Raw genomic sequence first — 72089 nt, 5'->3', positions numbered from 1 at the left:
GTCAGCGTAGTGTCCAGAGCATGGAGGCGCTACCAGGAGACAGGCCAGTACATCAGGAGACGTGGAGGAGGCCGTAGGAGGGCAACAACCCAGCAGCAGGACTGCTACCTCCGCCTTTGTGCAAGGAGGAGCAGGAGGAGCACTGCCAGAGCCCTGCAAAATGACCTCCAGCAGGCCACAAATGTGCATGTGTCTGCTCAAACGGTCAGAAACAGACTCCATGAGGGTGGTATGAAGGCCCGACGTCCACAGGTGGGGGTTGTGCTTACAGCCCAACACCGTGCAGGACGTTTGGCATTTGCCAGAGAACACCAAGATTGGCAAATTCACCACTGGCGCCCTGTGCTCTTCACAGATAAAAGCAGGTTCACACTGAGCACGTGACAGACGTGACAGAGTCTGGAGACGCCGTTGAGAACGTTCTGCTGCCTGCAACATCCTCCAGCATGACCGGTTTGGCGGTGGGTCAGTCATGGTGTGGGGTGGCATTTCTTTGGGGGGCCGCACAGCCCTCCATGTGCTCGCCAGAGGTAGCCTGACTGCCATTAGGTACCGAGATGAGATCCTCAGACCCCTTGTGAGACCATATGCTGGTGCGGTTGGCCCTGGGTTCCTCCTAATGCAAGACAATGCTAGACCTCATGTGGCTGGAGTGTGTCAGCAGTTCCTGCAAGAGGAAGGCATTGATGCTATGGACTGGCCCGCCCGTTCCCCAGACCTGAATCTAATTGAGCACATCTGGGACATCATGTCTCGCTCCATCCACCAACGCCACGTTGCACCACAGACTGTCCAGGAGTTGGTGGATGCTTTAGTCCAGGTCTGGGAGAAGATCCCTCAGGAGACCATCCGCCACCTCATCAGGAGCATGCCCAGGCGTTGTAGGGAGGTCATACAGGCACGTGGAGGCCACACACACTACTGAGCCTCATTTTGACTTGTTTTAAGGACATTACATCAAAGTTGGATCAGCCTGTAGTGTGGTTTTCCACTTTAAATTTTGAGGATGACTCCAAATCCAGACCTCCATGGGTTGATACATTTGATTTCCATTGATAATTTTTGTGTGATTTTGTTGTCAGCACATTCAACTATGTAAAGAAAAAAGTATTTAATAAGATTATTTCATTCATTCAGATCTAGGATGTGTTATTTTAGTGTTCCCTTTATTTTTTTGAGCAGTGTACATTAACATTTAACAGATTTTTTTTAAATTGTCACCCCACAATCTCATTACCGAAATGAGTCCGGACTAAATTCTCGGGTCCTTTTATGCAATTTTTTATTTAGAAAAACCTAACTTATTTGAATAAAACAAAATACAGAGTGTACAAAGCATTAGGAACACCTGCTCTTTCCATGACATAGCTTTCACCTGGTCAGTCTATGATCCCGTCAGTGTATATGAAGGTGTTGGATTGTAGCTTGAAATATGTTCAGAACCTAACAAAGGGGAGGAGACAGGTTAAAGAAAGACGTTTAAGCCTTGAGACAATTGAGACATGGATTGTGTTTGTGTGCCATTCACAGGGTGAATGAGCAAGACAAAAAATATAAGTGCCTTTGAACGGGGTACGGTAGTAGGTGCCATGCACACCGGTTTGTGTCAAGAACTGCAACACTAATGGGTTTTTCACGCTCAACAGTTTCCCATGTTTATCATGAATGGTCCACCACCCAAAGGACAGTCAGCCAACTTGACAAAACTGTTGGAAGCATTGGAGTCAACATGGGCCAGCATCACTGTGGAACGCTTGACACCTTTTAGAGTCCATGACCTGACAAATTGAGGCTGTTCTGAGGGCAAAAAGGGGTGCAACTCAATATTAGGAGTTGAGGCTATTATAGCAGCAAAGGGGGGACCAACTGCATATTAATGCCCATGATTTTGGAATGAGATGATCGACAAGCAGGTGTCCACATACTTTTGGTCATGTAGTGTATTTATTTTCAAGGACCATCAACTTGTAATAGTACCTATTATGCAATTGTTTCTAGTCGCCACCAGATGGCAGGATATTGCCACAACCTCAAAAAAACAACAACTACCTTACAAGTTGTTTCAAGACTTATTTACTACATACACTATACATATACATGACCAAAGATATGTGGATACCTGCTCCTGGAACATCTCATTCCAAAATCATGGGCATTAATATGGAGTTGGTCCCCCCTTTGCTGCTATAACAGTCTCCACTCTTCTGGGAAGGCTTTCCACTAGATGTTGGAACATTGCTGCGGGGACTTGCTTCCATTCAGCCACAAGAGCAATAGTGAGGTCGGGCACCGATGTTGGGCGATTAGACCTGGCTCGCAGACGGCGTTCCAATTTATCCCAAAGGTGTTCGATGGGGTTGAGGTCAGGGCTCTGTGCAGGCCAGTCAACTTCTTCCACACCGATAATTTCTGTATGGACCTCGCTTTGTTCACGGGGGCATTGTCATGCTGAAATAGGAAAGGGCCTTCCCCAAACTGTTGCTACAAAGTTGGAAGCACAGAATCGTCTAGAATGTCATTGTATGCTGTAGCTTTAAGACTTCCCTTCACTGGAACTAAGGGGCCTAGCCCGAACCATGAAAAACAACCCCTGACCATTATTCCTCCTGCACCAAACTTTACAGTTGGCACTATGCATTGGGGCAGTGAGCGTTGCCTGGCATCCGCCAAACCCAGATTCGTCCATCGGACTGCCAGATGGTGAAGCGTGATTCATCACTCCAGAGAACGCGTTTCCACTGCTCCAGAGTCCAATGGCGGCGAGCTTTACACCACTCCAGCCAACACTTGACATTGCGCATGGTGATCTTAGGCTTGTGTGCGGCTGCTCGGCCATGGAAACCCATTTCATGAAGCTTCCGACAAACAGTTATTGTGCTGACGTTGCTTCCAGAGGCAGTTTGGAACTCGGTAGTGAGTGGTGCAACCGAGGACAGACGATTTTTAGGAGCTACGTGCTTCAGCACTCGGCGGTCCTGTTCTGTGAGCTTGTGTGGCCTACCACTTTGCGGCTGAGCCGTTGTTGCTCCTAGAAGTTTCCACTTCACAATAACAGCACTTACAGTTGACCAGGGCAGCTCTAGCAGGGCAGAAATTTGACAAACTGACTTGTTGGAAAGGTGGCATCCTATGACGGTGCCATGTTGAAAGTCACTGAGCTCTTCAGTAAGGCCATTCTACTGCCAATGTTTGTCTATGGGGATTGCATGGCTGTGTGCTCGATTTTATACATCTGTTAGCAACGGGTGTGGCTGAAATAGCCGAATCCACTAATTTGAAGGGGTGTCCACATATATATATATAGTGTATATGAGTGGTAAATCAGTACTGATGATGTTGTAATTTGAGCAGTGATGAGCAGAGTTTTAGGACATACTGGTGAACACACATTTCCCATTCACATTCCTACACAATTTTTGAATGTAGAAAATGCTCTGTTATTCAATTAAATAAAAATGTTTCTCCATGAAGTAATCCAACAATGTGTACTCCGCCATCTTGTCTTTTTAAAATCTTCCCATTGATTGAGAGGCAAGTGTCATCATGACATGCGGCACTTTGGGGTGGACACCTACCTGTCTCAATCAATAAGAGAACATTTGAAATAGACAAGATGGCGGCGTACACATTATTGGATTACTTCATGGAGAAACATTTTTATTTAATTGAATAACAGAGCATTTTCTACATTCAAACACACCCCCTGCAACTACACAGTGAAGTTTAGAAGACGCGCTTGTCTTCCAAGTCAGGAATTGAGGAAGTATCGCCAAGTAAAGGTTGGTCGAACATTCTCTGTGCTATGCTTTACACTACCTACTGTGTAAAGCCTGTATGGAAGCATTCATATACAGTGCCTTCAGGAAGTATTCACACCCCTTGACTTTTTCCACATTTTGTTGTGTTACAGCCTGAATTTAAAATTGATTGCATTTAGAATTTTTTTTGTCACTGGCCTCACACAATACACCATAATGTCAATGTGGATTTATGTTTTTCAAAATGTTTTACAAATTAATTAAAAATGAAAAGCTGAACTGTATTGAGTCAATAAGCATTCAACTTCTTTTATGGCAAGCCTAAATACGTTCAGGAGTAAAAATGTGCTTAACAAGTCACATAATATGTTACATGCACTCACTGTGTGCAATAATAGTGTTTAATATGATTTTTGAATGACTACCTCATCTATGTACCCCACACAAACAATTATTTGTAAGGTCCCTCAGTCGAGCAGTGAATTTCAAACACAGATTCAACCACAAAGCACCTATTGGTAGATGGGTCAAAATAATAATAAGTAGACATTGAATATCCCTTTGAGCATGGTGAAGTTATTAATTACACTTTTGATGTTGTATCAATACACCCAGTCACTACAAAGATAAAGGCGTCCTTCCTAACTCAGTTGCTGGAGTTAGTTATTTTCAAGCATAGTGGTGGCTGCATCATGTTATGGGTACGCTTGTAATCATTAAGGACTGGGGAGTTTTTCAGGATAAAAATTAATAAATAAATAAAAGGAATGGAGCTAAGCACAGGCAAAATCCTAAAGGAAAACCTGGTTCAGTCTGCTTTCCAACAGACACTGGGAGATTAATTTACCTTTCAGCAGTACAATAACCTAAAACACAAGGCCAAATCTACACTGGAGTTGCTTACCAAGAAGACAGTGAATGTTCCTGAGTGGCCAAGTTACAGTTGTGACTTAAATTTACTTGAGAATCTATGGCAAGACCTGAAAATGGTTGTCTAGCAATGATCAACAACCAATTTGACAGAGCTTGAAGAATTTTGAAAAGAATAATGGGCAAATGTTGCACAATCCAGGTGTGTAAAGCTCTTAGACTTAGCCAGAAAGACAAACAGCTGTAATCACTGCCAAAGGTGATTCTACAAAGTATTGACTCAGGGGTGTGAATACTTACGTCTGCTAAATAACTAAAATGTAAATGTGATATTTCTGTATTTCATTTTCAATAAATTTCTAAAAACATTACTTTGTCATTATGGGGTATTGTGTGTAGATGGGTGAGAAACGAATGTAATTAATTTTTAATTCTGTCTGTAACACAACAAATGTGGAATAAGTCAAGGGGCACTGTATCCCTGCCGTTTAAGCCTCTTGTTGTCAGCGCGCTCTCTAACACGAATGTAAAGGCATGGACACTCTTTAACTTCTAGCTACAAAACTGTTAACATAATATTAGTATTATGTTTGCTTATCTGGCAGCAAAAAACATTTTTACTTCAGCGATAAAGCTAACGTTAGCTTGCTAGCTAGTCACCTAAGTAATGCTAGCTAGCATAATGCTAGCTAACAGTTACAGACCCAAATTATACACATTGTGACATATTAATTATGTATTCTATATATATTTCAATACTTGAAGCTAAATTACTTCTACCCCAACGTAAACATATATTCAAAAAATTGTTCGGTAAGGAGTATAATATTGCATATTTACGATTTAGTACATTCCTACCTCTACTCACGATGACGTTTCCTCTGTAAACAGCGCTTCCGCTTGCTTATCCAATCACATAAGGGTTACGACCCCGAGGAACTCTGGGAGATGTAGTCATTAAGGAAACACTTGGCTTTTTTTATTTTTTATTTATTTAACCTTTATTTAACCAGGTAAGCCAGTTGCGAACAAGTTCTCATTTACAACTGCGACCTGGCCAAGATAAAGCAAAGCAGTGCGATAAAAAAAAACAACACAGAGTTACATATGGGGTAAACAAAACATAAAGTCAAAAATACAACAGAAAATATATATATACAGTGTGTGCAAATGTAGCAAGTTATGGAGGTAAGGCAATAAATAGGCCACCGTTTAGTATTAACACTGGAATGATAGATGTGCAAGAGATGATGTGCAAATGAATGTTTCACATAAATACTGTCTATGTTTCATCACATAATTATTATTTGGTTTCACCCTGAGGATAACCATTAAAAACCTACTAATCAGTGAATTAATCTCTCTAAATTCTGGGGAGAGAAAACGTTTTTGTAATGTTTCCCTAATGTTTGAGTGTCCAGTTTTCCGTTAGTTAGGGGAACATTCTATCTATGTTAGCAAGAATGTTCTAATATTTTGGTGTTAAAGTTAGGTGAACATTCCCTTAATGTCAAGCAGAACTTATCTAGAACATGGTTGCAATGTTCATAGAATATTCTACATTAATGTTCTAGACGTGTTATATGGGACATTGCAAGAGCATTCATGTGTCCAGTTTTCTGAGGGTTAGGAGAATATTCCCTCAACGTCCCACCAAACATACACACACACAGTGTGTTTAAGATAGTGTTTTCAATTTACATATTTGACACAGATGATTACATTGTGCATGTTCATTTAAATCAAATCAAATCAAATTTTATTTGCCACATGCGCCGAATACAACAGGTGTAGACCTTACAGTGAAATGCTTACTTACAAGCCCTTAACCAACAATGCAGATAAGTAAAAAATTAAAGCAAATCATTTATACAGTAATTGTTATTCAACATGTCCTCACCTGGGCTTTGAACTCACAAACCTCTTGGTTCATAATACTCAGATCTTCTTGCTACGCCACCATGGCTGTGTCAGTTAGCAGTTAATTTGACTATTCTCTCATCATTGATTTGATTTCCTTATTTCAACAATTTAAGGGATTTCTGTATAGTTGTCTAATGTTTTTGGGGCATATTAATCTGTTTTAATGATACTCCTGAATCACTATGATCAATACTAGTTTTTCTTGAGTGTACTTTTAACAGAGCTCAGATTTACTTCAAAGTGTATTCACCCTATTGCTTAGACATATCAAGTTGTTTCATATATACAAAAGTGCCTTGTTCAGATGGGTTAGGGTTTCTTCTGGACAGGGCCTAACTATACTGGCCCAATAAGCACATATCCCTTATTGGGACAGTCATTGTTGCTGGTGGGAGTAACCCTACTCATTTTTGCCACGTTAGGAGAATATTCCATCAACGTCCCACCAAACATTCACAGAAAATGGTTGCCATATTCTCAGAATATAAGATATTAACCCCTTAATAGCCCCATATGTTCTGTGTATGTTTGGTGGGATGTTGATGGAATATTCTCCAAACCCACAGAAAACTCGACACATAAATGTTCTTGCAACGTTCCCATGAAACGTGTTTAGAACATTATTTTATATTCTGAGAACATGGTAACCACGTTCTGGGTAAGTTATATTTTACATTAAGGGAATGGACTCTTGGAAATATTCCTTGCACATCACGGAAACGTTCCTATGAAAACATTAGTTGTATCCCGTGCGGCTCAGTTGGTAGAGCATGGCACTTGCAATGCCAGGGTTGTGGGTTCAATTCCTGCGGGGACCAGTATGAAAATGTATATGTATGCTCTGGATAAGAACATCTGCTAAATGACTGAAATGTTAATGACCTAATGAGACTCTTAAAGGAAGATTCTCTAAAGCTGTGGGAATGTTTGCTGGGATCTGTGTGAAGATTAGCCCACATTCTGTTTATTGAAGGGCTCTGGAATCAATGAACGGGCTTGGTTGAACTGGTTGGTGACGGAGTGGAGAGAAGGTTATTTGACTGGATAAAACCCTGTCTCAGTCATTTCTCATTTGTGGAGCCCAGCTAGCTCTAAAACATTCATCATCAAGATCACTTTTTTCTATTTGCCAGAAAAAGTCAGAAATATGTATAAGAGATAGTATTTTTTTTACATAGTACTTGCTCTACAAATCAAAATTCTGGTATCTTGTGTACAAATTATAAAAGTAGTGGGGCCATTTTGGAAGGGAGAAAAGGGTATTATTGAGATCAAATGACATGGACAGATACATCCTCAAAATGTGCTTTATAGCTGAATGCTGACATAGAAAATGTCTCTCTCACATTCTCTGCTGAACATCTATTTTTATGATGTACACAGTATGCTGTTTCACTGAATGAATTAGGGACATATTTGCAAAGGAGTGTGTTCTTGACCCTGATGTTAAACATCCTGCATTGACCTCTGCTTCTATGATTTCATGCTGCCATGGAACAGACAGTGCTGAAGATCATTACTTGCATCATTCTATAACCACTTCAGGCTACCAAATTCCACAAGACCCAGACAAACATGTGTTGCCACACTTAATAAGGAGCTTATTTTCTGGTCCTGACCATTCTCACCTAGCGAATGCTGTTGGTCACCCACAATAAATATTGTTGATACTGGAATGTGTGATCTTATAAGAATCCATAAATATTTGTCCCATGCCCTTAAAAGGAGGGTGTTATAACTTTCATTACAATAATGAAACTGAGAAATGATGAGGAACAGCCAGGAACGTTCTTAAATCACATTTATTTAACCTCCGCACCCAAAACCATTTAAAAAATAACAATGTACTACAAATCCATTTCTTTACACAGATATCACCTCTGTGCTGTCTTACCTGTGTCTGCTGGACAGAATATACAGTGAATGGAAGGAGTAATGGAGTACTATATTGTACATTTCTAAAGGTCTGTTCTCCCTCACTTAGTCCAGCTGGTAATACACACCATAGTGGTATAAGAAATATTAAAAGTCATCATTTGTCTGAATTAAAAAGATTGCTACATTTTAATATGACTACATATTTTCAAGAGGGCTAACAACTATTATCATTATCAGTAATGTTTCTGAATTAAAGCATTTTATTTGACAATATACTTAAATTTAGATCCATCTTAGAGCTTTAGAACTTGCAAGAAAGGAATTTCACTGTACTTGTGCACGTGACATTAAAACTTGAAATCTGAACAGCCAGTCTTTGATTTTAATTTCATTTAATATATGTAATTTAAATCTTAAATCGGCATAGTTATGTTTTTACTGCACTGTCCCTCTAAATTGTTTGAGATAAAAAGCAAATTCCCTCCTTAAATAAAACAACATTTTCTATCACATATATAGACATCTAAATGAATAAATACAATATCAATCCCAAGTTTAGCAGATGTGAGCAACAAACGCAGCAATACGATACTGTAAATCAAGATAGATCACACATACACAGTACCAGTCAAAAGTTTGGCACACCTACTCATTCAAGGGTTTTTCTTTATTTTGACTATTTTCATCATTGTAGAATAATAGTGAAGACATCAAAACTATGAAATAACACATATGGAAATATGTAGTAACCAAAAGTGTTAAACAAATCAAAATATATTTTATATTGGTGGACCAAACTCTTGATGACAGCTTTGCACACTCTTGGCATTCTCTCAACCAGCTTCATGAGGAATGCTTTTCCAACAGTCTTGAAGGACTTCCCACATATGCTGAGCACTTGTTGGCTGCTTTTCCTTCACTCTGCGTTCCAACTCATCCCAAACCATCTCAATTGAGTTGAGGTCGGATGATTGTGGAGGCCAGGTCATCTGATGCAAGACTCCATCACTCTCCTTGGTCAAATAGCCCTTACACAGCATGGAGGTGTGTTTTTGGTCATTGTCCTGTTGAAAAACAAATTATAGTCCCACTAAGCGCAAACCAGATGGGATGGCGTATCGCTGCAGAATGCTGTGGTAGCCATACTGGTTAAGTGTGCCTTGAATTCTAAATAAATCACAGACAGTGTCACCAGCAAAGCACCCCCACACCATCACGCCTCCTCCTCCATGCTTCATGGTGGGAACCACACATGCGGAGATCATCCGTTCACCTACTCTGCGTCTCACAAAGACACAGCGGTTGGAACCAAAAATCACCAATTTGGACTCATCAGACCAAAGGACAGATTTCCACCAGTCTAATGTCCATTGCTCGTGTTTCTTGGCCCACGCAAGTCTCTTCTTATTATTGGTGTCCTTTAGTAGTGGTTTCTTTGCAGCATTCAACCATTTATATGAAGGCCTGATTCACACAGTCTCCTCACGCAGTTACTTGAACTCTGTGAAGCATTTATTTGGACTGCAATCTGAGGTGCAGTTAACTTTAATGAACTTATCCTCTGCAGCAGAGGTAACTCTGAGTCTTCCTTTCCTGTGGCGGTCCTCATGAGAGCCAGTTTCATCATAGCGCCTGATGGTTTTTGCGACTGCACTTTTAGAAACTTTAAAAGTTCTTGAAATTTTCCGGATTGACTGACCTTCATATCTTAAAGTAATGATGGACTGTCATTTCTCTTTGCTTATTTGAGCTGTTCTTGCCATAATACGGACTTGGTTTTTTACCAAATAGGGCTATCTTCTGTATACCATCCCTACCTTGTCGCAACACAACTGATTGCCTGAAATGCATTAAGAAGGAAAGAAATTCCACAAATTAACTTTTAACAAGGCACACCTGTTAATTGAAATGCAGTCCAGGTGACTACCTCATGAAGCTGGTTGAGAGAATGCCAAGAGTTTGCAAAGCTATCATCAAGGCAAAGGGTGGCTGCTTCGAAGAATCTCAAATTTGTTTAACACTTTTTTGGTTACTACATGATTCCATATGTGTTATTTCATTGTTTTGATGTCTCCAGTATCATTCTACAATGTAGAAAATAGTAAAATAAAGAAAGACCCTTGAATGAGTAGGTGTGTCCAAAGTTTTGACTGGTACTGTATATACATGCCTCCATACAATAAGATTGCATTTTTAATATTACATTACACAGTGGCTGTTATGGAATATTACGTATACATTCTTAAATTGAGAGAACAAACACAAATGCACATGGGGATTGATGTCAATAATGAACCTGAATGATCTCAACACAATGCTTTCAACAGCCTTGACTGGGCAGCCAGCTAGCATACAGAAATGTTTCACTAAACATACAAATAGAACAAATACATTATGACAAGAAGAATATGTCTCACCCTCAAAGATATTAGAGACAATTGTATTTTATACACGCTGAGTGTACGAAACATTAGGAATACCTTCCTATTATTGAGTTGCACCCCCTTTTGCCCTCAGAACAGCCTCAATTTCTCAGGGCATGGACTCTACAAGGTGTCGAAAGCGTTCCACAGGGATGCTGGCCCATGTTGACTCCACTACTTCCCACAGTTGTGTCAAGTTGTCTGGATGTCCTTTGGGTGGTGGACCATTCTTGATACACATGTGAAAACCCAGCAGCGTTGCAGTTCTTGACACAAACCGGTATGCCTGGCACCTACTACCATACGCCGTTCAAAGGCACTTAAATATTTTGTCTTGCCCATTCACCCTTTGAATGGTACACATACACAATCCATGTCTCAATTGTCTCAAGGCTTAAAAATCATTCTTTAACTTGTCTCCTCCCCTTCATCTACACTGATTGAAGTGGATTTAACAAGTGACATCAATAAGGGATCATAGCTTTCACTTGGATTCACCTGGTCAGTCTATGTCATGGAAAGGTGTTCCTAATTTTTTGTACTCTACGCGTATGTTGTGATGCAGAGCAGTGCAACCAAAGTCAAAACGTGGGCAAAGTTGGTCCCTTTCAAGGGCCTAGTTACAGTTTTTATATCGCTTTGGTGCAATTTTCACAAGTATGTGGTACATTTTCACAACTCTTAGTACAAAACTAAAAACAGATCATAAAAAAGGCAGTTGTTTCAAAAGTCTAAGCACATTTTCAATTGACTAAGTGTTTCATCTAGAAAAACATGTTTCACATTGCAATACATGTTCATATAAAGTCATTACTTTTGATATGATTCTCTTCTCTTTTGTTAAGAGAAATTTACTATTACTTAATCCGACTGCTTTTAATTGATGATTACTTAAATGTTTGGTAAACCTATAGATTTTACATGTAAATTGGTTTGTCTACTACAGATTTTGAGAACTACATAATGAAAATGTATGTTTGTAAAGTAGACACATAAAAGGTATGATATATATATATATATATATATATATATATATACTCTAATGTACTACTTTTATGATTTTACTTCACAGTACACTTTTTAAAAATCTGATATTGACAAGATCAGAGATGTACTGTATGTAACAAATCAACATTTATTGGGGCTTTATTAAAATTGCATTGGCCAGTACAGTACTGTAATACCATAATATTTGCCATTTACGTAGCAGACACTTTTATCCAAAGTGAAAACAGTGCACACATTTTGGTATGTGACCCCAGTCGGAATCGAACCCACAACTCTAGTGTTGCTTGGTAGCAGCAAGTAGCCTGGCGGTTAAAAGAGTGTTGGGCCTGTAACCGAAAGGTAGCTGGTTCTAATCCCAGAGCCGGCAAAGTGAAAAAATCTGCCATTCTGCCCTTGAGCAAGGCAGTTAAACAACAACTGCTCGCTGATGTCAATTAAGGCAGCCCCCTGCACCTCTCTGATTCAGAGGGGTTAGGTTAAATGCGGAAGACACATTTCAGTTGAATGCATTCAGTTGTGCATCCCCTTTTCCTAATCCCATGCTCTTATGAACTGAGCCATGTACAGGACAAATAAAACACACGATTACAATACAGTTGGAAGATGTATGATTGCTATCTCCATGAGGGTAACACCCTCCTTCAGGCTTGGATTCGCCATGCCAAAAGCTTTTTCCCCAGTTGCACGAACAATGAGGATATTTACTGTAAACCTGTGCCTGTTAAACATTGTTTCTTTCAATTCTTTAATTTAATTACATTGTGAAATATGTCTTCAATGGTCACACCTGTCACGATCGTTTAAAGATTGGTCGAACCAAGCCGCAGCGTGATAAGCGTACATGTTTATTATAACTGTGCAAACACGACAAAACAACAAACAAACGATACGTGAAGTCTTAAGGTTACACACAACAAACCTATACGGAACAAGATCCCACAACCCACTAGTGCCAACAGGCTACCTAAGTATGGACCCCAATCAGAGACAATGAGCTACAGCTGCCTCTGATTGGGAACCACCCTGGCCAACATAGATCTAAACGATCTAGAAACTAAACATAGAAAACACAACATAGAAACTACACACCCTGGCTCAACATTTAAGAGTCCCCAGAGCCAGGGCGTGACAGTACCCCCCCCCAAAGGTGCGGACTCCGACCGCGCAACCTAAACATAACAGGGTAGGGGCCGGGTGGGCATTCCGCCTCGGAGGCGGAACCGGCTCCGGGCGTGACCACCACCTATTATCCGCCTCCCTGTTGCGCCCCTGGTCTGGTCTGGACCTCGGCGCGCTGCTTCCCCTCTCCTTCCTCCCACAAAGTACCAAGCCCTGTCTGGACCCTGGTGTGGGAGACCCCGAACCTAGAGAGGGGCTGACGTCTGGGTCTGGACTGGAACCGCTGACTGGAGCTGGACCCGACGACGGTGGAGCGAACTGCTCTGACTCCGGCGTGGAGCCGCTGACCGGAGCTGGATCAGGCACCGGTGGAGCGGACTGCTCTAGCTCCGGAGTGGAGCAGCTGACCGATGCCGGACCAGGCACCAGTGGAACAGGCACGGGCCGTGCCGGACTGGACCCACGCACCACTGGCTTGATGCGAGGAGCAGGAACAGGCCGGACCAGGCTGGCGACGCGCACCACTGGTTTGGTGCGAGGGACAGGAACAGGCCGGACCGGGCTGGAGACGCACACCACTGTCTTGGTGCGAGGGACAGGAACAGGCCGGACCGGGCTGGAGACGTGCACCACTGGCTTGGTGCGGGGAGCAGGAACGGGCCGGGCCGGACTAGGAACATGCCCCACTGGCTTGGTGCGGGGAGCAGGAACGGGCCGGGCTGGACTGGGAACACGCACCACTGGCTTGGTGCGGGGAGCAGGAACGGGCCGGGCCGGACTGGGAACACGCACCACTGGCTTGGTGCGGGGAGCAGGAACGGGCCATACTGGACTGTGGAGGCGGACTGGAGGTCTGGAGCGGAGAGCTGACACAACCCGTCCTGGCTGGATGCCTACTTCCACACAATATGTGTGAGGCATTAGCACAGGACGTACGGGGCTGTGCACGCGTACTGGCGATACAGTACGTAGCACCGGCGCAGGATATACGGGACCGAGGAGGCGTACTGGAGACCACGAGCGTTGAGCCGGCACACCCCGTCCTGGCTGAATGCCCATCTTCGCACGACACGTGCGTGGTGCTAGCACAGGACGTACAGGACTGTGCCGGAACACTCGCGGCAGAGTACGTAGCTCCGCATAACACGGAGCCTGCCCAGTCACACGCTTCCTTGCATGAGTACGGGAAGTTGGCTCTGCTCTAACACTAGGCTCCGCCAACCACCCTTTTAGCCCCCCCAAAAAAATGTATTGGGGCTGTTTCTCGGGCTTCCTCCTCGGCCGGCACCTTCTGCGTTGCCGCCGCTGCTCCTCTCTATAGCGCGCCTCCACTGTCTCCTCCCAAGGACGGCGATCCATTCCGGCCTGAATCTCCTCCCAAGTCCAGGATCCCTTCCCGTCGAGGATCTCCTCCCAGGTCCAGGCTGTCTGCTCCTGGACACGCTGCTTGGTCCTCATTTGGTGGGATCTTCTGTCACGATCGTTTAAAGATTGGTCGAACCAAGGCGCAGCGTGATAAGCGTACATGTTTATTATAACTGTGCAAACACGACAAAACAACAAACAAACGATACGTGAAGTCTTAAGGTTACACACAACAAACCTATACGGAACAAGATCCCACAACCCACTAGTGCCAACAGGCTACCTAAGTATGGTCCCCAATCAGAGACAACGAGCTACAGCTGCCTCTGATTGGGAACCACCCTGGCCAACATAGATCTAAACGATCTAGAAACTAAACATAGAAAACACAACATAGAAACTACACACCCTGGCTCAACATTTAAGAGTCCCCAGAGCCAGGGAGTGACAACACCTTTGATCACACATGGGATAATAGAAATTATGAAAATGTGATGTTCAGTCAATTTTAATGGGTAGTGCAAGTGTTTTGCCTAATGTGAAAAAAGTGTAATGTACTGTAATTTACAGTACTGTAGCATACTACATTCAAAAGGCAATTTTGAAACATGTATCTTACATGTTTTGCATGTGGATTAACTGGTTTTTAAAATAATTAAATTGAGAAGATATTATTATGTTGTGTTTTGGTGATTAAACCAATGTACTCATTATATTTCACAGTAAACCTATATTGTGGATCAATGGTTGTGGGGTAAAAGATGCCTACAAACAAAATAAATGGACAATGAAAGGGTTTGAATGTAAGACTGGCTGTGTTACAAGTGTTACCAGTTTTGAGTTTTGTACTAAGAGTTTAGAAATTCACCACATAATTGTGAAAATAGTACCAAAACGATTTTAAAAATAAAAGTAGTATGTGCCAGAGCTGCATATGTTATTCAGAAAAGATTTTGTGCAGTAGCAGATGCCTTCAGTGTTCTATCTAAAAGTGTCCTTTAATAATAAAAATAACTATTTAGGATGACATTTGGAGGACATGGAACTACAAGAAATCAGACTCTTAGTAATAAATACTTATGTACACATTGACCATTGACCCTTTGGTGTGATGCGTAAATCTTACATCCAGACTGCTACAGTAGTTAGGTTTCTGTCCATATTTCAGCATCCAGCATAAAATACCCACATAAGTATAAGTACAGACTATCAAACGGCATTGTCCAGGCTTATGACTGGTGCTCCGCACTGCCATTACATCATTGTCTCAGGTGTTGCCCTGATTGCGCCATGCTCCACCTTTCCATTCCCACTCTGTCCATTGGCATGCACTGGCTCCCCGGCCAGGGGGGAGACCAGGTTGACTCTACTGGTTCTGCTGGTGCTCTGGCAGACAGCCCCAGGAAGGGCCCTCATCTGGCTGGTGAAGGGGCTCCCAGGCAGAGACGGGCAGGGGGACAGGGAGCCACGGCCCCACCCAGACTCCAGGCGAGAGCCTGATCCTTTGCTGACACAGCGAGGGCTGGGGTTGACAGAGGACAGGGTCTGCTGGCTCCCGTTCAAGTAGGAGTTGTTGGTGGAGCCCAGGTGGGAGGAGCGGTGGTTGTAGTAGACCCTCCAGCCCTTCTGCTTTTTCTTCTGATGGCAGCGGCACTTGAGGATGCGGATGAAGGCCTGTTTGAACTCTCGGCTGTAGTAGGGGTAGATGATGGGATTCAGGCAGCTGTTGAAGTAGCCCAGCCAGAAGATCACCTTAAAGAACGTTTCTGGTGGACGCAGGTTGGCATTGAACGACCCTGGGACATTACATAGAGAAAACATGTTATACATTTACAGACATTTCAAAAAACGATGTCATTATATATATTTTATATCTGTTATATATTTTAACTTAACATTTTAGATATAAGATGTGGTTGTAGATATACTGTATCTGAGAAAACAATGTAAACGCTGAACCATCTCTTTAATCCATTATGTTTGGTGATCAATAGATGGCAGCATTCATCAAAAGAACCTCACAGATAGTCAATGTACCGGTAACTACTGTATCACTGACATCCTCCTCTCGCTCGAGACCACGGATCTGGAAAGACGGGAAAGGTGAAATATAGGCTTGGTGGTGTTTCAATCGCTCAGCTTTCACCTTCCCAGACCTTTAAGATCAATAATCAGTGACGAAGCAGATGAGAACTTTTAAAGAGTGCAGGCGGGGGCTTCACTCAACTCTTTACTACACTCTTCTGTGTCTGTCTGATGGTTTTATTGAAGCGTCATACACTAATTTTCAATTGTACTTCTGAAAAATGATTTATTTTTCATCATACATTCATTCATTCAAGTATTGAGGGCACAATCTATAGTGTTTGATACTCCGTGCCTCTGGTGTGTAATGACACGGGAGTATCATACACTATAGCGATATAGAGATTGGTGGGTCTCCAATTATTACAATGATTACACAGTGATTCCAAGTATTACCATTTTGATGCTGATTCTACTGTCTTGACTGTTTCCTGTTTTGGAATGTTTTAGAGAAAGATAGCATGACTCACTGACAGCACACATCATTACTGTACTATACTCTCCTTAAAGGCCCAATTCAGCTGTTTTTATATAAATATCAAATAATTTCTGGGTCACAATTAAGTACCTTACTGTAATAGATTTTAATTAAAATGGGCAAAAATAGCTTTTTAGCAAAAAACTATTTCTCCAGCAATAATTTCTCTAGGACTGTCTGGGAGTGGCCTGAGAGGGGGAAACTGAAAACGAACTATTATTGGCAGACAGGTTTAGAACTCTTTATTATTGGTCTATTAACCAATTTACCACATGGTGATGTCATCATGGAAAGACGAAATTCCCGCCCATGCAAATCTGCTGATTAGAAAGTCCTGTGTAGATTGTATTTTCAACCAGCAATTATCAGGAAATAACACTAATAAAATGTTTTCACACTTTTACAGTGTTAGTTTCATCAGCTGGAAAAACTGCATTTTGAATGCACTGGGCCTTTAATCACTGAGGTCAACCCTACCGACATTGCATGCGCTTCCACTGATTCTGAATAAGTTACTAAGCTTCTAATACTAATGAAAAAAAGTTAAAGGCAGGATTTACAAGCAGCCTCATCCAATAAAGAAATCATTACAGTGAGCTATACCACAACTGTGCCGACATGAGACAGTATCAATTTCAAAGAAGCATTTTCTCAAGTTTAATCTTTGCTGTCTCCAGCTCATAAACAAAGGTCACAGACATCCGTCATCATTCCAAATTCTTCCCCATTTTACAGGCACACTAATCCCAGAGGCCTTCACTGCTGGGAGTCTCTTTAACAACCCCGTGCTGCACATCACATCGCCTTTTTTGGCCTTTTTGGACTCAGCATTGTGGGTACTCATCCACTTTGGTATGTCCTGCCACAGAAGCCCTGGCTGTCACGTTATTGGATGAAAACCTGAAAAGAAAGATGTTGCATTCCATCCTATTTCTCTCTTTAGGCTTTGGGATGTAGAGAGGTTTAAGAAGAGTTATTACAGTGTTTCCTCAAAATAGAGCCATGGCTCATAGAACCATCTAATTCAAGGACACATTTCTCATTTCCCAGCCTGTCCGTAGGAGAGACTGTGTTTACACTTTAATAATGTGCTACTGGCTGGCTTTATTCTCCAGCGCAAAGTGCCTTCATAGCTGGAGCCTCCACAAGGCTATTCCACAAACTGTAACCTCCTCATCCCCTAACCTCCCTAGTCACCGGAAGCCAGGAACCCACTTTACTCTGATAGTGCTTACATGCAAAGATTTAGGATGCTTCTTCATGCCGTGCAACTGTGGAATCCAGGCTAACAAATCACAGTGCACTCTGTCCAACTTCTCTCTCAATTCCACTTGCAAAGTCCATCTCCTGGTGATTAATTTACTCGTACTAATTAACCACTTAATCTACTCGCCATGTCTTTCACACACCCAGACAACATTGACTGCCCGTCGTGTCTACAAAATGACTGAGTCCTGCTTGACGGCTGCTGAATTCTGACAAACTAATGAGCCAAACACAGAAAGGTAGTCAATGTTGCTCTAGAGAAGAGGTAGCAAACAACAAAGTAAAGACTGATGCAATACATTTGACTATGAATGGGGGACAGTCAAATGTACAGTAGGCTTACAGTATGCAGTGCCCTGTGAGGCTGCTGGCTTTCAACACATCTCCTGGTTACGTCCTGAGTGCTGCTAAAGAACAGCATGCTAGAGGGAGGGGGAGGAGAACTCAGGAAAATGCAGCAAACACCTCCATCTATCATTGTTTCTGGACACATTTCACAATCAATCGCCATACATAGAAATAATCTCAAATGGAATCTCTCAGTCCATGCCCTCTTCTACCAATGTGGAGGTCCTTAGAGGAACTTTATGCCCGGGCATTGATTGAGTAACATGGCATGAGAAAACAACAGTAATGTGGGCGCATTAAGTTCTCAGAGGTCCAGACAGACTGGGAATAGTTTTACTTTTATCACTGGTGCTGTCAAATTACTATTTTTACTACGCATGTTAGCTACATAACTGGTATTTCCATTTTAGGACAGAAGCATTGACTACAGATTCAGCAAGGAGCAGTTCATGTGTATATGGAGGGATTTATCTATTTTCTGGTTTGGGCATGTTTGCTAACACATACCTGATTATGATAGTGTAGGCAAGGAATCTACAAAAGACCCTGAGATCTACCTGGGAACGTAATGCCCTTGGACAGCTCCATACACACATGAATGGACAAAAGCATGGAATATATCATGTCTAAAGCCATTTTTAAAGAGGGCTTAAGAGGCATGATAGTCAGTGGGACTTACTGTATGAGCACCCTGGCATTCCCACTGCAATCCTGCCCCCTGCCTTCTAGAAGCATCAGGAACCCATCACCATCATATCACGCTCAAGGTCCAGCTCACTGGAGAATTTGGGTTGATAAATGAACTAATCTCAAACATTCTGGGAAACATCTATTAAATATGGTGGGAATGCAATATTACTGTCCACATGCATTTAACTGTAACCTTGGTAAAATAGTTAATATTGGTTACATAACATGGAAAACAACAATCATTGGAGGGTCAAGATCTTTACCAGGTAATGTTTTGGTTCATCTGGTGAGTTCTGAGACTAAAAAAGCTAAAGCCCTCAACCGCTATACTGATCACCACCATCAGTGTTCGATTGAACAAATGCTGTTTCCTGTTTGTCCCATAAAATCTATCCTTCTATTGTTCACCACCTCCGCCAGAGGACAAGCCGTAAAATACAGACACAATAGACCACAGAGCACTATAGTTTGTCGGGTGACAAAAACAAAACATGCCTTTGGCGGGTCAAGGCAGAGAGTTTGAGAATTGCACAATTTACATTAGCAGTGAAAAGTGGCACTATCGTCAAACACAATCTGCAAAAGCTCTCACAAAGATGATTTAAAATCCTGGCAGTTGCAATAGCAACAAGTCTGTCGAATGTGGGCATCTATGAACACCAAGAATTCTTCACCCAGCTATTTTCTTATCCAATTCGTCTAAGAGAGTGCTTTGTAAGGACTCCCATTCATTTCCAATGAAAACACCATTTATATGCCAATTATTACTGTTTATATCTAGGGCTTTATTGCATAACTGGGATAATTACTGCCCCCATTCTCCATTCTTTAATTATAAAAATAACAGGTGATGTAACAAATTATGTCGTTTTAATATAATGTAGATAATATCACTGATATACTGGCAGTCTCAAAGCATTTTGAGGGCAGAGATAGCAAAGACAGGGCTATTCAGGGCTTATTGTTGCTTCCAGGACTCATAACAAATATATCAGACATCCTATTCCAAAAACCGTAGGAGGAAATTACAACCAATGTCAGGACCGCTGTAATCCTTCAAACCAATTACATTTGTATTATCTTTAATAGAAGTGCCCGAGTGTCTGGATGAGGGTCCAACAGGGTGCCGTATGGTACACACAGACGTCTGCAGCAGTCACTCTACACACTCTACGCGCACTCTGCACACTCACTCACACTGACACTCCAAAACAAACAGGCTCACACAGGGCGGCAGGTAGCTTAGTGGTTAAGAGCGTTGTGCCAGTAACCGAAAGGTCGCTGGTGAAAAATCTGCCGATGTTCCCTTGAGCAAGGCACTTAACCCTAATTGCTCCTGTAAGTCGCTCTGGCTAAGAGCGTCTGCTAAATGACTTAAATGTTAGTTTGCTCACACATAACACACACATTCATACTGACTCTACACACTCACATACAATCATCATATACGCTGCTGCTACTCAGTTTATCAAATATCCTGATGCCTATAGTGACCTTAGCCCTATACATATCTACCACTCCAGTAGACTGCATATTGTAAATATGGTATTGGCACTGACCCTGGAACTGACCCTGTATATAGCTTACTTACTTTCTTGTGTTCTTATTTCTATTTCTCGTGTGTTTTTGTTCTACTTGACTTTTTGTATTGATTTTTTATAGTACTACTGATATTGATTACCGCAATGAGCAAGCAAGAAAGGCATTTCACTGTACTGTGCACGTGACAATAAAAACGTGAAACTTGAACTTGACTAACTAGGCTTCTACCCAAAGCACTGTCTGATTGTGCACCATCAATTACTCTGTGTGATCTTCACTAGCCGTCATCCTTCTCCTCTACACAGTGCCTCCATGGTGTGGCCAGGCTAGGTCACCGCTCTGCTCGGTGTGTATATGTCTCCATCTCTGTCATCCACACAGACAGTTTCTATCACACCCTGAGGAGGCCTCAGGAACCAATAGAGAGCCACAATTGGACATTATCACTCTGGGTAATTTGAGCAAAGCCAAATAACCTGATTATCACCACAAAACTGACCATTTCTGTTATCTCACGCACGGTCATGACTGAAAAAATATCAGCCTTGAAAAAATAATTCAGGATTTATTTATGTGATAGACACACTGGTTTAGTAAAAGCACAGAATAATTAGTATACCGATAATCAATCATTGAAAATATAGTAGCTCCTGTATTTATATACTCTCCTAGTGGTATAGGCCTATTGACTTTTTGCTTTACAGAATTGAAATTAAAAATCTCCAGTTAACTGTGTGAAGACCATATGGAGAGAATTAAGATTATGGGCCTGAGATTTGGAAATGAGACTTTCAAAGAGCATGAGCATGCTACAGTATACATTTCTAAATGGATACGGTATTCAGGGTTGGCATAATTCTGTAAATATAGAGGGCGGGGGATGGTAAGGACATGGGCGGCAGGTAGCTTAGTGGTTAAGAGCGGTGTGGCAATAACCGAAAGGTCGCTGGTTCTAATCCCCGAGCCGACTAGGTGAAAAATCTGTCGATGTGCCCTTGAGCAAGGCACTTAACCCTAATCGCTCCTGTAAGTCGCTCTGGATAAGAGCGTCTGCTAAATGACAATAAAAATAATAAAAATAAAAATGTATAAAAGTCTGTTTCATCTCTCTGAACTTTGCCATGTCAACAACAGATGTAGGAGGAATCCACTGTGATGTGTAATGTGTTGCTCGCTTGATTTAAGAGGTGCTGGGAACATGGGAAGCTCAAGAGAGAGGCTTGCCGGTGCTAAAACACCCACAATAAATAATGTATTAATACACCAGATTGCAAGCACCCTTATGCTATGACCTAGCTACCCCAATTCTGGTGCCACTGGCTGGGAAGTATGGTATTTTTCAATCATAACATTTTTGGCAAGTTAATGAATGGAAAAGTTAATATTTTGATACTAAAAGGAAGTTGTATTTGACTGTCATGCCCCATGTTCACGTTTTGGCAAGGGTGTAGACCTACTGCGTCTGATTAAACCCTTTTCTGCCTAACCAAATAATTTCATTTTTGACACGACTACCATCAGACTTATGAAAACTCTACATTATTGGCATACTGTATGTGGAAAACATATGATCTGTGTGTGTGTGTCAGAGAGAGAGAGAGAGAAAGAGAGAGACTGTGTGTGTGTATATGCCTGTGTGCTTGTGTGAGAGTGATAAGCATGTGTGTTGGAGGTCACTAGCAGAGAATATCATGTACAGATAGATGCTGTCCTTTCATGTCACACACACAGGGCCATGCACAGACCTTTCAGGGGGCAGGTGCTCAAAATGAAAAAAGGGCACCCTGCTTGGGCACCCTGCTTTTTTGTTTTACTTTCATAAATCATAACTCGAAATTCATAACATACCAAATCCCTGTAACGATAAAAAAAAAAAAAAAAACATTCTCTCATCATCGCAAATTGTAAGCAACCTAGTTACAGTGCATCCTAAAGACATGATTGACATCGGTAAAAGAGGGTGGGCTATCAGCTGACTGATGTTGATCTGCTAGCTAGCTTCTTTTACTGATTGAGATTTGGCCTACCTCTGTCTTTTTGCCTCTCTCGGCTGCGCATATCAGCCAACCAGACCGAATGATGTAGGCTAAATCAAGTGTTATCAAGTATTAATCAAATATAATGCTGTTGTGGCAGTACTGCTGATATTTATACGAGGCAGCTAGCTGCACACACTCGGACAGTGACCGCATCTCTCAAGCTGCATGTTTGGATACCGGGCGTACGCAATCCCCGTACAGGGCAGACTGGGACAAAGGCCAGGGCCCGGTTTCCCGAATCCCGTTAGCGATGGAATTCAGGCTTACGAGTGTTTTAATGATGCATCCTAAAAATAACGGCCGAAGATGTCACACACGTTTCCCAAAACACCACGTAGTGCACTTGTTACAATCTGAAACTGAACGGTCTATACAGGAGCTGTCCCGTGCTGAAAATGATTCCAGTATATAGGCCAAAGAGCACACTGTAGCTCTTACATGATTTATGGCTCTTCAAAGCAATCTTTTTTTATCCATTTTTTTTTTTTTTTACACAATACAGTTTTCAAATTAAGAGAATAAATGTTCTGTAGCCTATTATGTATTGAAGTGTTTGCATTATGTTTGCCATGTGTTATACTCTAAGTGTTTTCTCGTGCTATTTTGTATGCAATGTTGGTTTATGTAAATTCTACATATCTTCAGTTTGTGTAAACTGTAAAAGTCACTAATTCCCTCATTTGCTATAAAAATATCAATGTGACCTAAAAACAGGATATGATGACAATGGTTTTCGCAAATTTTGCTCAACAAATCATTGTAGTCTAACGTCAGGCAGGAATTGAGCTTAAAGTAGGCCTAGGCTACAGATATTCTACAATTAAATACTTAAACAATTAAAATAATTAAAATAATTAAACATGAAGTAGCAAGCTAAGCAATATACATAATATGTTGACCTTTAGGTTATTGGTTAGGCTACAGTGAAATGCGTAGCTTTTAGATAATAGTAGCCTATAGGCCTAATAGATAAGAACATTGTAGCGGCTCAGATGTAGCCTAGTGGTTTAACTAGGTAGGTCTATCGATTGCACATAGGCCTACATGAAAGTGATGTCAATATTTAGCTTCATAATCTAGCTTTATATAATTCAGTTATCTTGCTTTTAATTAAAAAAAATATGGCCTTGCTTCGCTTGTTTATAACATAGCGAACTTTTTAGGCTATTTATATTCAACGATGAAGTTTTTCCACAGAGAGACAGATAAACATCTTCATTCTATGTTTAGCTGACATTGTCTGTGTGTAAAGTGACGCGGAAGGACAAAAACGATCAACAGGCACAACCAACAGACAGGGTGGGGGGTGGCGAAGTTGATTACTTGCAGGAAGTGGGTTCCGAACAACAATGACAAAGAATGTATACAAAAAACATATTTTGGGGGAAAATTATACCACCACCCAAAAGGGCACTTTGGAGACCGGAAGGGCAAAGGGGCATGTGCTCTGCACAGGTAGAGCCCTTCTGTGCTCGTGCCTGGTGACCACACTCATTTTCAAGGTTTCTTTGTAAAACAGAATGAATGCATTCAGTGTCCTATCTAACAGTTATGTGGTTAAATTTAACCTAATGCAACTAGGGGGGAATGGTGACAACAGTTTGCTCAACAAAACTCCAAACCTACCGATGGGCAGCACGAGGAAGAATGGCAGCCAGCAGAGAATAAACATGCCCACCACCACACCGAGAGTTTTGGCAGCTTTCTTCTCTCGGGAGAACTTGAACAGTTTGACGGTCAGAGTGCTCCGTGTCTGGCCCTTGCCTGCGCCGCAGTATTCCTGCAGCTGTGCGTTTTTGCAGTGGATCCTGAGCGTGAGCTCATTCGAGTCCATGTGCTCTTTCATGACCCCCGCCTCCAAGTTCTTAGTGGTTCGTTTGGCAACTACATAAACCTGACAGTACATGCACAGGATGACAGCTAGAGGTATGTAAAATGAACCCAATGACGAGAACAGTGCGTAAAAGGGCTCTTCGGTGATGGGGCAAATTGTGTCGTCATTTGAGGGTGGTTGTTTCCACCCGAGCAGAGGTCCGATGGAGATGACGGTAGCGAGAACCCAAACACCGAGCATGGCCAAAAGGGCTCTTTTCTCCGTTACTATACAGGGGTACTGCAGTGGGTAGCGCACGCCTATATAACGGTCTATGGATATTACGCACAGGCTCATAATGGAAGCAGTGCAACATAGCACGTCCACTGCTGCCCAGATGTCACAGAATATCCTCCCGAATACCCAGTAGTCAAGAATCTCCAATGTTGCGGACACGGGCAGCACTGTGGTACCCAGCAACAGGTCCGCAATGGCTAGGTTGATAATGAAATAGTTTGTTGGGATGCGCAGGTGTCTGTTGCACACAACGGAAAGTATTACGAGTATATTGCCCACGATTGCGAACAGAATGAACGCGCCCAGAACTATACCAACGGGCACGGCTCGGGTAAGGTCCAGCGGACTCGTGTCTGTGTCATTCACTGTGGTAAAGTTGGATTTTTTTGCAGATAACGGTGCCTGTGTCTCCGAGTACAGCTCTGAGGAACGGTTACTCCAGAAGTTGGCTTCATCAGCAGTATCAAAATTCATGTTGACGACCCAGTTCCTCCATACCTGATATGTGTAAATCTATGGATAAACACAAACATTGTTTATTTTGTTACATCACCTGTGAACTTCATTTTCAATGGCTTTCAAACTGAAACAATTACTAAGAATGAGCGCAAAACTGCGAGGAAAAGCGCAATGACCTTTTATGGCGTGGTTCCATACTCACTCCGTTCCCTCCCCACTGCAGCGCTCCCACCGTGGTGATACAAACTGTTGAAACACAGCGACACCACTGAATGACCCTTCCAGCATCCATGCGCACAAGATACAACCTTTCCTCCCCTTTCTGGACTGACCGAAACATTTTGGCACAAGACGTCATCCGACATGCCCATGCAATTGTTTCCAGGATTGACCAACGCGGCAACCCTAAAACTGATAAGCACTGGGCTATATCGACAGGTAATTTAAGTCACAGGCATATAGCACGTGCCATCAACCCTCCCCAATTATTATAGGATCTAGGCTATATTTAGAGCCCTAAGCAATATACTGTCTGTCAAGACCAGCGCGCCAACAACAATAACTTGTTGCATTGCTATAGTAAGGACTACAAATCAAAGCAATAACCTGTACTGGTAATTACACATATAGTCGTTGTCTTATAAGTAGACTGCAATCTACACAAACTCATGGGCAATTTATTGTGAATATATAATTTAGGCAACACTTTTGATATCTTTAAAGGGGACCATTACGTGCAGTCTACTACCGAAAGTTAGACGTTTACAATGTGTGTTTTATTATTAGCACTTAGCACAACGAGTAAACGTTCTTAGGTAGTAGGCTATTACAAATTAACTGCGTGAGGGAAGGGGCAGGCAGTCACGTGGATCCCGTCCCAGCCACTCCGGAGCCCAGCATTAAAGGATGGCAGTGTGGCCAAATATTCCAACAAATCATCCGCAATCGCATAAGGTAACTCAAACCAACTAGCGAATGCTATTGAAAGCAAAGAGACACGTTGAAAATGTGTAAGTTAATTCTAAATAAAAGTGTTTTGTGCAGACAAAACATAAAGTAACAACATTTAAAATGTTCTCTTAATTTATGACTAATGCATGGCTAATTCACAGTAGGCTCACACACTCACACACACATACACACATGGCCTGCTCTAGCCTTTTAGGGGCACTAAGGGAGATTTGGTTGGGCACTTCTTTGAGAAATTGCTCTTTGCTAAGAAGCTATTTTTGTTTAATTTGACCAATTTTAATTGAAAACAATCACAGTGAGGTACTTAATTGTTACACAGAAAATATTTGATATTGAGATAGAAAACGGCTGTATTGGACATTTAAAGCAAGTGTTCTGCAATTCTACACATTTTGCCATGGGATGGAGAGAAAGTGTAGCAATTTTATAACACATTTCATGCAATTCTACTCATTTTGTCATGGGGATGAGATACATTTTTGCAGTTTTAAAGCACATTTCCTGCAATTATACACATTTTGTAATGCCATGTTATAATATCTGAGTGAGAATGACTAACAAAATCAATGGGAGCCCCCTGGAGGTCAGGGCCCTTGTGCACTTTAGCTGACATGGCTGAATATGTGGCTGTCAGTGACTGACACAACAAGAGAAAAATTGCTGATGCACAACCAAATTTAGAAATTGCACCTGGTGTATTCTACTATTCTTACCCTCAATAGTAAGTTGAGACGGCGACTTTTTTTTTTTTTTTTTTTTCATCGGGGGCCTGCTAGCGACCCCGGCCCTAAGCGACTGCTTATGTCGATTATGCTTGGAACCATCCCCGCACACGCACAGTCTCCCTTGGCAGGCCAAATATTATATAAAAAAAACGCTTTGGTGCTATTTCCAGAAGTACATGGTGAATTTTAAAAACCTACAAAACTCTAAACTGATTAGACTTGTAATGCCCCGTAGCTTATGTTCAGAAGCTTTGATTGTGCATTCATTATGCCTGAGTCATTCATGCAAAAGTTTTCCATGAAATACCATGAGAACATTTAGTTTAGTCACCAATACATCAGATAATGATAGGCTCAACATTATTTTCATTTTAACTACCATGTAATCCAATAGCAAAAAATACAAGCTACACATTTCTAAACTGTTATTTTTTAAGTGCAGTAGATGGTAAACATCATTTTACATACAGTATTTGACTACAACTTGACATGCAATTTTTAAAACATATTTTGTATCCAATGGCAGTTTGTGAACAGAGCATGTTGAGAAATATGTCAGTCTTACAGTTTCATTATCCTTAAACAGGACATATGTAGGACAAAATCATTAGAAATAGAGGTAGCCTATTGTTAAGCAGTTGGCTATTTAAAAAACGTAACACGGTGTTGTATGCCATTTCTGCCCCATGCAGCATTGTACAAGATCACCTTTTCTACATGACTTGTCAACTGATTTTGGTTCAGTAGTTATCAGTTTTGAGCAGTTTGATTATGTAGTAGTTCATCATGTTGTTAACAAATGACAAGAAAATCATATCAAAAATAGTGAATATTGCATTTTGAAAAGCAGATACTTAGATTGAATATGTATCCACATTGAAAGAGTGTTTCGGTGCGGTGAACAAGTTACTTTGTTTGCTGTACTCAGTCAATTGAAAATGTGTTTAGAGTTTTGAAAATGTACCACACACTGTACTTGTGAAAATTGTACAAAGGTGATTAAAAACAACTGTATCTGCCAAATCTTTGTTCTTTTCAGAAAACACCTGGGAATGCTCCTCACATAGTAGGAAAATAAATTACAATAGATTTGATTACAAAGTAACCATATCTGAAATGTTATTCACAGTGTGTGCAGGCCTACTGTAGTCTAGGCTTTCGATTGCAGTCTAGGCATTTTGCTTTATTCTTAGATGGCACTGCCAAACTTTCTAAGATCGATTGAATACGGCAGCCTCTGCACTAGGGCCTCAGAGCAGAGAAAGTTATGGATGGTGTGTGGGTGGGAGTCTGATATATTGACACGAGAGATCAGTGCTGACCACAGTAGAAAACCAAACCAAGGCAACAGGTAACATAAAGAGGCATGATGGATATAAATATTAAACACACACTATACCTCATCTCATCATCTAACTCTTGATCTGTAGCCAGGATAAGTAACACATAGATGAACACCTAAAAGTGAATTAAAGTGGTTCTGTTTTCGCCCTGAACTACCTCAGGTTGATGAATGGGCGAGGGTGACTTATCAAATCAAATCAAATCAAATTTTATTGGTCACATGCGCCGAATACAACAGGTGCAGACATTACAGTGAAATGCTTACTTACAGCCCTTAACCAACAGTGCATTTATTTTAAACAAAAAAAGTAAGAATAAAACAACAACAAAAAAAGTGTTGAGAAAAAAAAGAGCAGAAGTAAAACAAAGTGACAGTAGGGAGGCTATATATACAGGGGGGTACCGTTGCAGAGTCAATGTGCGGGGGCACCGGCTAGTTGAGGTAGTTGAGGTAATATGTACATGTGGGTAGAGTTAAAGTGACTATGCATAAATACTTAACAGAGTAGCAGCAGCGTAAAAGGATGGGGTGGGGGTGCAGTGCAAATAGTCCGGGTAGCCATGATTAGCTGTTCAGGAGTCTTATGGCTTGGGGGTAGAAGCTGTTGAGAAGTCTTTTGGACCTAGACTTGGCACTCCGGTACCGCTTGCTCGTGCGGTAGCAGAGAGAACAGTCTATGACTAGGGTGGCTGGAGTCTTTGACAATTTTGAGGGCCTTCCTCTGACACCGCCTGGTATAGAGGTCCTGGATGGCAGGAAGCTTTGCCCCAGTGATGTACTGGGCCATACGCACTACCCTCTGTAGTGCCTTGCGGTCGGAGGCCAAGCAGTTGCCATACCAGGCGGTGATGCAACCAGTCAGGATGCTCTCGATGGTGCAGCTGTATAATTTTTGAGGATCTGAGGACCCATGCCAAATCTTTTTAGTCTCCTGAGGGGGAATAGGCTTTGTCGTGTCCTCTTCACGACTGTCTTGGTGTGTTTGGACCATGATAGTTCGTTGGTGATGTGGACACCAAGGAACTTGAAGCTCTCAACCTGTTCCACTACAGCCCCGTCGATGAGAATGGGGGCGTGCTCAGTCCTCTTTTTTTTCCTGTAGTCCACAATCATCTCCTTTGTCTTGGTCACGTTGAGGGAGAGGTTGTTGTCCTGGCACCACACGGCCAGATCTCTGACCTCCGTGTGGTGACTTAAGGGGATATACAAAGTCAGCAGTGGGATTCCATGACACAATTCTCACACAGAACTGAGAACTACAAAGAGGTTTGGAAACACACAGCTGTACATAGCTGTTCATTTTATAATCCTCCATAATCTGCTGTACACATTAGACTCAAACAGTTTCCGATTCTGATGTCCTTAAATGTTAATTTTCTGTTTGAATTTAGGATCAATCTAACGGTACAAAGTCCATGGGACCTGTTTACTTTTTGCTCACTTTATTTATTGTACCATGTCCTAAATCACCCAGACGTTTCAGTTCTGTTGTTGGATCGGATCCTTTTAACGGCTTTTAAATGATTGTGTTGTGTTTATCCGGAAGTATTAGAGAGAGATACTCCAAAATAGTAAATATGCCCACCCCCTCTTATTAGATTTCTTTATGAGCAGAAAATACAGTGCCTTAAACTGAGATGTACTTCACAGAGGAGAACACAGCGATAAACACATAAACAGTAGATTCAGTCAGATTGAAATAGAAGGTCCTATAGAACATAAGTCAAAGTGCTATTTCTCCACTGCCTCCAATCTATTCTTCTTAAAATAGGTTTATGGAATAGTAATCTTGTGTTCCGCAGCTGTTTTTAATTTGACAGAAATGCAGACAATCAGTGGTGTAAAGTACTTCAGTAAAAATACTTTCAAGTAATACTTAAGTCGTTTTTGGGGGGATATCTGTACTTTACTATTGATATCTTTTACAACTTTTACTTTTACTTCAATACATTACTAAAGAAAATAATGTACTTTGTACTCAATACATTTTCCCTGACACCCAAAAGTACTCGTTACATTTTGAATTCTTAGAAGGACAGGAAAATGGTCCAAGTCACACACTTCTCCTGATCTTCCCTACTGCCTCTGATCTGGCAGACTAAACACACATGCTCCGTTTATAAATTATGCCTGAGTGTTGGTGAGCCCCTGGCTAACCGTAAAAAAAATAAAAAATAAAATGATGCTGTCTGGTTTGCTTAATAGAAGGAATTTCAAATGATTTATACTTTTGATACTTAAGTATATTTTAGCAATCACATTTACTTTTGATACATAAGTATATTTAAAACCAAATACATTTTGACTTTGACTTAAGTAGTATTTTACTGGGTGACATTCACTTGAGTCATTTTCTATTAAGGCATCTTTACTTTTACTCAAGTATGACAATTGGATACTTTTTCCACCACTGCAGACAATGTACTTCTGAGTTCACAACTCCCCAAATGTTTTGAGGGATAAACAAAAAGGAGCCAAACTGAATTTATCTTAATGGCTTAGTAGAGGTTTGACCCTCTTTCATCTTTAGGAAATCAAGACGTATGTAGGGGATTTGTCTGATCTGATTCTAGAGCCTTCATAACTTTAATGAGAAAATATTGATACCCCACTTTCCCTAAGTTTACAGTATAGCCGATTATGGAAATGTTTGAACTTGAAGCCATGTGGAGAACAATGATGCAGTACTTTGAACCAAGCTCAGTGTACATCTGAGCAGAAACAAATGTATCTCATCAGGAGGAGGGAGCCATGCCAAAGGTTAACTATGGGAAATGAGCCATCAGCATCACTTCTAAAGATTGATACTCAATTCAACTCAGACTTACTCCTTATTTATGTCCCTTTCCTTTAAAAACACTGAAACAAAATAACAGAAAATTGTTTAAGATTAGCTTTGTAGTCTGTATCTGTAGAGAAATGGGCATTGATTGTCTAGCAACCATCTGTGCTCTTTACTCTGTAATCTTTTAGTCTAAACGTCTGAACCTCAAACGCTCCAGGGAGTGTTGTACAACCGGTTGTAGTAAGTGAAGTGATTAGCCATGCTGGTAGTAGTGGAGTTCTGAACATGAACCATTTACTCTTTTATTTTAATACCTGGGGAAGAAAATGGTAATGGTGCCACAATGGATTTCGGTCGACACATGTAGCTAGATGCACTTAATCTGAGACGCCAAATCTGAGACTCATCTGCCAGTTTATTTCACACTTGTGATGGTGCAGGTCCATGTACAGGCGTACACACACACAATCAAACCCATAATCTCAATCAATCAAATGTATTTATAAAGCCCTTTTTACATCAGCTCCTCCATCAAAGGGAGTGCCGGGGGAATAGAAGCCGAGAGCCTCATCCTTTTACAGTCACTAAGACTGAACACTCACAGAAAGCTATTTGAATTGCATTGCATCTATAAACAGGTATCAAACAAAATTAAGAATATAAAACACAACTGAATCATCATAACTGGACGAGCGCTTCTGAATAAATGTATAGGGTGTTGCTTAACAAAAATAATTATACAGTTGAAGTCGGAAGTTTACATACACTTAGGTTGGAGTCATTAAAACTAATTTTTCAACCACTCCACAAATTTCTTAGGACGTCTACTTTGTGCACGACACAAGTAATTTTTCCAACAATTGTTTACAGACAGATTATTTCACTTATAATTCACTGTATCACAATTCCAGTGGGTCAGAAGTTTACATACACTAAGTTGACTGTGCCTTTAAACAGCTTGGAAAATTCCAGAAAATTATGTCATGGCTTTAGAAGCTTCTGATAGGCTAATTGACATCATTTGAGTCAATTGGAGGTGTACATGTGGATGTGTTTCAAGGCCTACCTTCAAACTCAGTGCCTCTTTGCTTGACATCATGGGAAAATCAAAAGAAATCAGCCAAGACCTCAGAATTTTTTTTGTAGACCTCCACAAGTCTGGTTCATCCTTGGGAACAATTTCCAAACACCTGAAGGTACCACGTTCATCTGTACAAACAATAGTACGCAAGTATAAACACCATGGGACCACGCAGCCATCATACCGCTCAGGAAGGAGACACGTTCTGTCTCCTAGAGATGAACGTAGTTTGATGCGAAAAGTGCAAATCAATCCCAGAACAACAGCAAATGACCTTGTGAAGATGCTGGAGGAAACAGGTTCAAAAGTATCTATATCCACAGTAAAACGAGTCCTATATCGACATAACCTGAAAGGCCGCTCAGCAAGCAAGAAGCCACTGCTCCAAAACCGCCATAAAAAAGCCAGACTACGGTTTGCAACTGCACATGGGGACAAAGATCATACTTTTTGGAGAAATGTCCTCTGGTCTGATGAAACAAAAATAGAACTGTTTGGCCATAATGACATTCGTTATGTTTGGATGAAAAAGGGGGTGGCTTGCAAGCCGAAGATCACCATCCCAACTGTGAAGCACAGGGGTGGCAGCATCATGCTGTGGGTGTGCTTTGCTGCAAGAGGGACTGGTGCACTTCACAAAATAGATGGCATCATGAGGAAGGGAAGTTATGTGGATATATTGAAGCAACATCTCAAGACATCAGTCAGGAAGGTAAAGCTTGGTCGCAAATGCGTCTTCCAAATGGACAATGACCCCAAGCATACTTCCAAAGTTGTGGCAAAATTACTTAAGGACAACAAAGTCAAGGTATTGGAGTGGCCATCACAAAGAGTCCTATAGAAAATGTGTGGGCAGAACTGAAAAAGCGTGTGCGAGCAAGGAGACCTACAAACCGGACTCAGTTACACCAGCTCTGTCAGGAGGAATGGGCCAAAATTCACCCAATTTATTGTGGGAAGCTTGTGGAAGGCTACCCGAAACGTTTGACCCAAGTTAAACAATTTAAAGGCAATGCTACCAAATACTAATTAAGTTCTGACCCACTGGGAATGTGATGAAAGAAATAAAAGCTACTATTATTCGGACATTTCACATTTCATCATAAAGTGGTGATCCTAACTGACCTAATTTTTACTAGGATTAAATGTTAGGAATTGTGAAAAATTGAGTTTAAATGTATTTGGCTAAAGTGTATGTAAACTTCCGACTTCAACTGTATATTCATAAATTCTGCATTCCTCAAACTCCTTACCTAATTTCCCCCTCTCCTTTGGGAGATTTGGTCTCATTTAGGATATTCTCCACATTGTGGGACGTAGTGAAATGATCTGTGTTATTCTGAGGCAGCCATTTACCCAGAATGCCCTGTTGGTGTGGAACCATGAATATGATCACAGGCTGTGGGTTTATGACACACATGGAAAGGTGCCAAACGATGAAAGGTTATGAGAACTGCTCTCTTACACTGCATGTTGGTCAAATGTAACATTTATGAGGCAACAACTAGCCAAGAATTCAGGTTTGATTTAGCCATGATGATATAATTGATGTGCTCCACTGATTTGTGTGTGTGTTTGTAGAATGCTAAGGATAATTTGGGACTGGGAATGTTTAAATTAGATTTGTTTTCTTTGTCAGAGCTAATTTCAGAGAGGATATCCTGCAACGGGCTGGAACAGAAACAAGAAGGGAGTCTTTGCAATCACTCCTTAAAATGTAAGTCTTTATCTCCCTAAAACACAATTTCAAAGATTTTACTGAGTTACAGTTCATATAAGGAAATCAGTCAATTGAAAACAATTCATTAAGCTCTAATTTATGGATTTCACGACTGGGAATACAGATATGCATCTGTTGGTCACCTGAAAAAAAGGTAGGGGCGTGGATCAGAAAACCAGTCAGTATCTGGTGTGACCACCATTTGCCTCATGCAGCGCGACACATCTCCTTCACATAGAGTTGATCAGGCTGTTGATTATGGCCTGTGGAATGTTGTTCCACTCCACTTCTGTCACGTTCGTTCATGAACGGGTCAGACCAAGGCGCAGCGTGATATGCATACATGTTTATTTGACTTATAAACACAACGACGAAACGAAACGTGAAGTCCAAGGTACACACACAACAAACCTAACACGGAACAAGATCCCACAACCCACTAGTGCCAATAGGCTGCCTAAGTATGGTCCCCAATCAGAGACAACGAGCGACAGCCGCCTCTGATTGGGAACCACACCGGCCAACATAGATCTAGACATACTAGATCTAAACCTAGAAAATACAACATAGAACATCACAACATAGAAAGTCACACCCTGACTCAACAAATAAGACTCCCCAGAGTCAGGGCGTGACAACTTCAATGGCTGTGCGAAGTTGCTGGATATTGGCGGGAACTGGAACATGCTGTCATACACGTTGATCCAGAGCATCCCAAACATGCTCAATGGGTGACATGTCTGGTGAGTATGCGTGCCATGCAGTGGCGATTTTAGCATGTAAATCTTTGTGGAGCAAACTCAAAATAATTGTTTTAGATGCATGCCAGCAAAGCCACTACACAACACAACACTAAACAATACATTAATTGGACTATAACGGTGACAAATGGTGCCTACAAACTGTTAGGGCCTACATAAAGCTGTCCCAACAGCAGAGTCCCAACACCTTACCACTGTTACACCTGGCTATCAGCGGAGCCTGGTCTGGCAGCGAAACAGTTAATTCAGCCTCATTTACTAACTTTAAAAAAAACATAGCTGACATGGCTGACTTGTTTAAACAAATGTGGTTTCTACTGACAATTGAGATGTACAAACTATGGCATAAGGGGACGACGAGCAGATAAGAGGCAATCCGTAATTTCGATTAAGACATTAATGAGCGAGCTAGGACGGACGTAGTCAATATGACTATGTGTTCAGCACTTTTGAAATGTACAGCGACAGAATTCAGAACATGGGCCGTTCTTACAGTATTCTCCCTGTACACCAAGTCAGAACCGTAGGATAAATAAAGGGCAATGAAAGCTCTTTCACTATTCGATGATTACATTCCACTAAAACAGGAAATAGGCTACATATGCACCACCAAGTCAGAACAGTAGGTTAAGTTATGAGGGGAAAAGGGGCCAAATTATTAGGGTGAGGCACATGTGCTATTAACAGCTTACATAGACTTGGTATTACTTTCTTAGCTACAGTATACATATCTCCCTGGCATATTACATAATTTATGCAGCAGACATTTTTGGACTCACCTTGTTGTGCTATGCTCACTTGAACAGGAAGGTGCGCGGCGGTCCTTCGTTGGCAAATTTTGTCATCAAAGTTTGTCATCAAAGTCTGGCATTTATGGTGCTTTCAAGACAACTGGGAACTCTGAAAAAAAGAAGGTCGAATCATGACGTTAGTGATCTTCAGAACGGAGCTCTAGAAAGAGGCCCAAGTTCCCGACTTGGAATTCCGAGTTGGATGACTGTTCAAAACGTATTTTCCCAGTAGGAGCTAGTTTTTTTCAGAGTTCCCAGTTGTCTTGTACTCACTGAAGTCTGAGATTTCCCAGTTCCGAGTTTCCAGTTGTTTTGAAAATGGCAGAAATCATGCTGGATTGACAGCATGGCCAATATTGAATCTTTATCCTTTTAAGCTTGGAAAAGAGAGCCTTAAACCCAGACTTGGACCACAAATCCACTCCACTGAATAGCAGGCTAGTGATTGCTTTGCAATGCTTTCAGTTAGCCACTGATTCCTTCCAAAACACTCATTGTTGAATTTGCAATTTCCAACTTGTTGTGTAATGTTTATGTCCAACGGCCTATGAGCACCGACACGCTTTATCTAATTTCTCTTCATATGACAAGAATTGAAAATAATTTGCCAGTAGATTGTTGACTTCATTCATGATGATGACTGCTAGCTTGCCAGCTAAGATTTTTAAAGTATGATGTTGACATGATCAGTCCAATCAAAGCTACTGTAGATATAACGTGATTGGACGTCATTTTATCTGTGCGCAATGACCTTGAGCCCTCTTTGATGGGCACTTTCAATGTAACTCTATGGCAGCACCCAAGGGGCTTGAATTTTCGAGCTCTCCCCGTAGATTTTGCGGCGACGTAGTGTCCCCATGAGTGACAGAACACTGAGCCAATCACAGCGCAACTATAATATAATAATAATAAGCCATTTAGCAGACGCTTTTATCCAAAGCGACTTACAGTCATGCGTGCATAAATTATTTATTTTTTGTGTATGGGTGGTCCCGGGGATCGAACCCACTACCTTGGCGTTACAAGCGCCGTGCTTTACCAGCTGAGCTACAGAGGACCACAACTAGAGAACATTACCAACCCCTACGCTCCGTATTTTCCGCTGGCTGCCCCACCACCCCAGAAAGCACTGAGCTAGGCTGAAACAACTACATTTTGGAGCTGCCTTACTCAAGAAAGCAAAAAAGAGACCATGTTGGTATGCGGCTTTATTAACTGAAATACATATATATATATATATATATACAGTGGGGAAAAAAAGTATTTAGTCAGCCACCAATTGTGCATGTTCTCCCACTTAAAAAGATGAGAGAGGCCTGTAATTTTCATCATACGTACACTTCAACTATGACAGACAAATTGAGATTATTTTTTCCAGAAAATCATATTGTAGGATTTTTAATGAATTTATTTGCAAATTATGGTGGAAAATAAGTATTTGGTCACCTACAAACAAGCAAGATATCTGGCTCTCACAGACCTGTAACTTCTTCTTTAAGAGGCTCCTCTGTCCTCCACTCATTACCTGTATTAATGGCACCTGTTTGAACTTGTTATCAGTATAAAAGACACCTGTCCACAACCTCAAACAGTCACACTCCAAACTCCACTATGGCCAAGACCAAAGAGCTGTCAAAGGACACCAGAAACAAAATTGTAGACCTGCACCAGGCTGGGAAGACTGAATCTGCAATAGGTAAGCAGCTTGGTTTGAAGAAATCAACTGTGGGAGCAATTATTAGGAAATGGAAGACATACAAGACCACTGATAATCTCCCCTCGATCTGGGGCTCCACGCAAGATCTCACCCCGTGGGGTCAAAATGATCACAAGAACGGTGAGCAAAAATCCCAGAACCACACAGGGGGACCTAGTGAATGACCTGCAGAGAGCTGGGACCAAAGTAACAAAGCCTACCATAAGTAACACACTACGCCGCCAGGGACTCAAATCCTGCAGTGCCAGACGTGTCCCCCTGCTTAAGCCAGTACATGTCCAGGCCCGTCTGAAGTTTGCTAGAGTGCATTTGGATGATCCAGAAGAGGATTGGGAGAATGTCATATGGTCAGATGAAACCAAAATAGAACTTTTTGGTAAAAACTCAACTCGTCGTGTTTGGAGGACAACGAATGCTGAGTTGCATCCAAAGAACACCATACCTACTGTGAAGCATGGGGGTGGAAAAATCATGCTTTGGGGCTGTTTTTCTGCAAAGGGACCAGGACGACTGATCTGTGTAAAGGAAAGAATGAAAGGGGCCATGTATCGTGAGATTTTGAGTGAAAACCTCCTTCCATTAGCAAGGGCATTGAAGATGAAACGTGGCTGGGTCTTTCAGCATGACAATGATCCCAAACACACCGCCCGGGCAACGAAGGAGTGGCTTCGTAAGAAGCATTTCAAGGTCCTGGAGTGGCCTAGCCAGTCTCCAGATCTCAACCCCATAGAAAATCTTTGGAGGGAGTTGAAAGTCTGTGTTGCCCAGCCACAGCCCCAAAACATCACTGCTCTAGAGGAGATCTGCATGGAGGAATGGGCCAAAATACCAGCAACAGTGTGTGAAAACCTTGTGAAGACTTACAGAAAACGTTTGACCTGTGTCATTGCCAACAAAGGGTATATAACAAAGTATTGAGAAACTTTTGTTATTGACCATATACTTATTTTCCACCATAATTTGCAAATAAATTCATTAAAAATCCTACAATGTGATTTTCTGGATTTTTATTTCTCATTTTGTCTGTCATAGTTGACGTGTACCTATGATGACAATTACAGGCCTCTCTCATCTTTTTAAGTGTGAGAACTTGCACAATTGGTGGCTGACTAAATACTTTTTTCCCCACTGTATATATATATTATTTTTTACATTGTTTGTGACACGTATTAATGCCAAAATAAAATGTAAAACAGGCTCTGCTCCACCTGCCCTGAATGACAGGTCGCCACTGGTGCCATGGAAGAACTGTGACATTTTCAGCTTCCAGGAATTGTGTACAGATCCTTGCGACATGGAGCTGTGCATTATCATGCTGAAACATGAGGTGATGGCGGCAGATTAATGGCATGACAATGGGCCTCAGCATTCAAATTGCCATCGATAAAATGCAATTGTGTTCGTATGTCCATAGCTTATTCCTGCCCATACCATAACCCCACCGCCAACATGGGGCACTCTGTTCACAACATTGACATCAGCAAACTGCTTGCCCACACGACGCCATACACACTGTCTGCCATCTGCCTGGTACAGTTGAAACCGGGATTCATCCGTGAAGTGCACACTTCTCCAGCATGTCAGTGGCCATCGAAGGTGAGCATTTGCCCACTGAATTCGGTTACGATGCCGAACTGTAGTCAGGTCAAGACCCTGGTGAGGACGATGAGCGCGCAGATGAGCTTCCCTGAGACGGTTTCTGACAATTTGTGCAAAAATGCTTCGGTTGTGCAAACCCACAGTTTCATCAGCTGTCCGGGTGGCTGGTCTCAGACAATCCCTCACGTGAAGAATGCGGATGTGGAGGTCTTGGGCTGGTGTGGTTACACGTGGTCTGCGGTTGTGAGGCCGGTTGGACGTACTGCCAAATTATCTAAAACGACGGCTTATGGTAGAGAAATGAACATTAAATTCTCTGGCATCAGCTCTGGTGGACATTCCTAAAGTCAGCATGCCAATTGCACGCTCCCTCAAAACTTGCGACATCTGTGGCATTGTGTTTTGTTACAAAACTGCACATTTTAGAGTGGCCTTTTATTGTCCCCAGCACAAGGTGCACCTGTGTAATGATCATGCTGTTTAATCAGCTTCTTAATATGCCGCACCTGTCAGGTGGATGGATTATCTTGGCAAAGGAGAAATGCTCATTTACACATGTTTTGGGGAAGGGGGGATTGTTTAAATTGTGCAGTATTTGCAATCGTAATAAGAGTCCGGTAGCAGCAGTTGAGATATGTGTGTAGTGTAAATGTACTGTATATGTGTGTGTATAAAAATGTGTGGGTCTAATTCTGGATGCTGATTGGTTAAAACCGCATTCCAGCCGGTGTCTATTCCACAAGTTACCACCAGCTAAAGCTATGACGTTGAAATGCCTATTTATTCTGTTCCATCTCATTACGCAATCCACTGTCTCATCAGCCCAGCCAGACAATTTATAAACTTGGTCTCCACTGTAAAAAGCATCTAGACATTATCTCCCATTTCTTTTAGACTAGCAATTGGTTTTCAATAGCGGAGATTTGTATAAACATTGCTCTCTGTCAATTGCAACATTTTTTCAATTTTGAAATTCAATCTCCAGCTGTCCCAAGAGTAGTAATCAACATGTTGGGGTCAGGAGACGGGACGAGACAGACAGGCAGAAAGCTTTTTTTCTCAGCCAGTCAAAATCATGAATCAGCATAATTGTTATGGATATAAACAAATACATGTCAATAGAAAACAGGTAAAACGAAACATAATGCAGCTAGTTTCAGTTTGAAGTGATTGTGTTAGCGGTGTTGTTGGCTAGCTCCTCTGAACAACAGTGTCCTGACAAGAGAGCACATTTTCTATGCCAGGAGAAATCACGTATCATTATCTCAAATCTTATGAATGTATCCAAATAAATGTCACTAGAAAACAGCTTAAATAAATGCAAATGCATGTTATTCTGGCTGTACTGTTTGACGTGACTGTAATTAGCCATAGATGGCTTGCTAGCAAGCAAGGGATAAGAACGTTGCCAGCCACCCTAGATTTGTGTCAGGACACTATTTCATCCTTCCACAAGATACTATGAATAAATTCTTCAAAATAACGTTTTTGATGAAAATACACTACATGACCAAAAGTATGTGGACACCTGCTTGTGGAACATCTGATTCCAAAATTATGGGAATAAATATATAGAGTTGGTCCCCCCTTTGCTGCTATAACTGCCTCCATTCTTCTGGGAAGGCTTTCCACTAGATGTTGGAACATTGCTGCGGGGACTTGCTTCCATTCATCCACAAGAGCATTAGTGAGGTCGAGCACTGATGTTGGGCGATTAGGCCTGGCTCGCAGTCAGCGTTCCAATTCATCCCAAAGGTGTTCGATGGGGTTGAGGTCAGGGCTCTGTGCAGGCCAGTCAAGTTCTTCCACACCGATCTCGACAAACAATTTCTGTATGGACCTCGCTTTGTGCACGGGGGCATTGTCATGCTGAAACAGGAAAGGGCCTTCCCCAAACTGTTGCCACAAAGTTGGAAGCACAGAACCATCTAGAATGTCCTTGAATGCTGTATTGTTAAGATATCCCTTCCCTGGAACTAAGGGGCCTAGCCCGAACCATGAAAAACAGCCCCAGACCATTATTCCTACTCCACCAAACTTTACAGTTGGCACTATGCATTCGGGCAGGTAGCGTTCTCCTAGCTTCTCCTTGCTTCCAGAGGCAGTTTGGAACTCTGTAGTAAGTGTAGCAACCGAGGACAGGCGATGTTTACGCACTACGCTCTTCAGCACTTGACGGTCCCTTTCTGTCAGCTTGTGTGGCCTACCACTTTGCAGCTGAGCCGTTGTTGCTCCTAGACCTTTCTACTTCACAATAACAGCACTTACAGTTGACCGGGGCAGCTCTAGCAGGGCAGAAATTTGACAAACTGACTTGTTGGAGAGGTGGCATCCTATCACGATGCCATGTTGAAAGTCACTGAGCTCCAAGTAAGGCCATTCTACTGCCAATGTTTGTCTATGGAGATTGCATGGCTGTGTGCTCAATTTTATACACCGGTCAGCAACGGGTGTGGTTGAAATAGCCTTCAATTTGAAGGGGTGTCAACATACTTTTGTATATATAGTGTATGTCAATCATTATTTGAATATGTTGGTAACTCGTTGTTGACTTCGTCTCGGGCCTAACAACACCCTTGCCAATATATCCTCCAAACACCGGCTTCTCTGGCGTTATCGCTTAAATGTCTGTGTGGGTGTGTGCTAAGGTGTAGAGAATCAGAGCATGTGGTCAGTCCAGTTCAAGTGTTCAGCAGTCTGATGGCTTGTAGATAGAAACTGTCTCTGAGACTGTTGGTATCAGACCTCATGCGCCAATACCGTCTGCAGGCAGTAAGGGAGTGAACAGCTCGTGGCTGGGGTGTATGGGATCCTTGATGATGCCGTGGGACTTTGTCAGGCACCGTTTTGAGTAGATGTCCTGGATGGGTGGGAACACGGTCCCAGTGATACAGTATACTGGGCCATCTTCAGTTCGAGAAAGTTTTCCAGCAAGTGTTGTTGTTGTGTACCATGAAATCGAATGTTGATGCGTGAGCTAGCAGGCGGCTTGCGCACAGAGTAGAATCTAAAATGAGTGCCGGCATTATTTAAATTTCTTAAAAGGACAAACTTAATTGTTATATTTTAGGTTCAAATTCAGGTGCAATCATTTTTGACTTATATATCCTGGTGGATTGTAGGATATTGGAATAAAAGACATACACGTTATTTGTTAAATTCTGAAAACAAATTTAGTTTGTCATAACAATAGAACCTAACAATTGCATTCAGTGGAACAGAAGAAAATATGCAGCACAATAAACGGTGCAATTAACAGGACAGGAAACAGGAAGCCAACACAGCAAACTACCAGTACAGTAGATATAATGAATTAAACAACCATTAATTCATTGTACTGCAGTTATACTGCGTTATAACAGTAGTGATTTTTTGTAAGGGCATAGCCTATTAGTGCAACTTTGTTAATGTATTATTGTGCAGTACATTTAATCTTACATGCTGGTAGAACAAATGTTATGGAAGTGTATGTGCACTTTTAAATTCAGTGCTGAACTGGAATCGTCCCAAGTACCATTGGCTGGAACCCAGAGTAAAACGATTCTGCTGGTCTCGTTAATAGCTCGGCCCACATTAAGCCCCGAGTCGATGCCAAGTTTCCCAGGTCTCAAACGCAATAGGCCCAGGCCCACTGTGTCGACTGGGTCGCGACCCAACAGACACCTCAATTGGCAAAAAAGGTTTGGGAACCCCTGCTCTAAACCACAGTGCAGAAGTGCAATGTAATTACTTCAGTGTAATTTGGCTATGGCTGAAATGAAACTGCAGTAGTAAGACAGTTATAATGCAAATAAACTACACTGAAAACTGCTCCATTGTTTGTTTTGTATAGTTGACATCAGCCGCTAATGGCTGCGAAATGCTAACAGACATTTTGAGTCTGCTCTCACTTGTACTGTTAAATGGACACATGTTAATAATTGTTGCACTTTCTGTGAATTTCCTTTATTATGCTAACTAGGCCTGCTTTATGGCTATGCTTGCTACTTTTGTTAGCTTTATATTGTTTGTTTGCTTGCCATGCTACGCTATGTAGCCGTTGATAAATTAGCCTGCCATAGCTTTGGCCTACCATGCCGCATGCTATTGCACCCCGTTTCTGGCCATTCATTGTTAACTGCTGCTATATTTATGCATAGTTTTGCCCATTTATATGATTATTGCATTGCTTATTCTCATTGATTATTGCCATTAACAGCCGATTAATTATATATGTTCATTGCTGTTATTGCCATTTTTTGCACCTTTCTGTGTCTCCTTTTAGATAAACCATACTCCATAGAAAGCCAACCAAGTCTCAATTCAAGAAAAGCGTCTTATGTCAACAACTGTCAATTATTCTCTGCCATGTATCATCTCCATTACCTGAATTTATAAAGACTCTTAAACTGAACTGCATCTCTGCCTCTGCCTGCTCTTTAACTGGAGTCCCACAGTAGATTGGTATTACAATAACCGTCACCTAAACCTCAATCAGTTACAATCTTGTAACTGAAGAATATTGTGTGACAGGCTAGGAACCAAAGTTTTGGTCAGTGTTTCCCTGGGCACCCTTATTAGGAGAGGACATGCAGGAAATGTATACACGCATCGCTTGGTCATGTTCAGGTGAGAGCTTTGTACCTGGAATGTCTTTTGTGTGAATAGGCTGTATGGTGTTGGTGCTGTTGGTTTATTTCTGTGAGCAACCATTTTGTGACCATGCTGTATTGAACACATTTTTGGGGTGTGGTCTATTGTTCTGAATGGTATGTGTTGAGTTTGACCAGTGTGTGACAATATTCAAGATGTTCATTATGTAAAGCCTCTGCAATAATGTCATTTAGTTTTCAGTTGGTTCGTTTGGAGAGGCTTTGCGGTTTTTGAGGTCCAGACAGTTTACTGTCAGCGCCCTCCAATAAGGTGTGTGTCTTTAAGTAATTTGTATTTCTAAAATATCTATTGTTTATGTAAATGCAGTGGTTAACTGTTCTTTCTTTTCTACCATCAGAAGTACAATATTGTTTTTCATCGTTTTGGTCATCTTGTGAACTTGGTCAGCTGAATCGCTGTGAAAGCACTGTTGTATTTCAGAAAGCTATCTAGTGGAAGTAAGACGTCATTTTGTTCTACTCATCAAACAAGCAAACCTAATCCTCTAAGCTTTAAACTAGGCTAGTTCTTTATCTGCCTCTGTACCGTTTCCCTTTAAATGGGCATACAACCTGTCTAACGTTTAGATGTTACAATTGTAATACATTTTTTATATTTGAGATAAGCTGTTGTCTGGTCCATTGTATTGCTCAGTGCCCAGTTTCTTGATAGCGATGGAACTTAGACTTACTAGTGTTTTAAAGATGCATCTTTCCTACAACGCCCGAAAATGTAACATGCGTTTCCCAAAACAGCACCCAGAGAGAACAGTCGCGAAGTGCATCAGAGGCGATGCTGTCGATGCTGATGTGATCGAAAGAAAGACAGTGCCGCTCTTGGATCAGCTTTCTCCATTCAAATCTTTCCTTAACATTATAATTATTCCACAATACTGACGACGGATCAGCTCCTATAGAGATATTACCACATACAGCTGCAAATATTGAGGCAGCTTATTCTAATGCTTACCCAATAAAAATGCACTAAATCACCGATTTGGCACATCATTGTGCACATGTTAGGCTAGCGCACGTTTAGGCTACACATCATGAAATATCTTGAGACAAATTACAGACCGAAGCCTACAAGTAGAATTTATTGAACATTATAGTATTTCAATATGAATGGAATGGGCCTATAGCCTACTGTAGGCTATTTATATTTTGATGCAGTCTCGGTTTTCATTTTAAGCATATTTTTATACGTCGGTTGTTTGTATCAATTGCAAAGGAAATACATTGGCAACTTTGTATTTGTAGTCAACTTTGTTCTGAAGTTATCGGAGGTCATAGAGAGAATCACAAGGTTTATCCATGTTTAGCGGCGATCTTCTGTGTATAAAGGGACGCGGGAGGGCAAAAACGCATCTAACGACGCACTTGGCTGTTCTACGAGTGGTCTGAGGCAGGCGTTAGATCCCAAGTGTTTTTCAAGTGTAACGTTAATAACGATGGTTTAGGGAAACAGCTCTGAGATTTAATGATTATACTACAAAGGTTCTAACGATTAAGTTAGCCTTAAGATGCTTTTGGGAAACCGGGCCCAGAACTGTTGACCCAACTCAATAGGTGGCCTGTCACAAACCTGTGGGTCTTATGTTCTGGTTGAGGTGTTCCCCTTATTAAACAGTAACTGGCGTAGTCTGGTAGTTGTGCCATTTTAGTTGACCCTAGTCAGCAGGTGTTACTACAATATAATACAGTCATGTCCACAAAAACCCAACAATAAATACTATAGTAAGGTCTGCAAGGTCTCTAAAATAGGGGAGGGTTGTCCAACTTTTTTTGTTGCTGTGGGGAGGGTTGTGTTATGTTTTTTGGGGGCGAGGGAAAGGTTACTGCGCTTTTTTATTCTTCCATGATTTACATTTGCCATTTTGCAGGTTTTACTATATAATGTATTCCATATAGCCAAATTAACTGCTGAATACTTTCTGAGTGCACACACACACACACACACACAGTGCATTAGGAAAGTATTCAGACCCATTTAATTTTTCCACATTTTGTTACGTTACAGCCTTATTCTAAAATTGATTAAATTGTTTTCTTTCCCTCATCAATCTACACACAATACCCCATAATGACAAAGCAAAAAGTAAGTATTCATACCCTTTACTCAGTACTTTGTTGAAACTCCTTTGCACTGCCTCGAGTCTTCTTGGGGCTGACGCTACAAGCTTGGCAGACCTATCTTTGGGGAGTTTTCTTCTCTGCAGATCCTTTCAGGTTGGATGGGGAGCTTCGTTGCACAGCTATTTTCAGGTGTCTACAGAGATGTTCGATTGGGTTCAAGTCCGGGCTCTGGCTGGGCCAATCAAGGACATTCAGAGACTTGTCCCAAAGCCACTCCTGCGTTGTCTTGGCTGTATTTCTAGGGTCGTTGTCCTGTTGGAAGGTGAACATTCGCCCCCAGTCTGAGGTCCTGAGGGCTCTGGAGCAGGTTTTCATCAAGGATCTCTCTGTACCTTGCTCCGTTCATCTTTCCCTCGATCCTTACTAGTCCCCCAGTAACTGCCGCTGAAAAACATCCCCACAGCATGATGCTGCCACCACCGTGCTTCACCATAGGGATGGTGCCAGGTTTCCTCCAGACGTGACACTTGGCATTCAGGCCAAAGAGTTCAATCTTGGTTTCATCAGACCAGAGAATCTTGTTTCTCATGGTCTGAGAGTCTTAGGATGCCTTTTGGCAAACTCCAAGCGGGCTGTCATGTGCCTTTTACTGAGGAGTGGCTTCCGTTTGGCCACTCCACCATAAATGCCTGATTGGTGGAGTGCTGCAGAGATGGTTGTCCTTCTGGAAGGTTCTCCCATCTCCACAGAGGAACGCTGTAGCTCTGTCACTGACCATTGGGTCACCTCCCTGACCAAGGCCCTTCTCCCCCGATTGCTCAGTTTGGCCGGGCGGCCAGCTCTAGGAAGAGTCTTGGTGGTTCCAAACTTCTTCCGTTTAAGAATGATGGAGGCGACTTTGTTCTTGGGGACTTTCAATGCTGCAGAAATGTTTTGGTACCCTTTCCCAGATCTGTGCCTCGACACAATCCTGTCTCGGAGCTCTATGGACAATTCCTTCAACCTCATAGCTTGGTTTTTGCTCTGACATGCACAGTCAACTTTGGGACCTTATATAGACAGGTCTGTGCCTTGCTATGAGACTCGAAATTGAGTTCAGGTGCATCCTGTTTCCATTGATCATCCTTGAGATGTGTCTACAACTTGATTGGAGTCCACCTGTGGTAAATTCAATTGATTGGACATGATTTGGAAAGGCACACACCTGTCTATATAAGGTCCCACAGTTGACAGTGCATGTCAGAGCAAAAAGCAAGCCATGAGGTAGAAGGAATTGTCCATTGAGGTCAGAGACAGGATTGTGTCGAGGCACAGATCTGGGGAAGGGTACAAAAACATTTATGCAGTGTTGAAGGTCCCCAAGAACACAGTGGCCTCCATCATTCTTAAATGTTAGAAGTTTGGAACCACCAAGACTCTTCCTAGAGCTGGCCGCCCGGCCAAACCAAGGAATCGGGGGAGAAGGGCCTTGATCAGGGAGGTGACCAAGAAACCGATGATCACTCTGACGGAGCTCCAGAGTTCCCCTGTGGAGATGGGAGAACCTTCCAGAAGGACAACCATCTCTGCAGCACTCCACCAATCAGGACTTTATGGTAGAGTGGCCAGTTGGAAGTCACTCCTCAGTAAAAGGCACATGACAGCCCGCTTGGAGTTTACTAAAAGGCACCTAAAAGACTCTCATATGATGAGAAACAAGATCCTCTGGTCTGATGAAACCAAGACGGAACTCTTTGGCTTTAATGCCAAGCGTCACGTCTGAGGGAAACCTGGCACCATCCCTACGGTGAAGCATGGTGGTGGCAGCATCATGCTGTGGGGATGTTTTTCAGCGGCAGTGACTGGGAGACTAGTCAGGATCGAAAGAAAGCTGAACGGAGCAAAGTACAGAGATCCTTGATGAAAACCTGCTCCAGAGCACTCAGGACCTCAGACTGGGGCGAATGTTGACCTTCCAACAGGACAACGACCCTAAGCACACAGCCAAGACAACGCAGGAGTGGCTTCGGGACAAGTCTCTGAATGTCCTTGATTGGCCCAGCCAGAGCCCAGACTTGAACCCGATCGAACATCTCTGGAGAGACCTGAAAATAGATGTGCAGCGATGCTCCCTATCCAACCTGACAGAGCTTGAGAGGATCTGTAGAGAAGAATGGGAGAAACTCCCCAAATACAGGTGAGCCAAGCTTGTAGCGTCATACCCAAGAAGACTCTAGGCTATAATCGCTGCCAAAGGTGCTTCAACAAAGTACTGAGTAAAGTGTTTGAATACTTATGTAAATGTGATATTTCAAATTTAATTTTGTATACATTTGCAAAATATTCCAAAAACCTGTCTTTGTCATTATGGGGTATTGTCTGTAGATTGATGAGGGAGAAAAAACAATGTAATCCTAGAATAAGGCTTTAACGTAACAAAATGTGGAAAAAGTAAAGGGGTGTGAATACTTTCCGAATGCACTGTATGCCATTTCAGAGTTTCCTTTATGAAAAGTTGGCGCCGGACAACATGACAGGGATTTTTTTATTATTTACCGGACATTTGAGAAATGTTATGGACATCCATATGCATTCAGATCCAACCTGGCGCTGCCAGCGCCATCAATAAACATTTTAGATTTTACATTTTAGTCATTTAGCAGACGCTCTTATCCAGAGCGACTTACAGTTAGTTAGTGCATACATTTTCATAAACAAGGGATGTTGGTCTAATGAGCCACTTTTACGTGTCCTTAAAAACAGCCTATAACAAATGACAAAATCACTATTCCTTGTGTTACGATGTGTAGCATATGCAAAACCTTATAGGGTTTAGGCTACTTTCCTAATTGTCCACCTCATGGTTCAGCTGTCAGAGATTTGAGTACTAAATGTATCAGTGCATTGCATGCAAAGGCCTATAGCCTTATGTGTCCACTGTATGATACAATATATATTGGAAAATCCGAGCTCTAGAAAGAGGCCAGAGTTCCCGAGTTGGAATTCTGAGTTGGATGACCGTTCAAAGCTATTTTTCTCAGTCGGAGCTTATTTGCTTCCGAGTTCCCAGCTGTCTTGAACGCACTGAAGTCAGAGATTTCTCAGTTCCCAGTTGTTTTGAAAAAGGCATTAATGCTCAGAGGGAGACAACAGCTCCTCTCTTAATGTGAAAAATCTTTCCAACACTCCCCCTTGATAACCACCAAGCCTCTGTGTGAAATAGAACATTGTCATGCTCTGATCCCATATCTCCACATAGTTTTGCGAACAGGCGTGCGCGCAGTGGATGTAGTTTACAATCGAAGTTACCTGCTGCAGTATATCTCAGAGTTCTGTGCTCAGCTCATTTGCCGCCAGTTGCTCTCGATGTATCATACAATGCGTCCATATGGCAGAGGGAGACACATTCATAACTAGAGTGCAGAGGCCTTCCCGCTGTCCCGTTTAAAGATGGAGCCCCATCTGTGCAAAAGCTCACCATTCGATCCCATGTGAAATCATTTTTTTTCGTCAATATAGCCGCGCAGCACACTGAACATCCCGTATGACATTTCATGCTTGGGAGTCGTGAGACAGAACAATATGTCCTCGTGAATAGCATCCCACGACATGTATAGCGAACAAAAATCAATGCATGGGCATATCGGCCCTCACAGTTAATGTCCATTTGGGGAGCATAAGCTGGGGAGTTTGAGTCGTTCCGTCAGTTTCCTCTTGATTGTTAAACAAAGAATGTATGCTATTGCTAGCAGTGTTATCTGACAAAGGTATTGGTGTGAGTTTCTGTGCCTCTGCCTCCCAACACATTGTTTTCACCATATCAATTGTGGCCGGTAATATCAAAGTCTCTGCAATAGTGTGTGGTTTCATAGTGTAGCAGGCCTAGCCATTCATGTGAATGATTCAAGTGCAACGGTCAAGTGCAGATTACAATAATTTTGAGATACAAAGACTATATTATATATACGTTTTTTGAGTATTTTGGAAATTCTCCCATTTTCATATCAGGTGACCCCACATGGGGTCGTGACCCCTAGTTTGGGAACTGCTGTTCTAGAGTCTATTGACGCACATGTGCATCAATCGAAGTAACATAATAAAAAAATCTCCATCAAAATCAAAATTAAGCTAGAGATATCTGTTTTTTTGCGTGGGCTTCATCTCAATCCACCGCATCCGCCTATGTGAGCCTTCCGCATCTGCAGTGGAAGATGACGGAGCAACATAGGTGTTTGTTGGACCATGAGACATCCCGAAAATTGGTCTTCTCACGATAACGTCTGTAGCTTCCAAACGGTTTGGCCTACAAACTAATATGACTCTTATGAACACGATGGTGGTTTCCGTTTTCCGTACCGTTGATGTGCCAACTTCGGTTTATAGCGTCCAAACTGTTTGGGCTACAAACTAAGCGAAGATTCTCACAAACATGACGGTGTTCTCCGTTTTGATCTACAACCCCCACAAATGTCACGGGACCCGTCTGAAGGTAACCGGTACCGCTTTAAAAAATGTATGTTAGTATGGAGGTAGTTTTGCGCCTACCCTAAAAAAGGGGTTAAATATGGGTAAAAAAATAAACATATTTCCTGAGCTACCTTATCTCCTAGATATAGGACAGACACTTCAAAACCATATTCCTCATGATTTATTTTTTGACTGTCTTTGCCATTTATGAACGTGTTATTCAATGTGTTTCTATGGGCTATAGTATTAAAGCAGTGGAGGCTGCTGTGGGGAGGACGGCTCATAATAATGACTGGAATGGAGCGAATGGAATGGCATCAAACACATGGAAATCATGTGTTTGGTGTATTTGATACCATTCCACTGATTCCGCTCCAGCTATTACCACAAGCCCATCCTCCGCAATTAAGGTGCCCCCAACCTCCTGTGTAGTAAAGGACAAATTCAATATTTTATCAAATACTTTTTTTCTATATATTTTTTTATACTTAAAGTCCTAAAAAGAGGCTTAATATGGGGCTTAGCATTTATCTGTCTAGCCAGAAGCTCAGATGATCTGTGCACATACCTGGAACATTCTTCCAAATGGGTTTTCACTTCACTGGAGGAGACAAACTGGCAAAGTAGATAGAGCCGAGAATTTAAACAAAATAAACTAGACATTAAGAGTAAAGATTGATGCTGCATCCAGAGGCCCTAAACCCCTACTTTTTGGTAGCGCGAATCATGATGTAAAGTGATAAATCAGTGTCCCTGACAATCTTGTTGTTGTTAACAAAAGGAACTCTGCTAAGGAATGTTCAGTCTGACATCTCTGACTGGGTGTTCCAATCGGTTTCATAACTCCCACAAAGAGATCTTAAACACCACTTTACACTTTAAATACACCCCATGGCCCAGAATGAGGAATGGCTGAATATTGGGTATTAGAGGCACTCCTGGCTGAGTAAATCACCTGATTCCTGGCACAGTCACAGCTATGCTTGGGAGATTAATTGTATTTCAGGAGGTGTGTTTGTACTGTACAACCAAATCCAAATACTGCAGACCTCACATACACAGAGTGTACAAAACATTAGGAACACCTTCCTAATATTGAGTTGCACCGTCTTTTGCCCTCAGAGCAGCCTCAATTCGTTGGGGCATGGATTCTACAAGCTGTCGAAAGCATTCCACAGGGATGCTGGCCCCTGTTGACCTCAATGCTTCCCACAGTTGTGTCAAGTTGGCTGGATGTCCTTTGGGTGGTGGACCCAGGAAACTGTTGAGCGTTGCAGTTCTTGACACACTTAAACTGGTGCGACTGGCACCTATTACCATACCCCGTTCAAAGCCATTTAAATATTTTGTCCTCTGAATTGCACACGTAGACAATCCATGTCTCAATTGTCTCAAGACTTAAAAATCCTTCTTTAACCTGTCTCCTCCCCTTCAACTACACTGATTGAAGTGGATTTAACAGGTGACAACAATAAGGGACCATAGCTTTCACCTGGATTCACCTGGTCAGTCGATGTTATTGAAAGAGCAATGTTTTTGTTGTAAATGTTTTGTCCACTCAGTGTATTATTGTGGTGGTTGGTGGTGTTGGGGGTTGAGGAGACAGATTGCTTGGGAAGTGACTGACTTCTAACCTCCAAGCCCATAAGTCTACATGACATCAGCTCTGGATTCAATCAACATAAGCACATATTACAGTGACAGCCACAGAAACATATGTTCACATAGACACAAACACAGTCAAATAGCCTAGCTCTAGATCATACACATGGATGACACCCTACCCTCTCAAACACTGACATCAGGGACCAAACCAGACACATTTTTTAAATAGGTACGGATGACTCTAGATTCTAGAACTATAGTGCAGTTCTATTTAAAGGAATTAAATACATTTAAACAATGAAAAAGTCAAAAGAAATTACCATGTGAGAATCACAATTAGGTCTAATTAATTGCTGTACATTTCCACCTTCTGTGCAAAGGGTGTTGTTGCTGCTACTAAAGCTTGTTTGGAGTAAAGTAACAAGGAATTTTAGACAGACAACAAAATAAATGACTAAATCCAATTGCTCGAAAAGAAGGCAAAATCAAATTTAGTCTTATAAATAAGTTAGAGATTACACAGAGGCAAGCTAATGCCGGACCATGTTTGGTCCACGTGCTTTCTCAGAGACACTCTTGGTTGAGAGAGAAAATGGAACAGAACATCAGCACAGATGTATTCATGACAGTGGTGCTTTACAGGTCAAATCACGAGACTGACTTGTGATTAAATAATAAATAACTAAATAAAGTCTGCATGATATAGCGTAGGGTTAACCCTTATGATTCTTTGCAGAGACAGACAAATTGCTTGTTCTACACTATTTTCTTCCAATAGGATCTAATAATAAGAGAGGTGGTGGCACTATTGACCAGTATCAAATGTAATTTCAGTGAAATGCAGTGGAGGACTCTAGGCCATATTATTCCGCAATCTAATAAAATGAATAAAATAAAAATTGTGACGACGTGGGTGGGTGTCAATGTGCTGTAACTATCATGCTAGGACAACTCAAAGGCCTCTCTGTGCAGTAGGTCTGGCAACATCATAACAAACCCTCTATGATGATAAAATGGCTGCCCTGTCTCAGTCGGTAACCACTCTGAAAATAAAGGAACAAATCAGCAGAGCTGGTTATTTAATGAAAGTTTGTTTGGCTCTTATCTGTGAAAGGAATACAAAGAGCCGGTTTAACAGTTGGAAAACAAACTCACAATCAGTAGTTCAGAATAATTCTTTATTTGCTACAGCAACCTGCTATTTTGATTAATGGCTCCTTTCCAAATTGATGACAAGACGCAGAAACAAGGGCCTGTAGTGCGCATTGTGTATTCCCTGAAATATCTTCCTTGTTACTGACAACAGGATATAAACACATCAGAGATAATTGCATCTTGTTTGTCACACAGCCACGAGATGCTTGAATAATTGGCCTTTGCAGCCAAAACACATCCCTATGGATTTTTAAGAAAAAACTTATTTGACCAAACGATATGTAGGCAATGTGTTCATGAGCCCAGAGAGAAACTTGTTCAGCGCCAGAGTAATGTGACCAATATGTTTAGCCACATGAGCTAAGATTACACAATTTAAGAATGAAACGTCATAAAAAAAGTTAACATGATATGTTATTTATGTAACTGTATGACCATAACAACAAATAATGCTCCTGTATACCAGATCTAAACAATAATCCCAGCAGGACAAGGTGAAACTCCACTCTAATGTAAAGGTCCTACTGTTCACGTTTCATGTTTTTTATGTCACGTGCACAAGTACAGTGAAATGCCTTTCAGGAGGCAGTACAGTATGATGGTTAACCTCCTGGCTGTGCGAAGACATCAAACACTCAAACCACCCCTCAGACCTTAAACAACCCCACTTCTCATCCACAGTGTGAAATTAATTAGGACAGGTTACAGTTATAACAGCGTTGTCCTGATCAGCACGCTTCCATTATTCAAAATCAGAACATAACATTAAGCCAGAGCTGAACAGCGCCGGAAGAAGATGGCTGCCGTTTTACAGCCCTCTAACCAATTGTACTATTATGTGTGTTTTTCCGCGTTATTTGTAATTTATTTTGTACATAATGTTTCTGCCATCGTCTCTTATAACCAAAGAGAGCTTCTGGATATCAGGACAGCGATTACTCACCTCGCGTTGGACGAAGACTTTTTCTTCAACGAGGCGTTCGCGAAGGATATTCTACAGACACCCAACAAGGCCCAGATCCCCGTCATTCGCGTGAGGAAGAGACGGAGATATCGTGGACGCAGATCCGGGGTGCCTTGTAAGGATCCGACGGCGAACGAGTAAACTGCCTCTCCCATCAATCCTATTAGCCAACGTTCAATCTTTTGAGAATAAAATTGACGATTTAAGATTACGGTTATCCTACCAACGGGACATTAAAAACTGTAATATCTTATGTTTCACGGAGTCGTGGCTGAACGACAACAATGACAACATTCAGCTAGCAGGCTATACGCTACATCGGCAGGACAGAATGTCTGACTCTGGTAAGACAAGGGGCGGCGGTCTGTGTATATTTGTAAACAACAGCTGGTGCACAAAATCAAATACTAAGGAAGTCTCGAGGTTTTGCTCGCCTGAGGTAGAGTATCTTATGATAAGCTGTAGACCACACTATTTACCAAGAGAGTTTTCATCTATATTTTTCATAGCTGTCTATTTACCACCACAAACCAATGCTGGCATTAAGATTGCACTGAATGAGTTGTACAAGGCCATTAATCAACAGGAAAACGCTCATCCAGATGCAGCGCTCCTAGTAGCCGGGGACTTTAATGCAGGGAAACTTAAATCCGTTCTACCTAATTTCTACCAGCATGTTAAATGTGCAACCAGAGGGGAAAAAACTCTAGACCACCTTTACTCCACACACAGAGACGCATACAAAGCTCTCCCTCGCCCTCCATTTGGCAAATCTGACCATAACTATATCCTCCTGATTCCTGCTTATAAGCAAAAACTGAAGCAGGAAGCACCAGTGATTCGGTTAATAAAAAAGTGGTCAGATGACGCAGATGCTAAGCTACAGGACTGTTTTGCTAGCACAGACTGGAACATGTTCCGGGATTCTTCAGACAGCATTGAGGAGTACACCACATCAGTCACTGGCTTCATCAATAAGTGCATCGATGATGTCGTCCCCACAGTGACCGTACGTACATACCCCAACCAGAAGCCATGGATTACAGGAAACATCCGCACTGAGCTAAAGGGTAGAGCTGCCGCTTTCAAGGAACGGGACTCTAACCCGGACGCTTATAAGAAATCCCGCTATGACCTCCGACGAACCATCAAACAGGCAAAGAGTCAATACAGGTCTAAGATTGAATCATACTACACTGGCTCTGACGCTCGTCGGATGTGGCAGGGCTTGAAAACTATTACAGACTACAAAGGGAAGCACAGCCGCGAGCTGCCCAGTGACACAAGCCTACCAGACGAGCTAAACCACTTCTATGCTCGCTTGCGAGGCAAGCAACACTGAAGCATGCATGAGAGCACCAGCTGTTCCGGACGACTATGTGATCACGCTCTCCGTAGCCGATGTGAGTAAGACTTTTAAGCAGGTCAACATTCACAAGGCCGCAGGGCCAGACGGATTACCAGGACGTGTACTCCGAGCATGTGCTGACCAACTGGCAAGTGTCTTCACTGACATTTTCAACATGTCCCTGACTGAGTCTGTAATACCAACATGTTTCAAGCAGACCACCATAGTCCCCGTGCCCAAGAACTCTAAGATAACCTGCCTAAATGACTACCGACCCGTAGCACTGACGTCTGTAGCCATGAAGTGCTTTGAAAGACTGGTCATGGCTCACATCAACAGCATAATCCCAGAAACCCTAGACCCACTCCAATTTGCATACCGCCCCAACAGATCCACAGATGATGCAATCTCTATCGCACTCCACACTGCCCTTTCCCACCTGGACAAGAGGAACACCTACGTGAGAATGCTATTCATTGACTACAGCTCAGCATTCAACACCATAGTGCCCTCTAAGCTCATCACTAAGCTAAGGATCCTGGGACTAAACACCTCCCTCTGCAACTGGATCCTGGACTTCCTGACGGGCCGCCCCAGGTGGTAAGGGTAGGTAACAACACATCTGCCACACTGATCCTCAACACGGGGCCCCTCAGGGGTGCGTGCTCAGTCCCCTCCTGTACTCTCTGTTCACCCATGACTGCATGGCCAGGCACGACTCCAACACCATCATTAAGTTTGCCGACGACACAACAGTGGTAGGCCTGATCACCGACAACGATGAGACAGCCTATAGGGAGGAGGTCAGAGATCTGGCCGTGTGGTGCCAGGACAACAACCTCTCCCTCAACGTGACCAAGACAAAGGAGATGATTGTGGACTACAGGAAAAAAAAGAGGACTGAGCACGCCCCCATTCTCATCGACGGGGCTGTAGTGGAACAGGTTGAGAGCTTCAAGTTCCTTGGTGTCCACATCACCAACGAACTATCATGGTCCAAACACACCAAGACAGTCGTGAAGAGGGCACGACAAAGCCTATTCCCCCTCAGGAGACTAAAAAGATTTGGCATGGGTCCTCAGATCCTCAAAAATTCTACAGCTGCACCATCGAGAGCATCCTGACTGGTTGCATCACCGCCTGGCATGGCAACTGCTTGGCCTCTGACCGCAAGGCACTACAGAGGGTAGTGCGTACGGCCCAGTACATCACTGGGGCAAAGCTCCCTGCCATCCAGGACCTCTATACCAGGCGGTGTCAGAGGAAGGCCCTCAAAATTGTCAAAGACTCCAGCCACCCTAGTCATAGACTGTTCTCTCTGCTACCGCACGGCAAGCGGTACCGGAGTGCCAAGTCTAGGTCCAAAAGACTTCTCAACAGCTTCTACCCCCAAGCCATAAGACTCCTGAACAGCTAATCATGGCTACCCGGACTATTTGCACTGCTCCCCCACCCCATCCTTTTTACGCTGCTGCTACTCTGTTAAGTATTTATGCATAGTCACTTTAACTCTACCCACATGTACATATTACCTCAACTACCTCAACTAGCCGGTGCCCCCGCACATTGACTATGCAACGGTACCCCCTTGTATATATAGCCTCCCTACTGTCACTTTATTTTACTGTATATATAGCCTCCCTACTGTCACTTTATTTTACTTCTGCTCTTTTTTTCTCAACACTTTTTTGTTGTTGTTTTATTCTTACTTTTTTGTTTAAAATAAATGCACTGTTGGTTAAGGGCTGTAAGTAAGCATTTCACTGTAATGTCTGCACCTGTTGTATTCGGCGCATGTGACCAATAAAATTTGATTTGATTTGATTTGAGTGGTTTCTCCTGCCAGAGAAAAATACTCACTCAGTGTGTTATTCTCCTCAGTTGTTATTGCATCTACCCATGACAAATTGGGAGGGGATAGATGGCAGCATTGGGGAAGTGGGGCCTCTACATTTCGCAAATTAACAAAACGGCACACTTCACACCAGGCAACATGCATGGATGGAAAAGGGGACCATGTCCAACAAGCACATCTAACAGGAGTTGAATATGTTGAGGACAGAGAGACCTCATAGCACCGTACCCTCAGGGCCTGAACCCTGCTCTCCCCAACCCTCACTATCTCACCCCCTTCACCAGACAACTAGAGACATAGCTACTGCACAAGTGCCACAGTTGGTGAATTACACTGTTAGTATTCACAGAAATGGATCAGGGCCAACGTTAGATGTGAATGAATACTTCAAGTCTGGATACAAAATGGTTAGGTGCCTTTAACCAAATCGTTAACTAACACCTTAAAATCCCATTTAACAGACATACTTTTCTTGATCATAACATTGAGATGATGCTCTCTATATATGAATTTCTTAATTTCATGAGTATATTCTGTTGCACCTGTCAGTGAGTCACGGTCTGAATTATTGGCATGAATGGTCAAATGAGACAGAGGATTCATTTCACTACTTTAACAATGCTGTTGAAAACCCTGTGGCTAAAATGTAAATGAATTTGCCTCATTGTGAGCAAAACTAATTTCAAAGGCTAATGAAGTACATGTAAATACTTAGATAATATCACTGAATATGCATTATATGCTTATTTTGTCAGTTAGGCTACTGTTCATTTATGAACATGCTAGACTTCTTTCCAACCCTTTCATAATACAAACATTTAAATATTGAAAACCCTGTGGGACAGTTAGCTAATAAAATAGATCATGTTCACAGTCACATTAGTACAGTGCATTCGGAAAGTATTCAGACCCCTTTACTTTTTCCACATTTTGTTACGTTACAGCCTTATTCTAAAATTGATTACATTGTTTTTTTCCATCATCAATCTACACACAACTCCCCATAATGACAAAGCAAAAACAGGTTTTTAGAATTGTTTTACATTTACAAAAGTATTCAGACCCTTTACTCAGTACTTTGTTGAAGCACCTTTGGCAGCAATTACAGCATCGAGTCTTCTTGGGTATGACGCTACAAGCTTGGCACACCTGTATTTGGGGAGTTTCTCCCATTCTTCTCTGCAGATCCTCTCAAGCGCTGTCAGGTTGGATGGGGAGCGTTGCTGCACAGCTATTGTCAGGTCTCTCCAGACATGTTAGATCGGGTTCAAGTCCGGGCTCTGGCTGGGCCAATCAAGGACATTCAGAGACTTGTCCCGAAGCCACTCCTGCGTTGTCTTGGCTGTGTGTTTAGGGTCGTTGTCCTGTTGGAAGGTGAACCTTCGCCCCAGTCTGAGGACCTGAGCGCTCTGGAGAAAGTTTTCATCAAGGATCTCTTTGTACTTTGCTCCGTTCATCTTTCACTCGATCCTGACTAGTCTCCCAGTCCCTGCCGCTGAAAAACATACCCACAGCATGATGCTACCACCACCATGCTTCACCATAGGGATGGTGCCAGGTTTCCTCTAGACGTGACACTTGGCATTCAGGCCAAAGAGTTCAATCTTGGTTTCATCAAACCAGAGAATCTTGTTTCTCATGGTCTGAGAGTCAGGATGCCTTTTGGCAAACTCCAAGCGGGCTGTCATGTGCCTTTTACTGAGGAGTGGCTTCCGTCTGGCCGATTGGTGGAGTGCTGCAGAGATGGTTGTCCTTCTGGAAGGTTCTCCCATCTCCACAGAGGAACTCTAGAGCTCTGTCAGAGTGACCATCGGGTTCTTGGTTACCTCCCTGACCAGGGCCCTTCTCCCCCGATTGCTCAGTTTGGCCGGGCGGCCAGCTCTAGGAAGAGTCTTGGTGGTTCCAAACTTCTTCCATTTAAGAATGATGGAGGCCACTGTGTTCTTGGGGACCTTCAGTGCTGCAGAAATATTTTGGTACCCTTCCCCAGATCTGTGCCTCGACACAATCCTGTCTTGGAGCTCTACGGACAATTCCTTTGACCTCATGGCTTGGTTTTTGCTCTGACGTGCACTGTCAACTGTGGGACCTTATATAGACAGGTGTGTGCCTTTCCAAATCATGTCCAATCAATTGAATTTACCACAGGTGGACTCCAATCAAGTTGTAGAAACATCTCAAGGATGATCATTGGAAACAGGATGCACCTGAGTTCAATTTCGAGTCTCATAGCAAAGGGTATCTGTTTTTTGTTTTTAATACATTTGCAAACATTTCTAAAAAACAGTTTTTACTTTGTAATTATGGGGTATTGTGTGTAGATTTCATTTAATCAATTTTAGAATAAGGGTGTAACGTCACAAAATGCAGAAAAGGTCAAGGGGTCTGAATACTTTCCGAAGGTACTGTATAAATTAGTATGGCGTTGATTTTTATTATATATTAAATTTTTTATCGTTGGACATAAGACTGTGAAATCACCAGCAAATCAGCTCCAAGTGATTTTAATTTGAGAAAACATGATAGAGAGATATATGTGATCATATACAAATGTAAGCAAGGTTTGAAATTCTTGTTTTAGTAAACTATTATATATGTTTGGGTTTCTTGCGCCCAATTTGCAGTCTACAAATTATTTGTAATTATTTCCCGGCCCCCTGAACATCCGCCTGCGGCTGAATCTAGTTGATGATCCCTGGCATACAGGATACTTTAACTGCATTAGCTGATATTATATATGTAAATGTACCTTCAAATATGTTCTCTTATCTACATAAACATTCACCCTTAGTTAGATTCTGTAGCTTTACTGTATGACTTTGTAAATTTGTTAAAACCATCTTACTGACAAAAACAAAAGGACCATACACAAACATGTCCCTCCGTACAACAACATTTTCATAGTATACAGTAATACAGATATCCAGTGCATGTTCTCAGAATTAAGGGATGACAAGGTCTCAGAATGTAGGCTACCATAGAAAGGTTGTCCCTGGCCTTCTGTGTGAAAGCATATGTACCTGTCACTCACTGTGAGTAGGGTACACCATTACCATGGTAATCAGGTCAAGATGTTGATGTACGCATACATCTGTGGATGAAAAGTGAGGGAAAAAAGTATTTGATCCCCTGCTGATTTTGTACGTTTGCCCACTGACAAAGAAATGATCAGTCTATAATTTTAATGGTAGGTTTATTTGAACAGTGAGAGACAGAATAACAACAAAATAGAAAAACGCATGTCAAAAATGTTATAAATTGATTTGCATTTTAATGAGGGAAATAAGTATTTGACCCCCTCTCAATCAGAAAGATTTCTGGCTCCCAGGTGTCTTTTATACAGGTAATGAGCTGAGATTAGGAACACTCCCTTTTAAGAGTGTGCTCCTAATCTCAGCTCGTTACCTGTATAAAAGACACCTGTCCACAGAAGCAATCAATCAATCAGATTCCAAACTCTCCACCATGGCCAAGACCAAAGAGCTCTCCAAGGATGTCACGGACAAGATTATAGACCTACACAAGGCTGGAATGGGCTATAAGACCATCGCCAAGCAGTTTGGTAAGAAGGTGACAACAGTTGGTGCGATTATTCGCAAATGGAAGAAACACAAAATAACTGTCAATCTCCCACGGCCTGGGGCTTCATGCAAGATCTCACCTCGTGGAGTTGCAATGATCATGAGAACGGTGAAGAATCAGCCCAGAACTACATGGGAGGATATTGTCAATAATCTCAAGGCAGCTGGGACCATAGTTACCAAAAAAACTATTGGTAACACACTACGCCGTGAAGGACTGAAATCCTGCAGCGCCCGCAAGGTCCCCCTGCTCAAGAAAGCACATATACAGGGCCATCTGAAGTTTGCCAATGAACATCTGAATGATTCAGAGGAGAACTGGGTGAAAGTGTTGTGGTCAGATGAGACCAAAATGGAGCTCTTTGGCATCAACTCAACTCGCCGTGTTTGGAGGAGGATGAATGCTGCCTATGACCCCAAGAACACCATCCCCACCGTCAAACATGGAGGTGGAAACATTATGCTTTGGGGGTGTTTTTCTGCTAAGGGGACAGGACAACTTCACCGCATCAAAGGGACGATGGACGGGGCCATGTACCGTCAAATCTTGGGTGAGAACCTCCTTCCCTCAGCCAGTGCATTGAAAAAGGGTCATGGATGGGTATTCCAGCATGACAATGACCCAAAACACACGGCCAAGGCAACAAAGGAGTGGCTCAAGAAGAAGCACATTAAGGTCCTGGAGTGGCCTAGCCAGTCTCCAGACCTTAATCCCATAGAAAATCTGTGGAGGGAGCTGAAGGTTCGAGTTGCCAAACGTCAGCCTCGAAACCTTATTGACTTGGAGAAGATCTGCAAAGAGGAGTGGAACAAAATCCCTCCTGAGATGTGTGCAAACCTGGTGGCCAACTACAAGAAACGTCTGACCTCTGTGATTGCCAACAAGGGTTTTGCCACCAAGTACTAAGTCATGTTTTGCAGAGGGGTCAAATACTTATTTCCCTCATTAAAATGCAAATCAATTCATATAATTTTTGACATGCGTTTTTCTGGATTTTGTTGTTGTTATTCTGTCTCTCACTGTTCAAATAAACCTACCATTAAAATTATAGACTGATCATGTCTTTGTCAGTGGGCAAACGTACAAAATCAGCAGGGGATCAAATACTTTTTTTTACATGTATTCTTTTTAGCCTGTAAATTAAGTCTGAAGACATAAAGCCGTACACGTCCTCAACATACACTGGACAGCCTGGGAGATACTACAGGAAACAGAGATGGACAAAGGCTTCTGGAATTCCCTCTCTGTCTAATTCCCAGACATGCAGGGAGCTCCACACTAGCTGTCCTCCTAAGGGAATTAAGTTCTATTCATATGGCATTATTCATGTATCACTGGTGAAAATTCAGTAGCTCTGTTAATATTTTTGTGATGAGTTTGTAGTATATCATGTCCACAACTAGTGGGAGACGGGAGAAAAGGGCAGCATTCTGCCCTTCATCTAGGGAGAGCTCTTTGGACATACTAGATGACATGGTTGTCTATTGTGTGGGTGGAAACAACCCTGTGGGTAAAACGTAATCTATCAACATTGTGTTTTGGTTGTTGAGTCTATAAAACATAGATTTTTAAACCTCATAAACAAGTTATCCCAATATCAATTTCTTTGATACATAAAGTTGATGCAATAATAAAACCTGTGAAAATGCCCACAGCGTAACCCCCTATAGTCGATATACACTGAACAGAAATATAAACATAACATGGAACAATTTCAAAGATTTTACTGTTAAAGTTCATATGAGGAAATCAGTCAATTGAAATAAATAAATTAGGCCCTAATCTATGGATTTCACATGACTGGGAATACAGATATGCATCTGCTGATGTCAATGTTCATTGTCCGTAGCTTATGCCTGCCCATGCCATAACCCCACCGCCACCATGGGGCACTCTGTTCACAACATTGACATCAGCAAACCGCTTGACCACACAACACCATACACGTGGTCTAAAATGACGTTGGAGGGGGCTTATGGTAGAGAAATGAACATTCATTTCTCTGGCAACGTCTCTGGTGGACATTGCTGCAGTCAGTATGCCAATTGCACGCTCCCTCAAAACTTGACACATCTGTGGCATTGTATTGTGTGACAAAACTGCAGATTTTAGAGTGGCCTTTTATTGTCCCCCAGCACAAGGTGCACCTATGTAATGATCATGCTGTTTAATCAGCTTCTTGATATGCCACACCTGTCAGGTGGATGGATTATCTTGGCAAAGGAGAAATGGTCACTAACAGGAATGTAAACAAATTTGTGCACCAAATTTTAGAGAAATAAGCCTTTTATTTTAGCTCATGAAACAAGACTTTACAAGCTGCATTTATATTTTTGTTGAGTTTAAGTAACATAATAAAACAATCCCCAAATCCGTCAGTTTAAGCTAGATATGTTTTTTTTGCATTGGATGCGTCTCAATCCAACGCATCCACCAATGTCACACTTCCGCATCTGCGGTGAAAGTTGGCAGAGCTAGACACTTCAAAACCTTGTTTCTTCTTATTATTTTTCTTCACAGTCTTTTTTTTGCCATTTATGAATGTGTTATTCAATGCGTTTCTATGGGCTATAGTAGTAAAGGTCAAATGTAATATTTTATCAAATTTTTGTATATATATTTTTTAATACATAAAGGGGTCCTACAATTCAAAATCAAATAGCTAAATGATCCAGAGTATGACTATCTTAAAACAATTCCAATGAACAAAGAAACCTCAGTGTCAACCTAGCGTTGTTTGGAATCCAACATTCATTCATTTGGCACGCTGTTGAAGCGAATATCTTCATTAGAGATGCAGGTGCGTGTTATGGGGGTGGTGGTGGTGGCTGGCTGCTGGTGTACTGAACTCCTTTATTTAATTTGGGGCTTTGCAGATAAATGCTGCATCCTGCAGTGTCACAGCAGCCTGGTACTAGAGGGAGGAGGCTGGGGGATGAGGAGGGAGAGGGGGGTAACTGAATCAGCACTCTCAGCTGGATACTCACTTATACCTCCATGCTCCTCCCACACGGTCTAATTCACTTTCATCAGTTGGCAAAAAGTCCTAATCGTTGGAGATTCATCTTTATGGACAGCCGGGCTCACTCACTGCTCCCCTCACACACCTGCCATTCTCCAACAACATCAGCAATGTTAGGACATGTATTGATATAAAGAAATCGGAAGAAAGAGGTTTTGCATAGAAGAGACACTCCTACCTGGTGTTAACTTCAGGTGATAATAAAGCCTGTGGATTGGACCGAGTCTCACTGAGGTGATCTAAATTGCAGACTTTAGATAACACCAACATAGGAAAAGCACTCACACATCTGAAGTTGATTCTTGCAGGTGTGTATGAATAATTTGATGATCTCTTGAAAGAAAAGTAAAGAAAAAGATAACTAACAAAAGGGGGAAAACCTTCAGTCCTGCTGTTAGATTCAGATAATCCCCATCTGGCTTTTTTGATTGGACTACTCAGGGAGCTGGGAGCAGTGCCAGGTAGCAGAGAGCGGTCTGACTAGGTGAGAGGCTGGGCACACAGGGCACACGGTGCAGGTGGGGATTCAATGGTGCACTGTACAAAGCACCACTGCAGTCAAGGCAATTAACATCAGGCTCAGCAGTTTTGTGAAACCAATTAAAAATATTCGTAGAGTTCTATTATGAGATAGGAAAAACAAAAATTGTTTGAGCATTTCCGGAGACATGTAAAAAACAAACAAAAAATAATTGAGGCATTGTTCCAATTTATGGCAAAAAAAACATTTCAATTGGTATCAATCAAGTAACCGAAAAAAGTTAGAGATATTATCAGATGATCTGAGGTGAGTTCAACAAGGAATGTGCTCGCAATAGTTAGTGGCTAACTGTGTTTTTTTCAAACCTAGTTTGTTGAACGCACCTCAGGTATCATGTTTCATTTAATCACTGTTTTAAAGACTGCTTCCTTGAAACTCTACTATTTCATGTCAGTGGGAGGATTCAATAGTGCTCAATTCTATCCAAAACAGAAAACATCAAAGAAATGTAATTCACTATTGTAATGCAAATTGACCACTGTAGTCTAAATGTACACTTCAAATAGAGGCTGTAAAATGCCTGGCCAAGTTTGCAATGTGAAGAGCCGGAACTGCAGACGGCGTAAAAATCTGTCTGGAGCAATGTTTCCCATCCAATTGGTGATAGATTTTCATGTGACTATTGTAAAATCCACATATAAGCAATACGTGCATTTTCCAACCAGAGATGTGTTTCCATCAAATTGACTTGCGGATAAAAGGCAGTGCGGGCTGACGTGGTGCACATAAAAATACCTTTTGCCGTTAAATTCCCATGTACCGAATAAAAAATACAAGTTAAATGGGTTTCCATCACATTTTCAACTCTACTGAAAAAATGTTGCGTTATATAGCGAATATGCCCATTCTGGTCTTGGCATGTGCGCTCTTGCCAACAGCTCACAGATACAGTGCGGGTAGGCTGCCGACATGCTGAGATTATAATGGACAAAAGAGCAAAATTATTTGTATTTGTTAAAACGCAGCCAAGCATCATGTCGCCAGAATAAAACCCTTGATATTTATTGAAAAGGAGCATCAAGCTCATCACCGTGCACTTTCACCACCCTGTGAAGTTCATCATAATTTATTTAATCTGTAGCCTAATAAACTGCATGGTTTCCTGAGTCATGGTGGGAGGACCACATGTTCTGAGTCAATATTTGCGCATAAAGAGGTTTCCACCGCCATTTCTTGCATAATTAATTTTACTGACACAAAAAAGATTCCATCTTGTCTAGCATATTTTGTTTTATCGACATCTGGAATGTTTACCGACAAATTAGCTGTTTCCATCTGGCCTGTAATTTTTTATCCGACATACTTTACTCGCATAAAAAGGTTGGATGGAAACTTGGTTTGGGACAGGCACATTAAAGGTGCAGAACTGAAAGGGGAAACGTTTTGAGGCCCCATACCGAAAGCTTCTGCTCAACTGAGATCATTATGAGAAGCATACTGTAGGTTGCTTACAGTCAGTTTTCCATGATCTATCTCACAAGGCTAACATCCCGCACCAGAAGGACTATATGGTGGTTGGTGACTACACTAGGCTCCCGCTCACCTGTTCCCAAGGTTGATGTCACCTGTCATCTCTATGGCAACACAGTATGCCCCTTCCAAGAGATGATGTCTTCATCATGGGTAAAGGTCCCTGGAATACACAGAAGTTGACAATTATTATAGGACAGAACCGACTATAGCTAAATTCCTGAATGTAAAACCTTATTGTATTATTACAGATCGTTTAAGTAATCACTTTTGAATGAATATTTAGTTTTCATTGCCACCTTACATGTGAGATGACATCAGTAAAACACTGACATTACAAAGAGGTCAATTCCTAAAAGTCCAGTACATATCAGAGGTTTGGTGACCCTGATGGGAAAGGGAAATATTAGACTCGGATAACAAAAACAATATCTATCCAAGGCTACTACACTGTAATCCCAAACAGTTGTACTAGCTCATAAGTAATAAGGTCATAACAGTCAAATGTCGTTATGCAGTTGACCAAACTATAAAGTGTTGAGCTCTGTTGAGATTTATGCCACTTTAATTGAAGAGGGCTCAATATTTTATAGGTAATTTGTGTGGAACGCTCAAAAAGTTTAGGTAGTGTCATGACGTTATCGACGTCATGACGTTCTGGTGGGTGGGTCATCTCTCCCTCAGGAAAGCTGAGTCAGCCATCTTGAATTTGCCTTGATGCGGGGATGTTTGGGCCGCCCGTGTGGATGTGGAACACAGTTTAATTTGTTTTAATTTGTTTGCAATGCGCACTTTTATGCTGCCCGCTTGAAACCACCACCACCTCCGTTTTATCATTAGTCTTATTGCCCTCGTTTTCTTAAGCGCTATCTTATCATCACCTCTGATTTGGTAAGTAACTCTAATGTTGTTTTTGTTGTTTTTTTAAAATTGAATTTCGATAGTCTTAAATGTGGAACTGGGAATACATTTGTACAATGTGTACAGTGAATATTTGTTGTAAATAGTTTAAAAATCCAAGTAATTGTAACTTTAGAAGTTGTTAAATATGTGACAAATACGTTACGTTACTTCATCTTACAACGGTGTAACGTTATCAGCGGGTTTCCTGGATGAACTACATTTCCCATAATGCATGTTTGCCCGGGACATTGACGGTGGAGGAAGGTCCATGAGTTTTCGCTGTTCGCGGTAATGCAAGTGCGTACTGTGAGTATACTTATTTCAATAAGTGTCTGCCTTACACAGTAAATATTTTACGTTATCGAGCTGTGTGTACGTGTGTGCTAGCGTGAAACGAACAATGCTAAACAACATAATGTGAGTGTGTTATCATGATGCTAACCAGGCCTGTGTTTGTATTTCTTCCTAGGCTCAAGTGTGTGGTTGTGAGATCATCTCGAAATCCTTTTAACAGTTCAGGTAGGATGTATTATGAAATTGTGTTACTAATAATTGGTTTTATTTTATCTGTTTCCACAGTCATTCTTTTGCTATTTCTCTAAATGTTTTTATCTCAACTGTGGGGTCAACAGTTGATCACTTGAACCCTTTATTAATACTTTGTTAAATACAAAGAACAACAACAGAAATAGCAGATCTATAAGCACACAACTTTGATGCTTTGCTTGTTAATAACTAACTTGCTTATCTTTTAACATTTTCATTTTTACTATAATTAGTGTACAATGAATGTTTTTGATAGATTTGGAAAATTTTATCTATATATTCACATTATTATTTAAAAAATGTTTTTGAACATTAACAAATCATCTTTGTGCGCATGTTGTGTACAGATATCGGACTACAAAGAGTGCTACAGAGAGCCAGCGTTTCACCATCAGACAGGTGCTAATAGGTGAGTTTTGTAAATTGTGTACTAATAAAAAAATAAAAAATAAGATTTTCGCCTTGAGTTATTCACAATGTTTAGATTTTTTTTTGCAGCAGAACAGATTTAATCAAATTACTGATGTGTTAACTGGTTGGCATCATTTTTTTTTAAATTTTTTTTTTTTAAATCAACTTTTGAATAGCCAAAAGTGCAAAACAGGGCTGAAATGGTTTAGACTTTAATCGAAAATATTTAAATTGCAGGCTGAAGTTGGCCCAATGGAGTGGAAGTGCAAGTTGTGTTCTGCAACTTCAAATACCCGGGGACAATTATTTTGGCACTATACTGTACTGCATAGCCAATATTCAAGAGTGTCCCCCCTGCCATGTCTCTATGACAGTTGCATTTGTACTTTTCCATCATTCGAAGCGATGAAAGCTCATCTGTCAAGATGTCATAATGATTCATGTAGAGTAGATGCAACTGAAGGAGCATGTGTTTTTTTTACATGTCCTTTGTGTAACTTCAAGCAGCCCTTTTCTGAGGAAATTATATTGGGTCATTTGAGAAGTCATTTACGAAGTCATGAGATGGTAGCATGCCCATTCAAGAATTGTAATTACAGAACAAATAGCTACTCAGCGTTTAATGCACACAAAAGTAGAAAACATGGTGGTGATTCCGACTTTGGTGAATGTGTTGTATTGGCAGACAATGATAGTGCCCCAGTTGTAGTTGCAGCAGAAAGTCTTGGGGAACACGCTGAAAGTCACAGTGCAGGGTCTGCGGACACATTTGATCTTGATGAGGTGAACGGTCAGTGTGACACAGACACTTTAAGAGCCCAGTTGAAGCATAACTTGGCATTGTTATTCGTAAAGATGCAATCTATTCTTCATGTATCTGACATGGCATCTCAGGAGATAGTGGAACATTTGACTCAGATATTTTCCTTGTCCCAACCGATACTCAAACAAGATATTAGAGAGGTCTTACAGAGTCATGACATCACTGTCAGTGAAACACTTCTAAATGATGTTGTCAGTACTGTTATGGACAGTAATATTATTGTCAGTGCCACAGCTAAGGGGAAGCAGTTATCCTCAACCAAGAGAAGGAAAACCTTCATCGAAAATAATTACCCTGTGGTAAAGCCTGTACAGTATCTGCTACAGCCAGGACACACAGCAGTGCATGTTCCCATTCTGGAGATGATACAAAAAATCTTCAATCATACAGATATTCTGGACAAAATTAAAGAAACAAAAGTGGCACAAAACAGTCATTATGTAAGCCACCAAGATGGCTTGTACTTCAAAGAGAACACATTCTTGTCTTCAGATGAGTTAACGATAACACTCATTTTGTACATTGATGATTTGGAAATAGCCAATCCACTTGGCACATCACGGAAAATACACAAAGTCTGTTCAGTATACTGGACTCTTGCTGATCTTGCCAGTAAATACCGATCAGCCCTGCATGTAATTCAGCTTGCAGCTTTATGTAAAGTGGCTGACATACAGACATTTGGCTATGAAAAAGCACTTGGTCCTTTGTTGAGAGACCTCCGTACCCTTGAACAAGATGGGGTATTCATTGAGTCTATTGGTAAGGTAGTTCAAGGAACAGTCATGTGTGTGGTGTCTGACAATCTTGCAGCCCATGATTTGGCAGGCTTTTCAAAGTCTTTTAGAGCAGAATATTTTTGCAGATTCTGCACAGCGACACAAGCTAAACTTCAGACTCATGAAGTTGCAAGTGGCGAGTTCAGTCTTAGGACAAAAGACAGCCATAATAGTGATGTGCATGCTGTAATGCATGGGGGTAGTCAGAGTCAGAATGGTGTTCAGGCAGATTGTGTCCTGAGCCAGCATCTAGAGCATTTTCATACGGTCACTGGCTTTCCACCTGATGCCCTCCACGATCTTTTTGAGGGCATTGTGCCCGTAGAGCTCGCCCTGTGTATCGGAGAGATGATCTGTTGCAAATACTTCACCCTTGAATATTTGAACGAGAGAATTCTATCGTTTCCATACCAGCACACAGACAAGCTTGACAAACCTCATAAAATACCACAGACCTTCGCTGTAAAGAAAAGCATTGGTGGTAACGGCCATGAAAATGCCACATTGCTTAGACTGCTCCCTTTGATTATTGGGACTTCAGTTCCTGAAGAGGATGGAGCATGGACTGTGCTAATGGATTTAAAAGAGGTAGTAGAGTTATCGCTGTGCACAGAATTCACAGAGGAGTCCATCCAGTATTTACCGTCCAAGATACAGGATCATAGAGAGATGCTGAAAGAAGCCTTTCCAGATTTCAAACTCCGTCCTAAGCATCACTACATTGAGCACTATCCTGACCTTGTACGCCGTTTTGGGCCCCTTGTACATTTGTGGACAATGAGGTTTGAGGGTAAACACCGTTTTTTCAAGAGAGTTGTACACGACACACAAAACTTTAAAAATGTGTTAAAAACACTTGCAGACAGGCATCAATACATGGTAGCATACCATCTCAGTGCTTCCGGATTCTTCAAACCTCACCAGCAGACATCAAATGTCTCTTCTGTACTGGTATCAATGCTTCCAAATGTTGCCAAGACATACATTGAACAAATAACAGCAAGCAATGTTATTTACAGCACATCAAAGGTCTGCATTGATGGAACTGATTATGATGTAGGAATGTTTTTGTCCGTGGGACAAGAGGGAGGACTGCCTAATTACTGTAGAATTGAACAGGTTCTCCTGGTTAACAGTAGTGTTGTCTTTCTTTGCCAAGAGCACACATCACACTACATTGAACACCTGAGATCTTACAAACTTTTCCCAAACAATCTGGCTGTTCACACCCCATCAGAGCTAAATGACAAAACACCTCTCTGCGCTTACAACATAGATGGAAGATTGCTCTTGACACCCAAACGTTTCATATTATTACACTGAAGATTAATATGTTACACTGTTTGCCTCTTCTACCTCAGATTTAATACATTGATTGTTAATAGATAAATATCACAACATTGACGTATTGCCAAGCCCAAGTTTTTGTACTGTACTTGTGGGAAACGACTGTTGAATTCATGCACTATACATGTTTAATGTTGTGTGACCTAATGCTTACCTTGATGTTGCCAGTTGAAGTACGGCACAGTAGAAACCAGTACTTTTATTTGAATGTTTTATTTTAAAAAAGTGAGTTGCAGCCTTCAAGGTACAGTAAGTGCCAAAACGTTTTAAATGGCTCCACATTCTAATAGTTGTAATTGCTGTTGAGGATGGATTATAATTAGAATCTTATTGAATTTTATCATGAAGCCTTTGTGAGTTTTTATCATAATGTTTACTGAATAATGTTATATGGAGACCCAAAATACTGAATCTACCCTCTGTAGCAATGACCACTATCAGAATATGGAACTATTAACACTTAATGTACTTTAAAACACATTTTGTTTTTATGGAGTCATTTCCTTTTCCTTTTTTGTTTTAATTTATGACAAGTACTTTGTTTTGACTGAGCTCCTTTTGATTCGTGCCTTTTTAAAAGCACATTGTGTTGAATAAAAAAAAAGTTAAATTGTCACTGTGGTGTCACTTTCATGTTTTCTAACATTATTCGCTGATTATAATTGTGTAATGGACCGACATCAGTATTTCAGTTTAGAATAAATTTTGATTGCATGTCCCACATTATGAGTTGAAGAATATTGAACATTTTGAGTGTATTTCACACATTATATGAGTTGAAGAATATTTAATATTTTGAGTGTATTTCCCACATTTATGAGTTGAAGAATATTGAAAGTTTTGAGTGTATTTCCCACATTATATGAGTTGAAAAATATTGAAAATTTTGAGTTTATTTCCCACATTATATGAGTTGAAAAATATTGAAAATTTTGAGTGAATTACTCCCTAATTATAAGTTGAGGAATATCAATATTTATAAGATAACATTGAGATAATTTAAGGCAACTGTAAATGTAATTTTTATTTTATGTAAACTTAACATTTAAAAACATCACTAAAATATTTTTGTGTAATCTGTTACAAAATAATTTTTGAGCTATGTGAACTTATTAGGGTTTACAGTGTATGTTTGACTTTGCTCCAGCATCAATTTATGTAATTTATGAGTGGGTCAGGCAAAATATGCTTTGAGTCTAAATTCTATTTTCTAACCCTCTGATCCTAAATAAGGTTTTCAGTCCAGGCCTTTCTAAAGGGTGATTCACTGCTGTCTGGGGTGTTGTGACTCACCAAGGTGTCATCCTAGATGTGAAGGTTAGACTATATAAAACTCAACCCGCACCATATAATACCCAAAAATATATTGTATATAAAAATATCAATATTTTGAATTAAGACTCAGGCGAAGTCTATTCATAATGTGTAACTAAACATACTGCTCTAGCTAAACAGATACAAATGATCTCGACTAACCTGTACCCCCGCACATTGAATTGCTACTGGTACCCCCTGTATATAGCCTCATTATTGTTATTTTAATGTGTTACATTTTATTTATTTATTTAGTTTATTTAATAAATATTTTCTTAACTCTATTTCTTGAACTGCATTCTTGGTTAAGGGCTTGGAAGTAAGCATTTCACGGTAAGGTCTACACCTGTTGTATTCGGCGCATGTGACAAATACAATTTGATCTGTTTTAGATACACCAATTATTGATAATAA

The 72089-nt window shown here is 41.6% G+C and overlaps 3 protein-coding genes across 4 annotated transcripts in view; 1 reads left to right on the top strand and 2 right to left on the bottom strand.

Moving 5' to 3' along the window:
• The window catches only part of LOC121574068 (tetratricopeptide repeat protein 1-like), a 16340-nt gene extending 10818 nt beyond the window's left edge, over nt 1-5522 (bottom strand). The window contains exons 1-2 of one of the 2 annotated variants that reach the window (XM_041886640.2): nt 5487-5522; nt 1376-1443 (exon numbers count right to left, since the gene is read on the bottom strand). The gene's annotated coding sequence lies outside the window, so the exon portion shown is untranslated. The remainder of the gene's footprint in view (nt 1-1375; nt 1444-5486) is intronic. The other variant, XM_041886641.2, reaches the window with a different exon arrangement.
• Nucleotides 5523-14781: 9259 nt separating this feature from the next.
• Nucleotides 14782-25621, bottom strand: LOC121574452 (alpha-1A adrenergic receptor-like). Its single transcript, XM_041887074.1, has 3 exons — nt 25538-25621; nt 24419-25415; nt 14782-16140 (listed from the first exon to the last, which is right to left on the bottom strand). The coding sequence occupies exons 2-3, from the start codon at nt 25374-25376 to the stop codon at nt 15599-15601; spliced, it is 1500 nt and encodes a 499-aa protein (XP_041743008.1). The 5' UTR covers nt 25377-25415; nt 25538-25621; the 3' UTR covers nt 14782-15598.
• A 41126-nt stretch (nt 25622-66747) lies between these two features.
• On the top strand, nt 66748-70686 carry LOC123491589. The gene is made up of 3 exons (XM_045222730.1): nt 66748-66974; nt 67349-67410; nt 67650-70686. Exon 3 carries the CDS (start codon nt 67665-67667, stop codon nt 70335-70337), a length of 2673 nt encoding a protein of 890 aa, XP_045078665.1. The 5' UTR covers nt 66748-66974; nt 67349-67410; nt 67650-67664; the 3' UTR covers nt 70338-70686.
• Nucleotides 70687-72089: the final 1403 nt, after the last annotated feature.

Source organism: Coregonus clupeaformis, chromosome 9, assembly GCF_020615455.1.
Source record: "Coregonus clupeaformis isolate EN_2021a chromosome 9, ASM2061545v1, whole genome shotgun sequence".
In the NCBI taxonomy this organism is placed as follows: domain Eukaryota; kingdom Metazoa; phylum Chordata; class Actinopteri; order Salmoniformes; family Salmonidae; genus Coregonus; species Coregonus clupeaformis.
The sequence above is the reverse complement of the archived record's forward strand: the minus strand, read 5'-3'. Positions and strand labels throughout refer to the sequence as shown.

Bases quoted from the DNA above. Each gene is read 5' to 3' on its own strand.
- LOC123491589 (XM_045222730.1), top strand. From the start codon at position 67,665: ATGGAGTGGAAGTGCAAGTTGTGTTCTGCAACTTCAAATACCCGGGGA.
- LOC121574452 (XM_041887074.1), bottom strand. From the start codon at position 25,376: ATGAATTTTGATACTGCTGATGAAGCCAACTTCTGGAGTAACCGTTCC. The intron at 16,141-24,418 runs GTAGGTTTGGAG...GTAATGTCCCAG, and splicing joins CTTCCTCGTGCTGCCCATCG to GGTCGTTCAATGCCAACCTG.